The 72,089-nt window shown below is 39.0% G+C and overlaps 5 protein-coding genes and 1 pseudogene across 5 annotated transcripts in view; 3 read left to right on the top strand and 3 right to left on the bottom strand.

Annotated features, from left to right (window-relative positions):
* Positions 1-14,621: 14,621 nt before the first annotated feature.
* Positions 14,622-16,911, top strand: LOC131224486 (PI-PLC X domain-containing protein At5g67130-like; annotated as a pseudogene).
* A 4,098-nt stretch (positions 16,912-21,009) lies between these two features.
* Positions 21,010-23,111, top strand: LOC131224470 (UDP-N-acetylglucosamine transporter ROCK1-like). The gene is made up of 4 exons (XM_058219885.1): positions 21,010-21,169; positions 21,260-21,315; positions 21,397-21,540; positions 23,085-23,111. Exons 1-4 carry the CDS (start codon positions 21,010-21,012, stop codon positions 23,109-23,111), a joined length of 387 nt encoding a protein of 128 aa, XP_058075868.1.
* Positions 23,112-34,074: 10,963 nt separating this feature from the next.
* Positions 34,075-47,069, top strand: LOC131236725 (uncharacterized). The gene is made up of 3 exons (XM_058234111.1): positions 34,075-34,486; positions 45,672-45,811; positions 46,241-47,069. Exons 1-3 carry the CDS (start codon positions 34,246-34,248, stop codon positions 46,913-46,915), a joined length of 1,056 nt encoding a protein of 351 aa, XP_058090094.1. The 5' UTR covers positions 34,075-34,245; the 3' UTR covers positions 46,916-47,069.
* Positions 47,070-48,651: 1,582 nt separating this feature from the next.
* On the bottom strand, positions 48,652-55,733 carry LOC131236724 (probable serine/threonine-protein kinase At1g09600). Its single transcript, XM_058234109.1, has 8 exons — positions 54,305-55,733; positions 53,201-53,485; positions 52,749-53,066; positions 52,346-52,573; positions 52,006-52,106; positions 51,484-51,586; positions 50,281-50,649; positions 48,652-49,411 (listed from the first exon to the last, which is right to left on the bottom strand). The coding sequence occupies exons 1-8, from the start codon at positions 54,752-54,754 to the stop codon at positions 49,253-49,255; spliced, it is 2,013 nt and encodes a 670-aa protein (XP_058090092.1). The 5' UTR covers positions 54,755-55,733; the 3' UTR covers positions 48,652-49,252.
* Positions 55,734-60,408: 4,675 nt separating this feature from the next.
* On the bottom strand, positions 60,409-61,030 carry LOC131227754 (ethylene-responsive transcription factor ERF020-like). The gene has a single exon (XM_058223561.1). It carries the CDS (start codon positions 60,936-60,938, stop codon positions 60,447-60,449), a length of 492 nt encoding a protein of 163 aa, XP_058079544.1. The 5' UTR covers positions 60,939-61,030; the 3' UTR covers positions 60,409-60,446.
* Positions 61,031-71,695: 10,665 nt separating this feature from the next.
* The window catches only part of LOC131236723 (L-galactono-1,4-lactone dehydrogenase, mitochondrial), an 18,589-nt gene continuing 18,195 nt past the window's right edge, over positions 71,696-72,089 (bottom strand). Inside the window, exon 6 of the mRNA XM_058234108.1 lies at positions 71,696-72,089. This exon is cut by the window's right edge and continues 84 nt beyond it. Coding sequence (XP_058090091.1) covers positions 72,015-72,089 — 75 coding nt within the window. The 3' untranslated portion in view covers positions 71,696-72,014.

Below are 72,089 nucleotides of genomic sequence, written 5' to 3'. Positions count from 1 at the left end.
GACTGTCCTTCCACAGTGCAACACCTTGCATTGCTTTTGACATATATTAATAAGATACCCGTGGAAGATTTTTTTTTTTTTTTTTTTGAGAGAACAAAAAATTTCATTAAGAAGGCGCTGAGATAGCGCCCAAAGAGAGATACCAAGGCAAAAAACAGAGGACTGAAGGCAGAAAAATTACAACTTGACCACTTAGCCCTTTCCCATACCCCCACCCCGCAATGAGAAGCATAACATTGCGAGCGATCCACTCGGTGCATCTACTTTCATTGCGGAAGCATCTGTTCCTACTCCCAACATGCAAAAATGATTTAGTAGCTGAGGGTACATGACAATGTATACCATAGTTCTACAACTCGGTGACTTGATTCGAAACTCAGCCAAGTCAAACTATGAAACTTGGTTGAGAGCATGACTGGGCCTGGGATAGGCATGACTCGTTGAGTCAACTCAATGACTCATTCGACTCAATTGAATCAACACGACTCAAAGTGAATCACTTTCTTGGTAAGCAATGTTCATATAAAGTAAACAGTGTATCTTGCACATGAAACCTCTATCAGGGTCTGTAACATCTCTAACCAGGAACCCAAGCACCATATGCTTGCATTTTCAACCATTACTTATATACTTAACTATATAGCACTATTTTAATTCAATATAAATATGATTTGAATCAAGAAAACACTTGGATGATGATTGCTGATGATGATTGATTCAAGTGAGGACTGAGGACTCATCAGTCTTCCAGTCAACCCCACCCAGCTAGACATTGAGTTGTTTTTTCAAGTTTCTCAACTATGTTATATATAGATCTTGAGATAGTGCAAAGAACACATTAGAAGATGAAACTGTATATAGAGATCCTCCCCATTCATGGGCCATGCATTCTTTCATTTAAGCTCCATATTTTCCATAATTCATGGCATCTTCTCTCAGTAATGAACTCACTGTGGTTCTAATATTTGACCCATATCCCTCACGAAAGGCAACATCATGTCTGAATTCTAGTTGCATGAGCTTCGGACTCTTCCGAACCGTAACTGTCTCAAGATGATTCAGTAGCTCGGAGCTTCATGTTGCCACTCTTGTTCTCCTTTCTGCATTCTAACCCACCTATAATAAAATGTCGTCTATGGATGGAGACAATAATTGGGGAAAATAAAGGATAATTGAAAGTGCACTCTATGGATGTGTGAAAATATATCAAAACAATAATTGTAGATGGGTATTGATCTTATATCATGACAATAATTCCAAGAATGGGCATCTACAATTATTGACTTAACTCAAATCTTGTGTGAAAATTATTAAGTACACATCCATTATTTAAATAAGGTCACAGTATTCACGCTGAAAATATAATTTAACTGAGGCAGACCCACATGTCTCCATTATATTAGTTATTGAATGCTGAGCATGTGTGTGTGTTGAATGATATGTTGGAACATGGAATGTTTGAGTATTCTCGGTCATTATGTGTGTGTTATGTCAAAATATATTATAATATGTGATATCCCTTGTCATCGGAGAGTGTCTACAATTATATTATAATATGCACACTATCCCCAACTGATATCAGTAATATTATTTATTTTATTATTAACCATCTATACGTATTACTAATAATCCACATATAGATGACTTCTCATTTAAGGGATATGTCAATCTATTATAATATATTATAAGATTTTTATTATAAGTAAATAGGTACTTATAATATTAGAAATTGAAAGGCCAATAGGGATGACATGTGATATTATTTTTCCCCAACTGATATCAGTAATAAAATGAAAGGCCAATATCAGAAAATTAGCTTGCTCAAATGTGTTCTATGTAGTTTGATCTCATTGCAGATTCGGATAAACTGATTTCAGCAATTGGTACTTCCTGACATGCAAAAAGATGGTCCAACTTTTTAAGATTTTTTATGGTCTATTTTCAGTTTCACGGGCACAGTCTTGTTCAACTGTTAGAAAATACATTATCTTCCTAACTTGTGGTAACAATCCTCTATCTGCCGCAAAACTGTTCTCAGCTTTGGAACCCTATTGTCTACTCAGAAAATCGTTTTATTTCTAGGAGAAATTCTTCTTAGTGGGATTGTTGCTTGGGGATCACCCATGCAATCTCCATTTTCTGCTCCCATACTTAAATTTAAGGTGGACAATGTTCAGTTGGATTTCCTTCAAAATGAGGTGTGATAGGTTAATTCATTTAGTGGTGGCAAACGTTAAGTTTGATCATGAATCAAAAGAACAAGGTGGTGTTACCTGTCTTTATGGCAATGATACCCTAACGCCTAAACCCGAAGAGAATCCTAGGGCAGGATTCTGACGTGTAAAATTTGGAGAAGTAACCAGGGCTGATCCTTTCTTTGGAGGTGTCCTTGTTGATGAGTTGCTCATGCTATCTGTTCCTACCTTCAGATGTGTGTAATCTGTTGCTTGCTTGGGAGGCAGTTACAGAAGCAGTGTAAAGCTTGCCACATCTGTTTTTATATCTATACGTATGTAATCTATTAGTTGCTTGGGAGGCATCTTAGTTGGTTGGGGATAGTGTAGATAGAGGAGACATGTGTGTACATTTAAATTAAAGCGGTTAAATTATATTAAAATTTCTACAATTATTGTAATAATTCAACATATTAGGATCACAGTTAATAAAATGTCACAATATATTATGTCATAACACCATGAACAATTATTGATATGTCAAGGGATAGTGTCAAATCATAATATTATAATATCCCTTATAGTCCCTTATTTTACCATGTCTTCTTATTTGCATATTATAATAGATGGTTGGGACACATAATATACCAAGTCATCGGCCATCTACAATTATTGATCTTATAATAAAATGTCGTCTATGGATGGAGATCAATAACAATTATTGTCAATGATATCTTCGCATGGGATATGCTTGATTTGCAGCTTCTTTCTTTCTTTCTTTTTGGACTTTTGACTATAAAAACATGTATGCTTTGGGAGGAGTCACTATTTGCCTAGTTGGTTTCATTTGTTGTTGAATTGCACACTGAAACCGAGTTTTTAAGAACCTTGCTTCTAGCTGAGGGGAAACAGTATAAGAACCATAGACTTGGTCTGTCTTGATACATGTAAGAGTATTCTAGAAGTTTCAATGTTTTTTGTTGACTCCTGACTCACTTTATACTACCAGATGTATTGTAGATTGTTTTTTCTCTCTCCATTTTACTCTTTGAATGCAGTGGTTAATAATCACTGGTTATTTTACTAGGCCTATTCCAGATAGTAAATCACTGTCTTATGTCTAACTTTTCAATCATTTCCTATTGGTTCCAAAGGCAGGAGAAAGCTTTTCTTATATTTTCTGAGTTGAGTATTTCTGCTGGCTAGGCTGATGCTAGGCCTTTTTATTGGCTACGCACTTGCAAGTAATTTCAGAAAATTACCAAGTTCTCTAACAATCACTTTACTATATTTTTTTTTGGTGCAATCTGCAGGCAGAAGCACTCAGTTAAACAAATGAGGGCCCCATTCTTACTAATAATTGCTGCCATACTTCTAAGCTTTGGAGAAGGTTCTGGCAGGGATTCTAGTGGCACTAACCCAGATCAAGTTCTCTTTCATGGAATCATTCCTGTTTTAGTTGCTTCTATGCTCTCTGGTCTGGCTTCTTCTCTCTGTCAGTGGGCTTCTCAGGTTAGACTCCTTTACATTCCTCCATTTTCTCCATTTTCTTCTATCCTTTTTATATTGTTTCCTTTTGGTGCAGGTGAAGAAACACAGCTCATGCTTAATGACTGTGGAAATGTCTATAGATGGAAGCCTGTTAGTGGGCTTCTTCTCTCTGTCAGTGGGCTTCTCAGGTTAGACTCCTTTACATTCCTCCATTTTCTCCATTTTCTCCATTTTCTTCTATCCTTTCTATATTGTTTCCTTTTGGTGCAGGTGAAGAAACACAGCTCATGCTTCATGACTGTGGAAATGTCTATAGTTGGAATCTGTGCTTTGGCAAGTATGTCTAAGTCTCCAGATGGAGAAGCCATCAGACAACATGGGTTTTTTCATGGTTGGACCGCATTGACTGTGGTAATTGTCTCCTTTATCTGATTTTCTCCTTGAAATACTATTTGATCCTTGGCCTAGGGATACTTACTATATAAGCCTTGAATTTGTACAAGTGGGGCCTTGAAATACTATTTGATCCTTGGCCTAGGGATACTTACTATATAAGCCTTGAATTTGTACAAGTGGGGCCTGTGGTTCAGTCTTTGAGACCATTGCTATGATGGGACCCACAGTGGATGGACCATGGCCCAAATATAGCAAGATTGGGAAGACCCACCAACCCAAATTTTGCATTTTCTGTTGAATTTAGATTGCCACTCTAGTTCTTTCTTAGCCATCTATCTGAGGACACTACATGCTTAGACCAAGGATCATATCAATTACTAACATCTAATTTGATTGTTAAATGGCCACTCCTAGGGTGCAATGTTGGTTAGATGTCTATGTTGATGGGCAATGATGGTTAAATGTCCACATTGTGAGCTCGGTTTCCGAGTTTGGGGCGCAACAGTTTTTGTACTTGCTTTTGTTTTCAGGAGTAACATGGCGAGGAAGTATCTACTAACGCTATTTAATAGAAATTGTAATACTAACATTTAGTTTGTTTGTTAAATGGCCACTCCAAGGGAGCAATGTTGGTTACATGTCCACATTGATGGGTAATAATAGTTAAATGTCCACATTGTGAGCCCAGTTTCCGAGTTTGGGGCGTGACAGTTTTTATAGTTGTTTTTGTTTTCAGGAGTTACATGACGCGGAAGAGTCTACTAACGCTATTTAATAGAAATTCTAAAACTAACATGTAGTTTGGTTGTTAAATGGCCACTCATAGGGAGCAATGTTGCTTAGATGTCTACATTGATGGGCAATGATGGTTAAATGTCCACATTGTGCGGTCGGTTTCCGAGTTTGGGGCCTGACAGTTTTCATACATGTTTTTGTTTACAGGAGTAACGTGTCGCGGAAGAATCTACTATCGCTATTTAATAGAAATTGTAATGCTAACATCTAGTTTGGTTGTTAAATGGCAACTACTAGGGAGCAATGTTTCTTAGATGTCCACATTGATAGGCAATGACGGTTAAATGTCCACATTGTGAGCCTGGTTTCCGAGTATGGGGCGGGTCAGTTTTTATACTTGCTTTTATTTTCAGGAGTAACATGGCGTGGAAGTATCTACTAACGCAATTTAAATATAAATTTTAATAGTAGCATTTAGTTTGGTTGTTAAATGGCAACTCCTAGGGAGCAATGTTGGTTAGATGTCCACATTGATGGGCAATGATGGTTAAATGTCCACATTGTGAGCCCGGTTTCCGAGTTCGAGGTGTGACTGTTTTTATACTTACTTTTGTTTTTAGGAGAACATGTCGCGGAAGTATCTATTTAATAGAAATTATATTACTAATATCTAGTTTGGTTGTTAAATGGCAACTCCTAGGGAGCAATGTTGGTTAGATGTCCACATTGATGGGCAATGATGGTTAAATGTCCACATTGTGAGCCCGGTTTCCAAGTTTGGGGCGTGACAGTTTTTATACTTGCTTTTGTTTTCAGGAGTAACATGTCGAGGAAGAATCTGCTAACGCTATTTAATAGAAATTCCAATACTAACCATCTAGCTTGGTTGTTAATTGGCCACTCCTAGGGAGAAATGTTGGTTAGATGTCCACATTGATGGGCAATGATTGTTAAATGTTCACATCGTGAGCCCGGTTTCCGAGTTTTGGGCATGACAGTTTTTATACTTGCTTTTGTTGTCAGGAGTAACATGTCGCAGAAGAATCTACTAACGCTATTTAATAGAAATTCTAATACTAACATCTAGTTTGGTTGTTAAATGTCCACTCTTAGGGTGCAATGTTGGTTAGATGTCTACATTGATAGGCAATGATGGTTAAATGTCCACATTGTGAGGTCGGTTTCTGAGTTTGGGGTGTGACTGTTTTCATACTTGGTTTTGTTTTCAGGAGTTACATGTCGCGAAAGAATATACTAACGTTATCTAATAGAAATTCTAATACTAACATCTAGTTTGGTTGTTAAATGGCAACTACTAGGGAGCAATGTTGGTTAGATGTCCACATTGATAGGCAATGATGGTTAAATGTCCACATTGTGAGCGTGGTTTCCGAGTTTGGGTCGTGACAATTTTTATACTTGCTTTTGTTTTCAGGAGTAACATGGCGAGGAAGTATCTACTAATGTTATTTAATTGAAATTGTAATACTAACATTTAGTTTGGCTGTTAAATGGCCACTTCTAGGGAGCAATGTTGCTTAGATGTCTACATTGATGGGCAATGATGGTTCGCCCAGCGCCTGAGGCATGACCGCTTTCATAATTGTTTTTGTTTCGTGAGTAACATATCGCGCAGAAGAATTCACTGACGCTTATTTAATAAAAATTCTAATACTAACATTCAGTTTGGTCAGAAATGGCTATTCCCAAGAAAAATGTTGGTTAGATGTCCATAGCGTGAAAGAATCTACTAACTATATTTAATGAGAATTCTAATGCTAACATCTAATTATGGTGTTTTCAACACGTGCAGTTTTTAATTTGACCACAGCTTATTTGTGTGTTTTGTGGGGATTGAGAGACATGAGCCATCCAAATTCTACTATTAATATCTAATTAACTTAGTTTTTGTGAGGCCATGGGCTCACTATATGTTTGACTCTATTTGGGCCACTCCTAGGGAGCAATGTTGGTTAGATGTCCACATTGATTGGCAATGATGGTTAAATGTCAACATCGTGAGCCCGGCTTCGGAGTTTGGGGCGTGAAAATTTTTATACTTGCTTTTGTTTTCAGGAGTAACATGTTGTGGAAGAATCTACTAACGTTATTTAATAGAAATTCTAATACTAACATCTAATTTGGTTGTTATTAGCACATGTAGTTTTTAATCCAACCACTGATTTTTAGTTTGTTTTGTGGGGATTGAGAGACATGAGTCATCTAAATTCTACTACTAATATCTAATTAGCTTAGTTTTTATACATGCTTTTGTTTTCAGGAGTAACATGGCGCCGAAGAATCTACTAACGTTATTTAATGGAAATTCTATTGATAACTTCAAATTGTTTTGTTTTTGACACGTGCAATTTTTAATTTGGCGACAACTTGTTTGTGTGTTTTGTAGGGTATGAGAGACATGAGCTATCTAAATTCTACTAGTAATATCTAATTAGCTTAGTTTTTATACTTGCTTTTTTTTTTTTTTTCCAGTAGTAACATGGCGTGGAAGAATATAATAATGCTATTTAATAGAAATTCGAATACTAACATCTAATTTGGTTTTCATTGACACGTGCAGTTTTTTATCTGACCACAAATTGTTAGTTTATTTTGTGGGGAATGAGAGACGGGATATCTAAATTGTACTACTTCCTTACTTTTTATACATGCTTTTGTTTTCAGGAGTACCATGGCGCAGAAGAATTTACTAACGCTATTTAATGGAAATTCTAATACTAACATCTAATAGGGTTACTGTTGACACATACAGTTTTTAATCCGACCACAGCTTGTTTGCGTGTTTTGTGGGGATTGAGAGACACGAGCCATCTAAATTCTACTATTAATATCTAATTAGCTTAGTTTTTATACTTGCTTTTGTTTTCAGGAGTAACATGACGTAGAAGAAACTACTAACTATATTTAATGTAAATTCTATTGCTAATTTATAATTGTGTTGTTTTTAACACGTGCAGTTTTTAACGACCACAACTTGTTTGTGTGTTTTGTGGGGGATTGAGATACATGAGCCATCGAAATTCTACTACTAATATCTAATTAGCTTAGTTTTTATGAGGCCATGGGCTCAATATATGTTTGGCCTAGGGAGCAATGTTAGTTAGATGTCCACATTGATGGGCAATGATGGTTAAATGTACACATCGTAAGCCTAGTTTCCGAGTTTGGGGCATGATAGTTTTTATACTTGCTTTTGTTTTCAAGAGTAATATGGCACGGAAGAATCTACTAATGTTATTTAATAGAAATTCTAATACTAACATCTAATTTGGTTATTAAATGGCCACTCTTACGGAGCAATGTTGGTTAGATGTCCACATTGATGGGCAATGATGTTTAAATGTTCACATTGTGAGCCCGGTTTCCGAGTTTGGGCCATGACGGTTTTTATATTTGCTTTTGTTTTCAGGAGTAACATGTCTCGGAAGATTCTAGTCACGCTTTTTAATAGAAATTCTAATTCTAATATCTAAATTCTATTACTAATATCTAATTAACTTAGTTTTTATATTTGCTTTTGTTTTCAGGAGTAACATGATGTGGAAGAATCTACTAACTATATTTAATGGAAAATTTAATACTAACATCTAATTAGGTTGTTGTTGACACCCACAGTCTTTAATCCGACCGTAACTTGTTTTTGTGTTTTGTGGGGATTGGAAGACACAAGCCATCTAAATTCTAATTAGCTTAGTTTTTATACATGCTTTTGTTTTCAAGAGTTACATGGCATGGAAGAATCTATTAACGCTATTTAATGGATATTCTAATACTAACATATTGTTGACACATGCAGTTTTTAATCTGACCACAGCTTGTTTGTGTGTTTTGTGGGGATTGAGAGACACGAGCCATCCAACTTCTACTACTAATATCTAATTAGCTTAGTTTTTATACTTTCTTTTGTTTTTAGGAGTAACGTGGTGTGGAAGAATCTACTAACGCTATTTAATGAAAATTCTAATACTAACATCTAATTAGGTTGTTGTTGACACATGCAGTTTTTAATCCGACCGCAACTTGTTTTTGTGTTTTATGGGGATTGAAAGATATGAGCTATCTAAATTCTACTACTAATATCTAAGTAGCTAAGTTTTTAAACATGCTTTTTTTTTTTTCACGTGTAATATGGCGTGAAGGAATCTACTAAAGCTATTTAATGGAAATTCAATTACTAACATCCAATTGGATTGTTGTTAACACATGCAGTTTTTAATACGACCATCGCTTGTTTGTGTGTTTTGTGGAGATTAAGAGACACCAGCCATCAAAATTCTACTACTAAGATCTAATAAGCTTAGTTTTTATACATGCTTTTATTTTCAGGATTAAAATGACACGGAAGAATCTACTAACACTATTTAATGGAAAATTTTAATACTAACATCTAATTGAGCTGTTGTTGACATATGTAGTTTTTAATCTGATCATGAGACATCTAAATTTTAATACTAATATCTAATTAGCTTAGTTTTTATACATGCTTTTGTTTTCAGGAGTAACATGGCGCGGAAGAATCTACTAACGCTATTTAATGGAAATTCTAATACTAACATGTAATTGGGTTGTTGTTGACACATGCAGTTTTTAATCCAACCACAGCTTGTTAGTTTGTTTTGTGCGAATTGAGAGACACAAGTCATCTAAATTCTACTACTAATATCAAATCAGCTTAGTTTTTATACATGTTTTTGTTTGTAGGAGTAACATGGTGTGGAAGAATCTACTAATGCTATTTAATGGAAATTCTAATACTAACATCTAATTGGGTTGTTGTTGACACATGCAGTTTTTAATTCGACCACAGCTTGTTTGTATGTTTTGTAGGAATTGAGAGACACGAGCCATCTAAATTCTACTTGTAATATCTAATTAGCTTAATTTGTATACTTGTTTTTGTTTTCATGAGTACCAGGGCGCGGAAGAATCTACTAATGCTATTTAATTGAAAATTCTACTACTAACATCTAATTAGATTGTTCTTAACACATGCAGTTTTTAATCTGAACCCTAGCTTATTTGTGTGTTTTGTGGGGGTTGAGAGACACGAGCCATCTAAATTCTACTACTAATATCTAATTAGTTAGTTTTTATACATGCTTTTGTTTTCAGGAGTAACATGTCGTGGAAGAATCTACTAGCACTATTTAATGGAAAATTCTAATACCAACATGTAATTAGGTTGTTGTTGACACATGCTGTTTTTAATCCGAACCACAACTTGTTTGTGTAATTTTTGGAGATGGTGAGACACAAGCCATCTAAATTCTACTATTAATATCTAATTAACTTAATTTTTATACATGCTTTTGTTTTCAGGAGTACCATGGCGCAGAAGAATCTACTAACGCTATTTAATGGAAAATTCTAATACTAACATCTAATTAGGTTGTTGTTGACACACGCAGTTTTTAATCTGAACCCCAACTTGTGTGTTTTGTGAGGATTGAGAAACACAAGCCATCTAAATTCTATTACTAATATCTAATTAGCTTAGTTTTTAACAATGTTTTAAATAGCGGTAGCATGATGCATAGCTCTCAGCCCTCTATAGTGTGTAGCATTATTATAGCCTAAATGATGATTAATTTAAAAATAGGACAAATATAATAAATAGTGAAAAAAAGAAAAATAAATAAATAAATATGAAAAAAAAGAAAAAAACAAATATAAATATGCTTAAAAGATGATTAATTTTATAAATTATAAGCATCTTCAAACAAGTTATTAGTTATCATTTTTCAAAAGCCTATCCACATATATAAGCCAAATCAAATCATTAGCACAACAACAACTTTCTAATCAAACCACTTTAATTAATAATGTCTAATTGAAACCACAAGCCATAATTATGAAACGAAATAAAAATCTCATCGGTTAAGAGTATCAAGTACAATACAAGTGTCACATTCCTCAACATTAGATACAAAGAAAACGTGAAGAAAATAAAATAGTAAAAAAAATATGTTGGAGCTTACACTACGGACGCTACATGCTACATAGTTGGAGCATATATATTTATGCTATTTAGGATGCTACGTAGAGCTACAATCACACTACGGTATGTAGTGTATGCTACCACTACGCTAAGGGCGCTATTTGAGACACTGGTTTTTATACATGCTTTTGTTTTCAGGAATAACATGGCGTTGAAGAATCTACTAACGCTATTTAATGGAAATTCTAATACTAACATCTAATCAGGTTGTTGTTGACACATGCAGTTTTTAATCCAACCATCGCTTGTTTTTGTGTTTTGTGGGGATTGAGAGACACGAGCCATCTAAATTCTACTACTAATATCTAATTAGCTTAGTTTTAGCGTATGCTACAACCCCTACAGCGTACATTTATTCTATTTAGGATGATACGTAGTGCTACAATCACGCTACGGTACGTAGTGTACACTACCGCTACGCTACGGGCGCTATTTGAAATACTGGTTTTTATACATGCTTCTGTTTTCAAGAGTAACCTGGCGCTGAAGAATCTACTAACGCTATTTAATGGAAATTTTAATACTAACATCTAATTAGGTTGTTGTTAACACATGTAGTTTTTAATCCGACCACAGCTTGTTTTTGTGTTTTGTGGGGATTGAGAGACACGAGCCATCTAAATTTTACTATTAATATCTAATTAGCTTAGTTTTTATATAGACTTTTGTTTTCACGAGTAACATGGCGCGAAACAATCTGCTAACGCTATTTAATGGAAAATTCTAATGCTAACATCTAATTAGGTTGTTCTTGAGTTTTGCAAATGGACATAAGTGTTTTCATAGATCAAGTGAGGAGAAACTGAAGCTTGTATAAATCACACACACACACGAACGCACCTGGTTGGTTGGTAGGGCTGTCAATCCTCACCATTCAATTTTGAATAGGCCCCATCTTGCTTGGTCACGGATGAGCTTTGTAAATATAGCTTAATTTATTTTACAATATCTATTTTTCTTTTCCATAGGGGACCTTTGTGCATGTACAGCCATTCATCCTCCATGCCCACTTGGCAAGAGATGGTTAATTGCTTCCAAAGGTGACGGAGTTCCCTACTTAGTCACAATTATGTAGTTGTAATTAAGCAAATCCGACATGGAGGTCATGGAGCCAATATCCCAGTTTTTTGGCTATCCCCTATCCAGATGGACACTCATATCGGTTCTGATAAATCTGAAGCAAATTTGGGCAAATCTAACATTGAGCTATTTCTTTTCCTTTTCTTTTTGAAAGATGAAGATGGATTCTTAAAGATAAGCTACTTGTGTATTGCCATTGCATTGTATTTTTAACTGCTGATGTATATTTGTTATGGATTTCATTACAATACTCCTGCTAGGCTATTGTTGGGATTTCATTATAGTACTCTTGCTAGTGTGATCAGTAAGAGCAGAGGACTCAAACCCGACCCGTTTATCACATGGTTTGGGTTTGGGTTGGTCTTGAGTCAGGTCTTGGTTGAATATAGAAATTACAACTGAGTTTTCACATGAGTAATGTTCCAAATAATCTAATTGTTGTTGACTATCAACTAACAATTACTACCCATATATAGCTAAGTCAATCACATTTGGATCTTGCAATAACCAGGCCAGCCAAATGTCATTGGCCTACTGCAGGTTCGAATTTAAAGCTTCAAACGATTGCTACAAGACCTTAGATGTGCTCACCATGTTTGGTTCTCGAGGTTTAATTTGTTACTGTTTCTCATCTTTTATACATTAGTGGAAAGTTTCTATAACTCAAAGTTGTGGTTGTTGAAGTGGAAGATTGGTCCATTGGATGTGCCCCATATGGTTCGTGATCTGCACTTTGTTGCAACACTTGATTGAAGGCTTGGCGGGCCCCAAACGATGACACCCACATCGACTTTCCTCTAATGCTCAGCAATGGAGCTGAAAATCACTAAAAATAGAGCAAGAAAAATATTCAGTAGTTACCTTCCTCAGCATTCATATTGAGGAACCATGCTCCAAATTGCAATTGCATTACTTTCAAGTTGGATTTGAAAAGAATCTATCTATAATTTGAGGGCTACTTTCTCATCATGAATACTAGGAAATTGGGATTTCATTACAATTTTGTTTTTGTCAAAGGTATTCTGTTTTGCCATTTGTATCTATATGTGAATTCTTTTCTTGCTTTCTTTGTCATTTTGTCATTTTGTCATTTTTTCAATTCACATTTCAATTTCTAAAAAATCATCTTTTAGTTGATGGTTCGTAATTACCTTGACTTAGCACCATTTATCCTGTTGAGATTTGTTTTTCCTTTCGTCAAGCTCAATGTATTTAGACTCAAACTGTCCTTGTAAGGAACCTTTTGGAGAATTGAATTCCATCATGGGGGGCAAAAGCTAATCATTCCTGTAAGCTAAATCTCATCTTGTGCACCCTATACTAATTTATCTTTACCTTTCATGGTTGCTTAAATGCTTTAGAATTAAGTTTGATAATCGGGCTTCTACCCATGTTTGCACGTGTGGACACATTGGAAGTGATCACACAAATTATTTTAATCCTTGATGTGATGATCAGGTGTCATTTGATTAGGCATGGTACTATTTCTTTTGGATCCGGATCAAACTATTTGTCTTCTTGGTTTCTCTCAACAAATTGTGAAGAGAATAAAAGCTTGTTAGTTTTTTTTTTTAAAGGTTTTTATAATATGTTTTTTTGATACATAAGTTTTTATAATATTAATGCTAACATATTGGCATGTGTGCATGTCTTGCTTTTTAGACATTTGAATCCTATAATCGCGACTGGGGCATTAATCATTCCATCATCTCTTTATTTTCTCCTCAAGGTTTTGCTACTCTTTTCATCAACCTTTATCATTGTTTCCTTGATGAAGAAAACAAAATTTTTCATAAATGTTGGTTGAAAGAAAGGAGCTAAGTTTGTCACTCTTTTCATCAACCTTTATCATTGTTTCCTTGATGAAGAAAACAAAATTTTTCATAAATGTTGGTTGAAAGAAAGGAGCTAAGTTTGTCACTCTTTTCTTAACGTTGAAACAGAGTTTTCTCACTCGTTTCATAAAGGAGGAGGACATGTTTTAGGGTGAGAAAAACCAACACAATCATAAAAGAAAGGAATGATTTTTGATATGGGCTTTGTTTTTCATTGGATTAATGAACATTTTTCGACCTTTTCTTTGATGGCTTTTCTTTGTAGGAGCATACTGAAGATTCTCATTTGCAAAGAAGTAAGTAGATATGCCTTTCTTCTCTTGCTTCTTTCATCTATTCTCATTTTCTTATGCTGCTGAAAGACGTTCTTTAATGGCAGATTATAGGAGAAACAGAAGGAGAGGGTGAAACCAGTGGCCAGCATGCATCAAAGGAGGGCAGAGATGTCCCGCCATTCTGACGCTTTCATCGCATTACTAGGTTCTATTCTTCTTCTCTCAATAACCCATTTAATCAGATTCCTAAAGCCTTTAGGTTTTCTTATTTCCTTTCCTATTTCAAGTGGGTATGGAACCTTAGAAGAGCTCTTGGAAGTCATCACCTGGGCTCAGCTAGGAATCCATAATAAACCCGTAAGCAAACTCTACTAACAGAAAATCACATACACGCAACATAGAAATACTTGTATGTATGTGTAGGTGGGTCTTCTTAGATAGAAGATATGATTTAAATGCTCGCTACTGTATAATGTTCATGAACAAGATGGTCCATCTTAACAAATATATAATTATTTTTGGAAAAAGAAAAAAGTGAACGGAAAAAAGATATGGTTATTTTTTTTATTGCTACTATTTATACTCTGAATCATTGCAGAAGGATGTTGGAGGGGTGATGCCTGACATGTATGACTTCAACAATGACATTTGGTTGTGCCACTCCTTTGGAGGCCAATGCTACAACTTGATAGCATTCGTAAGTCGCAGCTGATTCCTTTTTATATAAATCTAATGAAATGATTGAATTCTGATTAACCTATCTGATTAACAACAACCTGCTATTAATGTGCTGAAAGAAATTCAAGTGTTCCTTGATGCCAACCCTTTAGAGATCGTTACAATCTTCATAGAAGATTATGTCACATCACCTCAAGGCCTAACTTAGGTATTCAATGCCGCCGGCCTTAGGAAATTTTGGTTTCTGGTATCAGGGATGCCTAAAAATGGGCAGGATTGGCCCATCTTCGATGATATGATTAGTAAGAACCAGCGTTTGTTGGTATTCACCTCAGAATCAGCCAAGGAGGCTTCTGAAGGCATTGCCTATGAGTAGAGATATGTTGTAGAAAACCAATGTAAGCCCTATTTTCTCTCCTTTCATAAATGTATATCCCATGCAGATCTTGCACTGGAACTATTATAGATAGACGGATGATTTTTATTTTTATTTTTTTGTAGAAATTTAGTACATGCCTTGCTAAGCCCACATGCATCCATCCCTGATATTAGAGCCGTGCATAACATGGGCCCTGCCGAGTAGATGATGTGGCATAAGAATCAGGCTTGTTGTACATTCATTGGGCAGGCCACGTGCTTTAGTTGAATGTGGACTTCTGGTAATTCTTTTAAAATGTTCATTGTTCTTTTTTAAATTTGTGTTCCACCTGACGAGTGAACTGGCGTGATTTTCAGGCCTGGCTATTTATTAGCATGGACCGCTTGATGCATGCTCTAATGCTTTCCACAGGTTAGCAAATGTGGCCTCATGAGGAGGTCTGCACTGTTAATGAAATTCAGTAAAAATATAAAATTTCTATGTTTTCTCCTTGAATCAATTTGCTTTTGGAGATAAAATGAAATTGATATAAAATACATCAAAATAGGAAGCATTGTCCAATTTGAATTTCTGATGCATAGGAGTATAAACATGTGAAGCTATCATTGATTCTCTTTTTATTGGTTTTGGTGATTGGGCTGAAACTGTAGATGGTGATAGTGGGATGAAGGCGAGTTCTTATCCTGATCGTGCGGAATCATCTCCCATGAACACAACAACAAGACCCCTTGTTTTAGAGAACTATTTCCCTGACAATCCTAATTTAGCGACAACTTGTAAGGACAACTTAGCTCCACTTACTAGCATGACTGGTACATGTCATGAAGCAGCAGGAAAACGATGGCCCAACTTCATTGCTGTCAATTTCTACAAGGTAATGCATGAGATCTCACTTTCATTAAAGATGGAAATGGAAACATGATTAAGAATTGTGTTTCTTTTGTATGCATCTGGGTCTTTGTTCATGGACTTTTTTTAAAAAAAAAAAAATTCTTTAATTCTTTAGTACATTTGCCTATTTGTATGTGGATCTTGTGTTGCAGAGAAGCGATAGAGGGGGAGCCCCACAAGCCCCACCGAATAATCCTAGCCATCAGTTCTTTCTTTCTTTCTTTCTTTCTTTTTGGACTTTTGACCATAAACATGTATGCTTTGATGAGTCACTATCTGCCCTGTTGGTTTAATTCGTTGTTGAATTGCACACTGAAACCGAGTTTTAAGAACCTTGCTTTGATGAGTCACTGTCTGCCTGGTTGGTTTAATTCGTTGTTGAATTGCACACTGAACCGAGTTTTGAGAACCTTGCTTCTGTTAGACAGACTCACATACCTTGTATAGCTAGTATACCTTGTATAGTTCGTTTCCATAGGTAGAAAATTCTGATTTTATTATTTTCCTTGTGTAGATGACTGTAATATCTATATATTCAACCCCTTTGGGTTGTCTCAAATACAGAAAAGCTTTTAGTTCCTCTCGCTTTACATGTTATCAGAGTTTCACTGATCTGAAACCGGCACCACCTGTCCGATCCGACCATCCCTGTGTCCGGCCACCGTCCCTGCTCGTCCAACCGCCCCTGCGTCGTCCGGCCACCCCTGTTGCATCGTCCGACCACCCATCTGCTCGTCCAGTGCCCCTGCGTCGTCCAGCCCAACTGCTCGTCCGGCCCTTCTGCTCATTCAGCACTCTTCTGCTCTCTGATCTCTGTTCCAGATCTGTTGCTATTCCAGATCTACTCGTCCGGCCTCTGTTCCAGATTTGCTCATCCGGCCTCTGTTCCAAATCTGTTACTGTTTCATATCTATTTTTTATTCCACCAGATCCAGAGCCTATACTGCCTAGAACATGATCTCATTAACCTTACTCAGGGTGACGCCAGTATTCAATCATTTTACTCCAAAATTGTCACAATTTGGAAAGAGATGGCTATGATGGATCCCACATTTCCTCATGACTTTAAGATATTCCAATCTATGCGCGAGAGTGCGCAAGTTCAACAATTTCTTATGAAGCTACATCTGGAATTTGAGCATTGTCGGGCTGCTCTCTTGAACCGTAGCCCTACTCCTTCCTTGAATTCAATTATTAATGATTTATTGGCTGAGGAACAACGATTGAAAGTTCTCTCTCTTCCTTCCTCAACTTCGGGATCATCTGATATGGTGCTTGCTGTGTCCACCACTACACCAACACGTGGTTCCACTCCTTTGACTTGTTGCAGTTGCAATAAGGTGGGTCATGTTGTCGCTCAGTGCAAAGAATGGTGCACTTATTGTTGACGGACCGGTCATGGTATTCAAGACTGCCGTACACGTGCCTATGCATTTTCTTTTGGCTATGGATGTGGTGGTCATGCTCTTTTTGCTACTGCTGCACTATTTCTTCCAAGCCATGTGTTAGTGATTCTGCATCTACTGTTTCTGCTCAACGTCTTTCATCACTTTTGACTCCTGCGATGCTTCAACAAATCGTTCAGGCCCTTTCTACGGCCAGTATGTCAGGTATATCCCCATCTTCTACATGGTTTTTCGATTCGGGTGCTTCCAATCATATGACTGGTGCTGTATCCCATCTTCGTGACATTCGTCCCTACACCGAAAATTAAGCTATTTCTATTATGGATGGCACTAGACTGCCTATTCAGTCCATTGGATCATTGACTTTCTCTCCTTCTGCTCATCACCAGTTCACCCTTCATGATGTGTTTCATGTCCCTAACCTCTCCTCCAATTTAATTTCAGTTGGTCAACTTACATCCAATAACTGCTTAGTCATATTTCTTCTCAACTGTTGTTTTGCGTAAGATCTGGCAACGGGGAAGGTACTTGGGATGGGTAGGCGGCATGGTCGTCTGTACGTGCTGGACTTTGATCCATCTGTCACTCCGACTCGTTGTTTCTTTTCTCCATCTTCATCAAATATTTGTTCAGCAAATAAATTGTAGAAACTATGGCACTTTCACTTAGGTCATCCACATTCCGATCGGTTAATTCAGTTATTTTCTTCTGGCATGTTAGGGAACGTTTCTCTTATAAAAAAGATTTGGATTATTCTTGTTCATCTTGTTGTCTTTTAAAAAGTAAGTGTATTCTTTTTCCTCTGAGTATTACAAAATCATCTTCTATGTTTGAATTAATGCATACAGATGTCTGGGGTCCTTGACCAATTATATCTCTCTTTGGGTTACGTTGTTATGTTATATTCATTGATGATTTCACACGTTACACCTGGATTTACTTTCTACACTTGAAGTTATAGGTTTTTGAACAATTCAAGATATTTCACTCTATGGTGGAGACTCAATTTCGGGTTCCACCTGGATTTACTTTTTGGTTGTGTTTGTTATGTTCATCTAGCTTCACGTGAGCGTAAGAAACTATCTCCAAAATCGGTTAAATGTATGTACTTGAGATTTGGAGAAACTCAGAATGGTTTTCGATGTTATGATCTGGTTTCTCGTCGTGTTCAAGTTTCACAACATGTTGTTTTTCTTGAACATATTGCTTTCATTCATCTCTTCCTCCTCTGCACGCCCCAAAATCTCCAGGTCTAACCACCTTTCCTGATATTCCTTTTGCCTCGAGTACTCTCCCTAGTCCGTTACAGGTTTACTCGCGTCGACCACGTACAGCTCCACCACCTATTACTCAACCCGAACCTACTGTACCTATTACAGATCCTGAACCTACCTCGATACGTCGTTCCGATCATGTACATCGAGCGCTTGATCGCTTGATATGCTCTATGTCTACCATGAATGTTACTCTGGATACTGTTTCTATTCCTACTTCATATTCTCAGGCAGCCACTCATGATTGTTAGAAGAAGGCTATGGCAGAAAAACTTGAGGCATTAGATGATAATCATACGTGGGACATTGTCACTCGACCCACTGACCAACAGCTAATTGGTAGCAAATGGATTTATTTTGTCAAGCTCAAGTCTGATGGATCATTGGATCGATACAAGGCTCGACTTGTCGCTCAGGGATACAAACAGGAATACGAAATTGATTATGATGAGACACTCGCTCCCGTGGCCAAGATGAAAACTGTTCGTACTCTTCTGGCAATATCTTCCGTTCGCTCTTGGCCACTTGCTCGGATGGATGTGAAAAATGCTTTTCTTCATGGAGACCTCCAAGAAACAGTATATTTGAAACCTCCTCCTAGCTCTTTAATCCCTGACAATGAGGTATGTCGCCTAAAGAAAGCCCTGTATGGCCTCAAACAGGCACCTCGGGCATGGTTCCAACGCTTTCGCGATGTTGTTATAGGTGCTGGCTTTATACTCAAAGTAGTCATGACCCATCCTTATTTTTACGCACTACTGCTCGCAGAATTGTCATTGTTCTCGTCTATGTTGATGACCTACTTCTGATTGGTAGGATGCTACTGGCATCTCGACTTTAAGGAAGTTCTGCAATCCTTCTTCAAGATGAAAGACATCGGCCATCTCACATACTTTCTTGGGCTCGAAATTTCACATTCTAAACGCGGGATCCTGGTCAGCCAGCGTAAATATACCAAGGATCTTCTCGCCTTGGCATCATTGACGGATCAGAAGACAGTTCAGACTCCTTTAAAACTTAATGTTCAATATGGCCGTAACGATGGTGATCTACTTGCACAGCCCGACTTATACCGCTGTTTAGTTGAGAGTCTGGTTTACTTAACTTTGACTCGCCCTAATATTGCCTACGCTGTCCAAGTCGTCAGTCAGTTTGTTTCTGCTCCTCGGACTCTTCATATGACTGCAGTGTTGCGCATCCTATGGTACCTACGTGGAACTCTAGATCGATCATTGTTCTTCTCCTCCATGGTGACTCTGGACCTTCGTGCTTATTCGGATGCTGATTGGACCAGTTGCGCTCTCACACGAAGATCTACCACTGGCTACTGTGTTTTTCTCGGCACTTCTCTCATCTCTTGGAAGTGTTAGAAGCAGGCCACTGTTTCCAAATTAAGCACAGAAGCCGAGTATTGGGCTATGTCCGCTGCATGTAGTAAGCTTGTCTGGTTACATGGACTTCTTTCCGACTTGGGCATTCCTCTGCCGAATCCTACTCCACTCCATGTTGATTATCTAAGTGCCACTCAGATTGCCTATAACCTGGTTTTTCATGAACGGACGAAGCATATTGAAGTTGACTGTCACTTTATCCGCGAGAAATTTTAGTCTGGGCTCATTTCTCTTCCACATGTTACATCTCATTATCAGATCGCCAATATTCTCACCAAGTCCCTCACTTCTGCACGTCACTCATTTCTAGTTGGCAAACTATTACTTGTCGATGACCAACATTAGTTTGAGGGGGGATGTTAGACAGGCTCACATACCTTGTATAGCTAGTATACCTTGTATAGTTCATTTCCATAGGTAGAAGATTCTGATTTTATTATTTTCCTTGTATAAATGATTGTGATATCTATATATTCAACCCCTTTGGGTTGTCTCAAATACAGAAAAGCTTTCAGCTCCTCTCGGTTTACAACTTCTAGCTGAGGGGAAACAGTATAAGAACCATAGACATGGTCCGTTGGTCTTCATACATGTAAGAGTATTTTAGATGTTTCAATGTTTTTTGTTGACTCCTGACTCACTTTATAGTTTATACTACCAGATGTATTGTAGATTGTTTTTTTCTCTCCACTTACTCTTTGAATGCAGTGGTTATTAATCATTGGTTATTTTCCTAGGCCTATTCCAGATAGTAAATCACTATCTTATGTCTAACTTTTCAATCATTTCCTATTGGTTCTAAAGGCAGGAGAAAGCTTTTCTTATATTTTCTGAGTTGAGCATTTCTGCTGGCTAGGCTGATGCTAGGCCATTTTAATGGCTATGCGTGTGCAGGTAATTTCAGAGAATTACCAGGTTCTCTAACAGTCACTTTACTATATTTTTTCTGGGTGCAATCTGTAGGTAGAAGCAATCAGTTAAACAAATGGGGGCCCTATTCTTACTAATAATTGCAGCCATACTTCTAAGCTTTGGAGAAGGTTTTGGCAGGGATTCTAGTGGCACTAACCCAGATCAAGTTCTCTTTCATGGAATCATTCCTATTTTAGTTGCTTCTGTGCTCTCTAGTCTGGCTTCTTCTCTCTGTCAGTGGGCTTCTTATGTTAGACTCCTTTACCTTCCTCCATTTTCTCCATTTTCTTCTATCCTTTCTATATTGTATCCTTTTGGTGCAGGTAAAGAAACACAGCTCATGCTTAATGACTGTGGAAATGTCTATAGTTGGAAGCCTGTCAATGGGCTTCTCAAGTTAGACTCCTTTTCATTCCTCCATTTTCTTCTATCCTTTCTATATTGTTTCCTTTTGGTGCAGGTGAAGAAACACAGCTCATGCTTCATGAATGTGGAAATGTCTATAGTTGGAAGCCCGTGCTTATTGGCAAGTATGTCTAAGTCTCCAGATGGAGAAGCCATCAGACAACATGGGTTTTTTCATGGTTGGACCGCATTGATTGTGGTAATTATCTCCTCTATCTAATTTTCTCCTTGAATTTGATCCTTGGCCTAGGGATACTTACTGTATAAGCCTTGAATTTGAACAAGTGGGGCCTGTGGTTTAGTCTTTGAGACCGTTGCTATGATGGGACGCACAGTGGATGGACCATGCCCCAAATATAGAAAGATTGGGAAGACCCACCAATCCAAATTTGGCATTTTTTGTTGAATTTAGATTGCCACTCAAGTTCTTTCTTAGCCATCTATCTGAGGACACTACATGCTTAGACCAAGGATCATATGATTTTTCAATTTTCTGGTGCATTTAGGGGTCATTTGGATGCCTGGAAGTTTTATTAGTTGTCAAGGGTTTACAAGCAACCCCACTTAAAGGTGGTGTTTGGACAGAAAATTTCACCTGTAAGTGAGTTACAAGCTGTAAGTCACTCACAACTTTTTTAGTGCATTTGAAATCTTGAGCAAAAGAAGTGACTTCACTTGTATGCAACTTACACCTGAAACTCACTCTCAAGCATAATGTCTTTCTGGTCTGTGTTCTCTTCATTTTCAGCCACATGATAGATTATGCTTGCCTCTCATAGGTTAATTTAAACTTTTAAAATCAATCTGTCACTCCAATCACCCAGTTACTTTTAGCTGTATGTGGGCTATGTTTTCATCATGTGCTCTTACATTTTCTTGCATGAAGATGTGTCTCCGCTCCTCAAGCTTCATTCTGAATTCCTTCACATCACTAGAATTTGCCTGATTAAAAAAAGTCAGTCATTATAATGCACACAGCATTACAGCCAGATTTTCTAGATTTTACTGAATAATAATAAGATTCTTTGGAAGATATTGAGAAGAGAGTCAAGAGCACAGAAAATAAAAATAAAAATAATCATATAATATATGAGAATCGTCCCACAATCATATCTTTCAGTAAAGGCAGTGAGAAAACTCATTAGAAATGGAAGCGAAGAGAATAAAACAAACAGAACAGAAGAGATGGAAAGATTTCCAATTCAGACAAATTTAAAGCACTTTCAAGAAGAAAATTAGCAGTTGCTTGAAAATAGAGAAAGAGTGTGCACAATGCAACATGAGTACATGGCACATGATATGTACCATTAGATTATCATTCCAAGTTCCAACTAAAAATTATAAAAACATATGCTCATTGTGAATATTTACAGAAAGGTTCTGTTCTGTTATCATTTCTTACTCAAAATTTTTAGATTTCATAGTAATAGGTTGCATACTGTCCTGACCTGCTAGTTTGATTGAAATTCTGAATTTTCTGCTTCTTTGTATTTAATGATTCATTGTGAATTTTGTTTGAAATTTTATTTCCCTAGTCTACTATATGATTTTTCAATTTTTCTCACTACATCAGATCTTCACTTATACGAGAAGAAATCAATTTTCCGATACATGGATTTTAAAGGATTTTAGATGTGGAATGGTGCTGCAGCTTGAGTTCTTTGCATTGCTCAAATGTTGTTAGCTTACCTTAGCTTTTTTTGAATACTTGCTCAAATGCTTTAATTTTCATGTTGCATACAGGTTCTAGTGGAATGCTCAGATGTATGATTCGGCCACTTAACCTGCTTTTTTCCCACACCCTCCGTGAAGGTAACTCTGTCGCGGATGCTCTAGCAAAGTTAGGTAGCGATAAACAGGCTGACTCCCTTTATCGCTCCAAAGCTGATCTCCCGAGACACATTAGAGGCTCCCTTGTGCTAGATTGCACCGGTATGGGCTTTATCAGGAGCTCCAGCGCAAGGCAGGGAGTGGGTTGAGAGATTCGATCTCAGGGAGTGGGTTGGGAGCTTGGAGTGCTTCACAGCTAGGTTCAACCTCTCATCGTACATGATTCCCTCTCTCCCTCTTCTCATCCTCAAGAAGCGCCCATTTTGTCTATCCAATTTTCTCTTCTCTCTTTTTTTTTTTTTTTGTTTGTCCTTTCTTCCTTTTCCTGCTGCCCATCTTGGCTATACGATAGGTGAGGCCCGATGTAATTGTGGAGCCCTCCTGAATGTCCAGTCTTTGTATATCTCTTTTTGCTAATTAACAAAGATACAGGGGAAAGCCCTTTTTTCCAAAAAAAGAAAGAAAGAAAGAAAGTGGAATGCTCAGATCTTGATACTTTGTCTGAGATAGATGGACCCCACATTCAATGCTTAAGAAAGGTATTGGTCTGTTCATTTCAAAACGTTTACATGAGATACAATATACAGAAGTGATTTGTATATGTGGGTTCTAGTTGCATGCAGTGGGCAGTTGTATGAATACAGGTTGGTTATTCCTATTCATCAGATTAATGGCCTTAAAACGGGCAATTAAATAAAATGGCATTGGATCACATTCAGTTAAATAAAAGTTAAGTGTATGATCGTGGAATGGGTTTCCCATATGGATGGATTGATGTCGATCTAGCCTTCCTTGAGGCTTAGCTTTTGTTTTCTGCTTTTTCTGCTATCTCAGCAGTGCCCCTTGTTTTGTCTGTTCTCTCTTTTTTCTTTCTTAATATAAGTTATATTTCAAAAAAAAAAAAAAAATCACATTCAGTGGGAAAATGTTAGGCAGCTAGGATTGTCCTATCAGTTTGATTTTTTTTCAAACATCAGTTGCCATTTTGTCCCATGAGAGGGACAGTTTGCCCGCCGTTGGAACCTTCCCAAGGTCTAACATGAACTTTATTTTGATCATATTATGCAGATAGTTGTATCTTTACGATTATGATGATGCAGTTCTTTCTGCTTTTGGGATGATTCTTCTTCTTCTCTCTCTCTCTCTCTCTCTCTCTCTCTCTCTCTCTCTCTCTCTCTCTTCAGAAAAATCTTTTACTTGAACTGAAAACAAGGTCTAAAAACATGGGGTCATGAACAGATAAAGAAGCCCCTCATTTTTTCTTTTTTCTTTTTTTCTTTTCCTTTTCTTTTAGCTTTGCTTTTTTCTAAAGATAAAGGTAGGAGCCATTTTGAAAATGGGGGAAAAAATGAAGAGCCGGCACTTACAGAAAATGTCCTACAATAAAATCATCATGTGGCATTCCATGGTGAAGCAAGATAATAGAAATGATGGACTATAACAGTATCTTGTGCGCTCGACAATATAACTATAACCGTAAGAATATTCAATTCTAGGCACATCTACTGATAGAATAGGATTTCACATGCACATGGTTGGCTGTTGTAGCACACACCAACATAGTTATTTGGTGGTGCTGGAAAAGCTTTATTGTGTAAGAGTTTTATTCACTCTTTCCATCCATTTTTCTAGATCATTTTAGTGCATGATCCCAAAAATGAAGTAGATCCAACTCTCAGTTTGGATGTGGTATGACACTCCATGACCATTCATTTGTAGCAAAAGGGACGGTAGTGCAAAATGGTCTTATCATCCATTTCAAAGGCTCTTAATCAGATGGCTGTGATTATCTACTCAGGGTAATTATGAGGTCATGTATGCAGCATAGGTGTCTAACAGAAAGTTGAAACACACGCTGGTGGTCCAAGCCCTTTGTCACACTGGCCTCATGATGAATGCATCTTCACCTATGAATAGGACCATCCATTCACATGAGATGCAGACCAAGTAGATGTCACACAGAACATGATAGGCTGGTTTTGTACCCATTGCAAACGACAGGTGCTATAGATAGCTATCTGGAAATAAAATCACTGAAGTTTCTTATACAAGCTCTTTTGCTTAATGGACCATGCATTCCCAAAAGTTACCGGAAAACAGAATCGATGTTCCCAACTCAGCCGAAATTTGTAAGTAAATGCAGTCTTTAATACCCATGATTTTCCGAGGGTTTTTTTTTTTTTTTTTTTTGTTTTGTTATGGTGTGTTTCAGGGCTGTGCTTGCTAGGACATTGTATTATACAGGACGACTAGAACAAACTTCGTCGACATTTGTATATGTCATGTCCAACTTATTTCCATCAATGACCTTCTTGTTGGTTATCATTTTCAGGTATAACCCACTCATCTCAGCATTTTAAGTTAGGATTTGTTTTGATTCATATAACGTATTGAATTTTTGCACTTTCCGAAAGATCATGTAGACTTTGTAATAAGTAGAGAAGCATTGGTTTCTGTTTTTGGGACATGGGTTTTCAAGTTTGGTGGATGGATGGTCTTCATCCAAGCATTTATGCCCATTTCATGTTATGCAGGAAAAGGCGGAAAATGAAATACAGTGGTCACCATTGTGCACCATTGAAATATTCCTATAGCCATAGCATGGCATATATTGCCATCTAATCTATTAGTATTGTCATGTATGCCTATGTAAAGTGAAAACATGAATATCTAGTTGATACATATTGTCATGGATCCACCATTTTGTGAGAATCCACACCATCCATCTGATTGGTTATTCCATTTTAGACATTGGTCCTAATAATCTGCCTGACCCAGATTCTCGGTGGGCTACACTATAGGAAATGGTTGGAGACAAAAACGTCCACCATTGAACACCACCCAGTACCATTGCATTCATTGCACTTGACTTTTCATAAGGTGATACAGGCCTGAACTAGTAACATTCCAAACAATAGGTGGTACACTCGTGGAACCCACCCTGTTGTATGTGTACGATTCAAACCGTCCATCCATTTTTCTATACCCTTTTATGCCTTTGGCGGAGCAAAGCCGATGCTGGAGGAGATCCTTTGCCAGCGCGAACTAATACCGGGCGCATGTCCACGGCTTAAATTTTAGAAATGAACAATCGTATTTTTTGTCTAGGTGAGTGGATTGGTTGTCTGGATTTTGGTTTTTTGAATCTATGGCCTAGTGTCTCCACAAGATTGATGACAAGTGAAATATCGTTATTCCTTGATTCATACCATTTAAAGTATTCATATAATTTTAAATTATAAACCTATTAAGGGGTCGTGGATGGGGGTGTTGAATGGATTCTGGGGGTATTGAATGGATTCAGAATCCAGGGATCATTTGGCGGTGTGGATTAGGAATTATTTGGAATCTATGTGGATTTTAAATTCTCAGTTTGCTGAGTTTTGAAATCTCTTATTTTTGTTGAAATTGTCATTCCTCTATTTTACTCATTATTAAAGGTAGGAGAGTCACATGTGTATAACATAATGATCGTTAGTCTAATCATCCATTGCACACATGGCCCACTAATGATATCCTTACAAAAATCATATTATCAGTTGCATTACTAAAATTACATTAATAGAATGATACGAGCAGTCCAAGTTAGCCACATAAATCAATGGTTAAAAAATGTTGGTTGGTTCATCAGTTGTGATCCTATGCTTGTGGCCCATTCGAGGCTTTGAATTTCATTGTTTTTTGCCAAAGTACATATTTTAGTGGGCTTGTTACAATCATTGTGTCAAACATTACATAAGTACATTAATTAGGGATATTAAAGATGATTTGCTAATCAAATTCAATATCCCATTAATATACTGCATAATTTCAATGCATTGTCATTTTTGGATTCCAGTGCAATTTGAATACAAGTTGCAAACATAAGTGAAGGATTCTGAATCACCTTGATTCAAAATCTAAGCATTAGAAATACAAGCTCCCAAATGGCCCTAAAGATGTAATTAGTATCCAAGGCTTCTAACTTGATATGTTTTAGTGATTAGATTTATAAGATTGTTAATTCAATGGACCCCAACTTGGAAGGGCTATGTCTAGCAACATTCAAAGAAAACTTCTCAAAGGCAAAAGGAGAAGAAAAAAGACCATCCCTCTTCTTTCTCTATGTAAGGACTAGAATCCACAAGAAAAGAAAACTTCTCAAAGTGAAATAAAATTGATTAAAATGAGTTGCCCTTCTTACAAACAAATTGATGATGCTTATACTGGCCTTAAATTCCTAACTCAACTCCATTTCAAATGCTAGTAAAGTCACTAAAAGTAGCAAAATCACCAAAATTGACTTGGAATACTTCTAGATAATTAGACTTGGGGTTAGTTTGACACCATGGATTTGGGAGGATTTCAAATTCCCTAGGTTTGGCATCATAAAGTAATTGTGGGTTTTAAATACAAGGAATTTCAAATCCTGTTAAAGAGGGGGTTTTAAATCCAAAGTAGAAGCTTGGATTACATCTAAAATCCTTTCAAGAGTTGCATGTGTAACACGTGTGTCACTAGGCTATTAATATATTGGGCACATGACCCATTGATGATATCAAAACAATCATATTATCTACATCACTGTAATTACTTTATTAGGATAACCTATGCCATCCAAACATTATCCATGTAAATCAATGGTTAAAATCATTCTTAAAAAAAAAAAAAAAAAAAAAAAAAAAAAAAATTTCTAACCAGTTCAGATGTTTTTTAGATTGTGGCCCACCTGCTGGGTGGACTAGATCTATTTTTTGTGCAAGAACACTTACATATTTTGACCAGCCTTCTGGATGGATTCTCTATTGCACATATGTGACATTTTGTCACTTGTGCTTAGCAAAGCTCTTATTATTATTATTTTTATTAATTGTTTTTTTTCCCCCCTTCGGTTGGAGCAATGTCAATGCAGCTGGATGTTAGCAACAACACAACCCCACAGCTTTCAATAGATAGATATATGGTCAAAAAAATTAAATTAATTTTTTTTAAAAAAAAAAAGGAGGGGAGAGTCTCTCTCTTTGCTGCCATTGCCCAACATCCCAAAAATAGGGCAGGATGGCAAAAAAAAACCCATCCAAATCCCTCCAAGTTCCAGTACTAGACAACCCCTTCAAACTGCTTTACAACCCCTATAATTCAAATTCTCTCTCTCTCTCTCTCTCTCTCTCTCTCTCTCTCTCTGTATATACTATTCAAGACCCATGTTCTCTCTCTCAATATATCTATCTATATATCTCTCTCTCTCTCTATGTATGTACTGTTCATGACCCATGTTTTTTCGGGGCGAGGTTTTTTACCATCCATTTGAATTTTGCTCACATGGGTTTTCTTTGAAACATCAAAATAAGAAGAAAAAAATGTTTGTTTTTGAAATTTTTAATTGGTTTGAACTTTGAAATGGTAGTTTGATGGTATTTTTATACCCAAACTGTCGGTGTGGGGTCATTGTCCGTTTGTCAGCATTGTCGGTATTCAAAACGATGGTATAGAGAAGCGGACTCGATTTAATTAATCCAAATACAGTACAGATTCTCCTGGCCTAAGGTGAGTGTTGGTTGTATTGGGATCCGAGAGTAGTTGGAGGGTCCTATTTTTTTGAAAGCCGGCAAGTTGGGATTGTTTTCGATTGGGAGATCATGAATCGGATTCGTTTAGGAGCAGGTGGAACGGTTCTCTAGATGCCATGGGGTGGCATCTGGGTATTCATCGATTTCTTTTCTGTTGATGTGGGAGGTTTTGTTGGGGTCCAATGAGGAAGAATGCATGTGAATTTTGATTAGGACGACACGTGCACGAATGGGAATTTTGATTGAATTGATATGAAGTGAAGCTTGCTCAAATCAAGCTGTGCTCTTCAAACACTCAAGAAGCATTTGGTGGATCGGTTCACTGTCTTTACAGGAACTTTCCAGATTGGTTTCGAGGGGGAATTGGGTGGAACTGTCTTTAGGTATCTCATTTTTTTCAATTGGTTGTCGGTTTGCTAGGATCTGCCAAGGAGGATTCTTGATGTGAATGTGGGTGATTTTTTGTATCGGCAATGTGGGTGTGTGGAGAATGTGATTGAATCAATCGATGATTGGCGAATGAAGCGAAGTGTTGTTGAGATTGTGCTGCGATCTTTTTGTGGGAAAAGGTTGCGGGTATTGAACTACTCTTGGCAGAAATTGAAATATGTCGACATAATTCAAGATTTCTCTTCTTTTCTTTTATTTCCTCATTCATAGTAGAGTATGATCATTGATGGATAACAGGATTTTGGATTTGGAGTAAGAAACATGGAATTGGTTGCAATATGTTATATTTTAAAATTCTATAACAATAAGAAAGAGCGGAAATTGACTCTATATCGATCCTTCTTAGGACTATCAATATGGAGATGCAATTGGAATCATGTAATTGAAACAGGTTCGACAAGGCGATGCTGATTCCAGATGCCCCATCTTCAACCAACACAAAAGCTTGTGTGCAGGATCCGGGATGTTGGTTGGTGCCTGTGGTGAATGTTCATTAGCCAAAAAGTCCGGTTGGTCTGTTCATCAGGTGGGACACGTGTATCAAGAAATAGATTATTAGAAAAATGACATCAACGATCATGTTCAACATGCATGTGTGATGAAAGTCTCGGATGCCACAGGCATCTGCAATGATTGCACATCTGGCACAGGAGTTTGACACTTGAAGATGGGCTTTCTCTCCTGTGTTCGATAATTCTGTATACATGTTTCTATGGATCTTGGTTTCTTGAATTAGGACATGTCATTGGCATCTTCTAAGAGCCTGTTTGGTAGACACCTAAAAATGAGTTTTCCTCATTTTAGATAACTGTAGTTATGTATTCGAGATCATGATTGTTGGTTGTCAAAAAAAATATGATTCCTAATGCATAATCACAGTTAACTAAAATGAGATGAACCAATCTTTAGGTGTCTGCCAAACAGGCCATAATTCTTTTTTAGGTCTTCAGTTGGTGATTCTGTTGACATCAAGTGATGTCCTTTATATTTCAGCTTCGATGTTTAGGAATATATATTTCCAGGCTCCTGTTCTGCATCATTGAAGTGTGGCACGTACCGAATGACTACATCTCTTGCAGTGATATTTGGAGGCACTGCAGGAGCTGTTGGATTGGTGGCACTACTTGTATTCCCATGGTTCTGCCTACTACAAGAGTGTTTCAAGAACTTCTGAGACAGGTTCTTCAGATCCATCTCTTCAAGGTACATAGCCTTACTTTTGGGATGTGTTTGGGTGCACTACTGAATTCGATTGGGATAGCAGTTCAATTAACTGGAAATGGCCAAATTGGATTTACCTTCCATAGTATTCATTTTGCAGTTAAATCCCTTCCAATTCCAACTTGAAAGTAACTTCTGCAATTTGAATACTATTACTACAAAGGTGCTTATAATTTGGTAATTTCCGCTAGATTGAACTAATTATTGCAATTCAAATATTTAATGTATCCAAACGCCAACTTAAGAGTATGTGAGAGTCATGTGGATTTCAGTCTGAAGAAAGTAATCATGTGGTTTTCTTGATAATTTGCAGCAGGACAAGCCATTGAATTGTCTCTTCTGAGATGTGGCCCTCACCCATCCGACTCGCGAGAGGCAAGGCATTTTATGTTGGACGAGTTAAACCTGGCTACAAAGAATTTCAGCAATATCAATCTGATCAGGCAAGGAAAATTTGGAGAAGTGTATAAGGGTTTGCTTAATGATGGGATGATTGTGGCCATCAAAAAGCGGCCTGGTGCACCCAATCAGGAACTTATCGAAGAGCTAATCGCATCTTTATCCACATGAGATTATGAAATAGAGCTCGTGTTACTTAGTTATGGATGCACTGAATTGAGTCGGTAGAGCCTGTGTTTTAACACCCAGATCAGACCAGTTTGGACTGGAACCAACCACCCAAATGGGCCTGATCTTTTGCACTGATGATTGGATGTCAAATATCAGGCTGTATATGCTATCTGCACCGTTTTGTTTCATGTACCCCACTTGAATTTTTCATGGGCCTGATCTTTTGCATCAAGTGTAGAATGAGCTGGTGCAAGTGATGGATGGAGTGGATTTCCGATACAAGTCATGGTGGGCCCACAATAATTTATGCCTAAGGGGTTGCATACTACCTGCCTGTACAATAATCCATCCTCACAGGAACTCAGTGAGGTCCAACGTGATATATGGGTTTTATCCACGCAATCCATCCATTTTTTCAGAACATTTTGAGGTATGAGCCTAAAAATGTTGCAGATCCAACACTCAAGTAGACCACACCATAGGAATCAGCAGTGATAATAGGAAATCGATGTCATGGGTTCAAATACCCATTGTGCTGTGTGCATATGGGTGTGAGAGTGTGTGTAAAGTCTAAAAAAATAAAAAATAAAAATAGGTCTATACCATCTACAATCTTCGATCTTCTTCTTTTTTTCTCAAGAAATCGTGATGTATTTTTATGGGATTGCTGGTGATCTATTCATTAGCTTCTATTTGTGGTGCACAATTTTATGGAATATAAGCAGGAAAGTCTCTATTAAGAACAAGTAGGAAACTCAAGCGACACATAACACTTATTTGGAGAAGTGAGGTTGTATGTTCAAATCTTACTAGCATCATTTTGCCTTTAGGCCTAACTCACCTTGTGACTAACTCACTTTGAGTCATGTCAAGTATTTTGAATCAGCTATAAGTTTTGGAGTGTTGCCAATTCAGCCCGGTATAGCCTCAGCCTGTGAAAAGTGAATCATAAAAGTGAATGTGAGAGTTTCTCTCAGGGTCTCGGGGTTATTTTGTCCGTCTCCGCCCCTCCATTTGTACATGATCTTCATTATCAATGAAATTTCATTTTGAAAAAAAATAAATATAATAATAATAAAATTAAAAAAAAAAAAAAGTGAATCATAAAATCTGGAGTCTAGTTGGTGTAAGAGTTCTATATAGTGGGCCTAACTGATCATCAATTTAGATCTATTTTAAGGTTAGGATATTGTGATTAGGCATACCCATGTGCCCCACTAAAGTTGTGATCCTTAAAATGAACTAACAAAATGAACGGACGATATGGATTTCTGACAAACATTACGGTGGGCCCCACCCTGTCGTCCCAGCGCAGGAATTTCAAATCCGTGTCCGTCCCAGCGAGGGGAGTACCCAATCCGCGTCCGAAAGTAACCCAGCTTAGGGGTGTTACCCTTGCCGTAGGGCCTACTTGGATGATATATTGTATATCCACTCCATTCATTGGTTTTTCTAGCTTATTTTAGGATGTGGTCCCAAAAATTAAGCACATTCAAATCTCAGGTGGACCCCAACATAAGAAACAGTGATGATTGAACATTCACTATTAAAAAATTCATAAGGCCTACATTAAGAAGATCCGTACTGTTTATTTTTCATCCAACCAGTTGATAACTGGATGAATGGATAATACAAGGATTAGCTTAATACAAAGCTTTTGGGGCTTATAAAAAGCTTTTAATGGTCATTCATCACGTTTTCAAGTGGTGTGGTCCACTCGAGATTTGGATCTGCTTATTTTTTAAGATAAAGTTATTAAATGAGCTATAAAAACGGATGGACTGCGTGGATATGATACAAATTCATCATGATGGCCCCACACGGTAAGCGCAACACCCGATGAGCTGTCGCCGGGTAACAGCCAATCCGCTCCCCGCTGTAACTCGTAAGAGTATCGCCGCGGGCGTCAGTAAATTCTGTAGGTCTGATAATGAGGTATGTGTTATATCCAAACCGTTCATCCATTTTACAAGATCATCTTAAGGCTTGAGAAGAAAAATAAGACAGATCTAAGTATCAAGTGGACCACACTGCAAAAAGTAGTGGAGGATTGAACATCTACCATTGAAACGCTTTTTAGAAGTTTTGGATCAATATGAAATTTATTTTTCCTCTTAATTCAGGTCTTTATGACCTTATGAACAGATTGGATGGAAAATAAACGTTATAGTTGGCCCTACAAATTTTTTAACTGTGAACATCATTATCTCCTCTGCTATTTGTGATGTGGTCCAGATAATCTTTGGATATGATTCGTTTTTTGGATAGTATTCTAATATGATCTCTAAAAATAGACGAACGGTATAGATATAATAAATACATCACTATGGGGTCATGTAACTTTGATCTCTTTGAACCGTTCGTAACCCGGAGCTCGAGGAGCGTCAGTGCTCGTCTTCGAACGACACGTACCTACAGTCGCTATATATCTGATGTGTGGTACACCAGCGAATCCGCTTCCCACCAGGACCTATCTAGAGATGGACGGTACTGTCAGGTCCTTTGTGAGGACACTATGATGTATTTTTTTTTTAATCCATTCCGTTCATATATTTTAAAAAATAATTATCTATGATGATATCAAAAATAAAGTATATATAATTTTCAAGTGGACCACACTACAAGAAACAATGCGGATTGAAATTCTACCGCTGAAAACCTCTCGGAGGCCACAGAAGTTTTTGATGAAGCTGATATTTATGATTTCTCTTCTTACAGATCCATGTGACCTTATGAAAAGGTTAGATGAAAAAAAAAAAAACATCTTGGAGGGCTCATGACAGTTTCAACGGTGGAATCAATTCACCACTGCTTTCTGTTGTGTTGTGCAATTGGACCTTTGATCTGACCTTTTTTTTGGGGTTCATGCCCAAAAAATGATCTTTCAAAATGGATGGACGGTTTGGATAAAACACATAATTCACGGTGAACCTTGCAGAGCGCCTTACAGGACCGTCCATCTCTAGCTAGGTTCTGGCGGAGGTAGTGCTCAGTCTGCGCCCATGTTAGCCAAACCTGTCTGAAAAATCTAAATTGCACGGCGAATGCGTAGCTTTAGATCGTACACATATACACCCAAGAAATCGGTTAAAGGAGCTTAGCATATTCCCTCTCTCCCTCTCTCTCTCTCTCTCTGCCACTTTTCTCTCCCTCTCATTATTTTATATCCATTCCTCTCTCACTCTTCTGGATTTTCTTCTCATCGTTTCTGACGCCCCAAAGAAGAATCACGAAAATCCGACCGTTGAATAGAGAAATCCTTCAATACCCATTTCGAAAGGGCCATGGATCTATGGTCTCTCAATCTCAACAACGCCAACCGAGGCCTCTTCCCTGCAAAGATCGCACCTCCACTGCAGAGGCATACATGGCCTGAGAGGCGCCTTTCTTGCAATTTTATGAAGATAGGTGGTTTCTACGGAGGGGAAGATGAGATCAAGACGTCGAGATCGTGGCGCCCTGCATATCGATCCCTGTCTGTCAGAGCGATGGGAAAGAAGAACCATGAGAATTCGTCGAATTCGGGTATGGTTCTCCTAGTTTCTTTCTATGGAAATTGCTTCTTAATGAAATTTTCATCTTCTTTGTTCAATTTCGACTTCCGCCTTCATAATTGTTCTTGGATTGTTATGAATTTTTTCGTTTGATTTTATAAATTCTCTCTCTCTCTCTCCCTCTCTCTCTCTCTCTCTCTCTCTCTCTCTCTCTCTCTCTCATGGTACTTGCACCCTACGTGGATGTTAATCGGGACTGTCCAAATTGTGGCCCCCATTGAGGATGGAGTGTGGCCTGAACAGTTATTCTGATCAGGTGATCTTCACTGTCTAATTGTGCTAGTTGAATTTGGATTGCTGATCATTGTCCTTTCTAACTGGCTATTTGATAGCAATTGATTGGATGTTCAAGATGATCCAATCAGTGTGACTTTCTGCCCATGTTCAATCCATAGTCAGATTGCGATTGGGACAGTCCGAATTGAGGCTTGCATGCATATCACTTGTATGGCAGAAGAGTTGGCAAAACCACGACGTGGTCAGCTGCTTGAAATTGTTATGAGGAAATATACAATGTTCAGTTCAGCAATATGGTGTCTTTTGCTCGGGCAGCAACTGTATGGTGGAGCTCAGTTCATTTGGGTGGCTCCATCATGTAATGGTCACCTCTCAAAAGCTTGCGCCTTTGGATAAGCTTATCCGTGTGAGCAGTATGTTGATGCATATTGAAAATGGATCATTTGGTAAGCCGTCCATTTTTGAGGAAAAAGATCAGTCAGTTAAGATCACCCCTGATGATGGAGATTTTTGGTGCATGGCCATCCATTGTAGTCAATCTCGGAACCCATCTGTAAGTTTATTGACCGAGCATTGTATAATAGTTCAATTGTTTTGACCTTTGTGTGGTGCCCAAAAACTGGACATTTCTCATGGAATTTTGGTGATCCTGACTGTTGATCATGTTTGTCTTTTCATGGATTCTCCTAAAGTAGCATGGAGTGGCCAATCCTACCTGTCTCATTGGGGGACTTCTCCCCTTCAATGTCTACCCATTTCCAATGTTTTCTACTGTCCATTTGTAGGTCCCCGATTGGATGGTCAACTCTTACACCAATGGAACCTTTCTACCAGCCCATTTCATAGGAGGGCCCATGAAGTGAATGTTGTATTCTTTAAGTTGTTTTAAAAATAAATTAGTGTTTCAAAATTTCTGTTGGGTTGGGCCTTGATTGTGGCCATGGATGTGTGCAAGCCCGCGGATGTGTCTTTTCACACAAGTCCGAAAAGTAACACCCTTTCATATTTTTGTTCTTCTCAGACCCAAGGGTTGCACCAATTGGGTTTAAACCCAATAGTCCCAACCCTTTTTAAAAGGGTGTCTCTACACCCTTAAGGGTGTCTTCACAAAGTCTATAAATAGACTTCTCTTTGTCTGATTTTTAAGTGTGAAAAAGAATATAAGAAAAGTCTGGTTATGCTTTCAAAGTATGATTAAGTGTTTTACAACCATACTCCTCTTTCTATCGTGTAAAAGTCTTTCTACAAGTCAATACATGATTTTATATATATATATTACAAACATCTCTATTGCACTCTCCACTATACATTTGGCAAGTGGGTGTTTTGATTGGGATCGTCCATCTAGTGAACCCTATCATGGAGGCATCTCTACCATGGCATCATGCCCTAAATCCATGATATTCTCCAGGAATAGATGCTCCCAACCATTTTAATTGTGGAATTTGTTGACGGCTAAGAGAAAAATAGCATGGTCCACATTCATGGGGGAAAAAATGTCAAATCTAGAAGGACTTGAATGTCCCAATAATGGAGAGATTTCTTGGGCCATCTCATTAAAAATAATAATAATAAAATAAAAATTAAAAAATTAAAAGAAAAAAACAATGGACAACCATTTGATAACTTTTGTCCTAACCGTTTGATCACAATTCTGTGAATGTCCATCTTTTTCATTTGCACTTGGATCAATGATCTAGATTATATCATCTCAAAGAGACTCGCTGGCAGAGATTACACATGCTACTCTAATAAAGGCGAAAAGAAAGGTGGAGATGGCTCAAGTCCAAAGACAACATGAGACGTGCTTGCCTTTGTAAAACCATCCTACAAGTAACGTTTTTATCTCCTTATGAGTTGTTTTGGGAAATAGGGTTAGTTTTTGGATGGCTAGTTTTTAATATATTTATGTGTGTGTGTGTGTGTGTGTGGTTTTTTGCTACTAGGTTTTTTTTTTTTTTTTTTGAAAGGGTGCATGATTTGGGTTAAAATGGTGGCGAAGAGTGACCATTAGATGGCGGTTGGTTCCCGGCCTTGAAAATCATTATAAAAAAAGGGGTAAAATTATAAGCGGCCAATCGCTGGCTTTGGGAGGGAACGATGTGTTCACATGTATGTATATGATTCCACCATTCTTTGGCAAGAGTGTGTATCTCTTATGTGGTGTCCACACGTTGTGCTTGCTTATATGAATTCAACTATCGAAATTATAGGTCTCACTGTCCACAGGGTGTAAATGAAAAGTAACAGTGAACGGATGATCTAACCACTTGTTTAGTGGGAATGAAATGGACAGTTAGAATCATCAATCCTAACTGTTCGTGGGTTTATTTTCTCGTGGGTTTGTTCTCATAGGCAACCATTTACTATTTTAGTAGAGCACCATGGTTCATACGCATGCACTCTATAATTCTATATGGTACATGTCTTTGGACAATCTAATTCGGGCCCAACTTTTGTTGATCAAGACTATTCAGCTAATATGCCAGACAATGTATGATGTGTGTCACCCAAATATTCCCCCATTGGACAATTTTACTTGTCCAACTTGTGGACTGCAAGTGGATGGTTTACCGTCCACTTTCCAGGGGGGGATTTTGGAAAGATATCTGATGGTCATTGATGGTGGGTGGCACAAGAGTGCATGGTCTAGATCGTGAAAAGATGGGGCCTACCATACTATTGGTGGTAGAACACAAAACATGTCATTTTGTTCAGGTGCATGTTGTGGAGTTGACTTTTGTGTGATTGATGTGCATGGAATGAATAACCATGTTGATGTTGATCTTTAGAAATGTAGTAGGATGCACAATTACACACTTAAGGTGTCACTTCACACATGTTTGTAGTATGAGTAGTTAATTAGTGGGTCCTTTGTATTTATAGTGACCTAAAAATCAAGGTATAAGGTGGACCGGTCATGGGTGTGGATGACCTTTATGATAATGAGTGCACATAAGGAATATAGGGGGTATACTATATTGAACTTGATCAGAACAATGGCCAACTCTATCCAACCACAGGCCCACTTATCACTGTTTCTCTATAAACAACTCACATTATTACTTTTGTATGTATAATTGTGGGCGCAATAACAAGAGCTCCCACCTAGTCTCCTAGACCAAGGGTGGAGGATATTGTTTCATGTGGTCGTGTGCTGGCCTTGGATATGTGTGTTAGATCCAATCAATTCTTATGATGGTTCCCACAATTGATTTTTCATAGCCTGAAAGTTTGGTTGATATAGGTTTATCATGTTTATCAAGGCAAAGATCTGAAATTGTGGGGGTGCACTTAGATAAACCACTTAACCCTTAGAGTCCAAGTTTAGTCAATATACATTTGATAAATGGGTTGACATAAAAATATGCATTTGATAAATGGGTTGACATAAAAAATCAGAGGTTTGTGCTAAGGAAACCATATGATGAATATTATGGATCAATATGCACAAATGCTACGATGATGCGTGGATCCTAGAGACAGGGTACCTCAAACTAGCAATGCTATGAGGTGGTGAGACTAATGTAATTGAAAATCAAACTGATTGCATGTTTAGTGGTCTAAACGTTGGCTATCAAATAAATGGTTAGAAAGAAAATAGTTAGTGGTCTGAATATGCACAAATGCTATGATGATGTGTGGATCCTGGAGACAGGGTACCTCAAAATAGCAATGTTATGAGGTGGTGAGACTAATGTAATTGAAAATCAAATTGATTGCATGTTTAGTGGTCTAATCGTTGGCCATCATATGAATGGTTAGAAAGAAAATAGTTACTGGTCTAAATGCAACAGATGATTGTTCGATCAATGGAATTTTCAGGCCATGCTCTATTTTCAATGGAGGCCAGTTTTGGATATTTGGGATCGGTGTTCATATGTGCGGTTATAATTTCACTTGATGAACTATGATGTCTTGCTCATTTTTCTAATTCTTAGACTTCCACACCTATGGGGCTCATTGTTCGATGAGCAAACCATTGGTCAAGATGCTTGATCATGAATTGAGAATGCCCCATAATCTTCCCAAATTAAGAGGTCCTACCCCTCCGGGATTTGGACATTTTCCTTCCATATTCAACTTCTCGAATTCCATTGACCGTATATTTGTATCATCCTATTAAGACAACCCTTAGCATATATATAAATCAACGTTTCATGTGTTAGGAAACATGTAGCAATGAGATGACGTTAATCTAACTTCTTTATACTGTAGATATAGTATGCCCGGCTGGCTTTATTGCCAATTGGGTAAATGGTAAGAATGTATTCAGGTCTGACAAAGTTGGTTGAATGATAAGATTGTATTCATGGCTAGTGATACAACAACTACCAAAATAAATGTGATGGACGGTAACAACAATGAAATATTTGTTGCATGGAGTCATAGTTGTTGACTCTATGAGGTTTAAAAAAAGTTTGGTATGTGCTGAGGTTGCAACTAACTGTCAAAGACTTTGTAACTTCTTAATGTTACGAGTAGGAGGCATATTGATGATGACCTTGATCGTCGGCTGGATCTATCGGCTGCTAATACCCCGTAGGCTGAGAAGCAAAATGAGGAATCCGCCTGAGCATATGCTCGTTTCTGAGTAGCTAGATGGTGAGGCAATAACTTACCAAGGCGATTGATCCGTAGCTGGTCTAAAAGGATTATCAGTCACTCCGAGACTGAGAAATGGCCCAAACTCCTGTTGGAGGTAGCAGTGGGAAATTTTCCGCAATGGGCGAAAGCCTAATAGAGCAATGCCATGCGGAGGTAGACGGTCCACGTGTAGTGAACTTCTTTTTTCCAGAGAAGAAGCATTAACGATATCTAGAAGTGCTGATATCTTTCCTTGGGTGGGCAGTTGACCCTTTTCAAAACAACTTTCTCTAACATGCTGCTTGACTTTATATCTTTATTCAAATGTCTGCAATCTGTTCGGGAGAAGCTGGATAAGTTGAGAAGGGATTTCCTTTGGGGGGTGTGGAAGAACGTCACAAGTTTCATCTCTTCAAATGGGAAGATATTTGTAAGCCTGTGCATCCTTAAGGCGGTGGGGGGTTGAGGAACCTATCCATTGTGAACTTGGCCCTCCTTGGAAAATGGTTGTGGCAATTCGGGACAGAGGAAGGTCACTTGTGGCTCAAGGTTATTTCTAGCAAATATAGCCTCAAAGAGAGAAATGGTAGATTAGGGAGTCCTCTTTATATCGGGCTTCTCACATTTGGAGGTCAATCTCAGCCATGAGAGGGAAGGTAAAGGAAAGCATTTCTTTTTCCTTAGGAGCTGTTACTAGAATTAGATTTTGGAAGGACTCTTGGTGTGGTGATCATCGCTAGTTCATTGATTTCCCCATTTTGGCCAGCCTTGCGAGTGCCGAAGATGTGAAAGTGGCGGACTGTTTCTCTTGTAGCGGATCCTCTATGTGTTGGATGCCTCCATGCAGAAGGAATCTTACAGATGATGAGATGGGCGACCTCCTTTCTTTGGCAGACGGGCTTCGGTCTGCATCTCCAACTGATGAGGCTGACTTTATGGTGTGGACCAGCCACAGTTTGGGCCGATTTACAGATAGTTCCTTTTACAATAAGCTTTGCTTAAAGATATCAAGCCCCTAAGAGAATTTTGCACCCAGTGGGAAGGAAGAAGGTGTTGTCTATAAATAACTTGCATAAGTGGGGAATGATCATCCCTAGTATGTTTTGTCTATGCAAGAAAGATGCCGAGTCTATTGATCATTTATTTATGTTCTGCCCCTTCACGACCAAACATTTGGTCACACGTTCTATCCTTTTTCGGTATGAGTTGGTCAATGTCGGGTTCTGTCTCTGATCTCTTGTGGGTGTAGCATGGGGGAGATGTGCCAAATAAGAGAACGAGGGTTTTTTGTCGGCTATATGGTGGGGTGTGTGGGGCGAGCCAAATAGACGTTGCTTTCGAAATTCCTCAAATTCAAGTGAGGCCGTGCTGCTCTCCATCAGAGTTTCTATATCCGAGTGAGCTGCTCTCTTGAACGTGGAGAATGATTGTATCAAGGCAATGTTAGGGCTGTAATTATTGGGTCCCCCGTCTTTGTTTTCTTTTGTTAGTGGTTTGTTAATAAAAAATTTTTACCCTTCAAAAAATATATATATTCTCAACTTCCAATAGTTAAATGAGAATTAGCTATTTCTAGTTCTTTTGTTCCTTTTCGGAGTAGCTTCAATGATGTTGATGATCATCATCTTATGTTTTACCCCTTCATGACCAACATTTGGTCGCACGTTCTATCTTTTTTCGATATGAGTTAGCCAATGCCGGGCTCCGTCTCTGATCTCTCATGGGCGTGGCATGGGGGAGATGTGCTAAAGAGAATGAAGGTAATCTGGCAGCTTTATTTTCCAGCTGTGTGGTGGGGTGTGTAGGGTGAACGAAATAGACGTTGCTTTCGAAATTCCTCAAATTCAAGTGAGGCAGTGCTGCTCTCCATCGAAGTGTCTATATCTGAGTGGATTGCTCTCTTGAATGAGGAGACTGATTGTATCAAGGCAATGTTAGGGCTGTAATTATTGGGTCCCCGTCTTTGTTTTCTTTTGTTAGTGGTTTGTTAATAAAATTTCTTTTACCCTTCAAAATTAATTTTTTTTATATATATATATATATATATATATATATATATATATATATATTCTCAACTTCCAATAGTTAAATGAGAGTTAGCTCGTTCCAGTTCTTATGTTCCCTTTTGGAGTACCTTCAATGATGATGATGATCATCATCTTAGCCCTGTTTTGTAGATGCCTAAAAATGAGTTCATCTTGTTTTAGTTGACACTAATTTTGTATTAGAGCTCTTGATCTCTAATATATAATGAGTTCATGTTAACAGTGATTATTCATTAGAGGTCAAGATCTCTTATAGATAATGACTATTAACAAAAATGAGATGTACTCATTTTTGGCATCTACCAAAAAGGGCCTTGGCCTTTTTCCCAGCAATTTGGGATGGGGTTTTAAATGGTAGGTGGCGAAAGTTTTGCTACTTGCTACCCGTGAAACATCAACCTATGTCGTTTATTGAAGCTCCTGGATGTTGGATAAAGCCTTGGTGCTCTCATTGACACCATTCGGGTGCCAAGACCGTCACACTCAATATTGATTACCAGCCCAACTTTACATGCACACTCCAAAGGGCAAGCAAGCAATGTCAGGTAATGGAGGAGCGGTCGTGAAGCAAACCACCGAGTGCACAGCAACTTCACATAGATGGTTTCTTTTGCACCGGGTGTTAAACACAGGCACCCGTGTTGGCACTGACATATACCAATGTACCACCTTTACAAGATGGTCTTAAAAGGAGCAGTACTCTGCACACCTGAATATGCTTAGATTTTATAAAAGAGGATCAAAGTTCTCATTAGAGAATACAATGATATCTCCTCTTACAACCTTTGCTTGGATGCAGAAATATAGTTCTTTCTTAGAAATCTGGTCTTTTCTCCCAGTGTAGCAGACTTTGAAATCCCTCGATGTCCATTTCTTGAATTTGGGCTTTTCACTGTGACAACATGTTAAACATAATAGAAACCATAATAACTTTCATATGATATTGAGAATGGTATTAATTTGTGAGTGTCAGTTGGAGGTTAATTTTTTCTATTAGTCAAGAGCGAGCCTGTCTGACAATGAATGCTTAATTCTAAGGTCAGGTAGGACAGAGATTAAGGAAGCAAATTAGGGAAATGGCTGATCTGAGGCATGATGAAACAGATTCAGTTCAGCTGGAGATGAGTTTGAAATGTACATTTAAGAGGAAGTGAGCCAGACTGAGATGAATGCTGACTCTGGCTATAAGGTAGGAGTAGGACTAACATAATGGAACAAAATAACAGAAATGGCCAATTTTTTTAGCATGGTAATGCAGGGGCATTTTCACACCGGGCTCGAGTGGGGTAGCCTGTGGGATGCGGGGACACACTGGGGGTGGGCGGCCTGTGTGAGGCGGTACCCATGTGATTTGGTGTCCACAAGGGGGGGTTCGGCCGAGGTCCTAACCCATGAGATGTGGGGCCTAGGCTATGAGATAAAGGGATTAATTCGCCATGCTCTAACAGTTCGAACTTTTAGAGCAAGTGGTTAATTATCCTGCATCACATGGAGAGACATTCAGTTCAGTTTAAGGTTAAGAATTTGAAGCTTTTCATTTTCTTTGGTTACTGAGTTCTTACAGTTGTGATAAAATATTTCGGTCATTCGGTTCTTTATGCTTAGTTCATACTACTGTAAGTTCACAACTGTGATTTAAGATTCGATCTGTGTATTTTCACTCTGGAAACATGGATTTCTTTACCTAATCTTTGTTTCGTTGACTGCTGCTTTTAAAGATGGTCATAGTTGTTTCTGCAAGCAGTGGTATGTGAAGGTTCTGACAAAGCTCTCTTTGGTATTACAATTAGTTTCTGCTCTGACTCTGGAATCAACGAGTGGCTCAACGGGACAGAGATTCCCGAAGGAAAGAGATTTGATGTTTGAATTTGATTACAGAATCGGATGCAAGTATCTCAAGAGGAAAACTAGGCATTATTTTGTTTCCTATTTTTGGTGGATAAGGAGTGACTTAACCTGTGACCTCATTGTTGCCATGTTGCTAGGTTATATACCCTAACTGTTAGGGTACTGCTTCCAGCCCAGGAGGCATTATTGTTCATTATGGGTCACTTTATTTCTTTTTGAAAAATATTGCATAGCACAAAAGAGTTCCAAGGGACCTGTTCATCAAATAGTAAGCGAAACGACATACAGGAAAAAAAATAAGTATGGGAAAATTTTGCTTTTAATTCTGTTTCAATTGTTAAAAGACGGTCAAATTTTTGATCATAGTAACGCAAATGCGAAAAAATCGGTGAACGAAAAGTCCGGGTTTAATATGGTTTCAACTAAAAAGAGTGAAAAGAGTGAAAGAAGGGCTATGTATGCACATATATTTATGGATATCTCAATTAAAATACAAAACTTCAGGGTTCAAGCCCATAGCTCAATGGTAGATAAGGTGTGTTTCAACATTTGAGTTCTCGGGTACGAGTCCAGAATACCTATCAAAATAAAAGAAATTTTAAAAATCAAATAAAATGAATAATTTTTATTTGTTTTTGAAAGATGAGAAGCTTTACTGAAACTGAAAAATATAGAGAACAGGACAAAAGGAAGAAAGTAAAAAAACAAAACCTAACCCATGCAGCAGACTTGAAAAAAAAAAAAAAAAAACAGAAAAAGTCACCTATAAACAGACTCAGAAGATAAATAGAGAGAGAGAGAGAGAGAGAGAGAGAGAGAGAGAGAGAACCAAGTCTGGAGCTGCCCCCAACCCAAAATCCTTAGAAATGGTGCAGTAATATCATTCTTTGCCTCTCTCAAGATCCTTCAGTTTCAAGTAATCCTTATATAAGTGACTTGTCTCCACTAAAAGATTTTTTTTTTTTTTTAATCTTCTATTCAAATTTATAGGTGGATGGCGACCACAAGTCTTTGTTTTTCAAATCGCTTTCAAAAGTTTTTTGCTTTTAATATAACATGTTCTAACAAAAAACGTTTTTAATTCAATTTACCGAAAAAGAAAAAAAAATAAGGGTTTTTTTTTTTTCCTATTTTTTGAAACATACGGAATTTTAAACATTTAACCAATTATACGAGTTTTTTTTTTTTCCATTCTTTCTTTCTATATTTCAGAGTTTAAAACGGAGTATTGCTAACTATGGTTCATAGCAGTGTGACAAATATCGCTGAGATTATGAAAATATCTCAATAACAAGGTATTCAGAAACAGTTACGTAACGGCCGTTACTGTTACATAATGATGGTAACAGTTACGTGTTATGGGGCCATAATGGCCATTATGAAGAAAAAAAATGGCCCATAATGCCCCATAACAGTCTGTTACTGGCCAGTACACATTTTAAAATATAAACTAATGTAATAATTTACAGTAGTTTAAATTATTACATGTTATCGCGATATTTTCAAAAATCTCATAAGATATTAAAATATCACATTTTATTGCGATATTAACTCAAAAGATAGTAAAAATATTAGTGAATTTCCTATATAGATATATTTAAATTTTAAACTAATGTAATAATTTACAAATAAATATTTTTATTTTCAGAGAGACTTTCCTGATAATATCTCGAGAAAAACGTCAAATTTTGATAATCTCCCAAGAAATTTCCAAGCCGAGCAATAGCCGAAAATGAGATTTGTCACCATGGTTGGTTCATAGTAGAGGTTTGCTAGCCCACCTGCACCTTTACACACAGCACACATGCCAACCTAGCAAGTCTCTTCCGCTGTCAAGACAACCATATGAAAAGATCGGGTTGGTCCACTGATTAGGCAGGTGCACGTGTATCTTGAAAGTGGACTTTTGGCAAAAAAATAATAAAATTAAACCGTCCAAGCTCTTTGTACAATGGTGGCCTACAGATTGAGTAGTCTAGCCTGATTGTTTCCCATAGCCATCTTCCACCTAGAACTTCACGCACTTGCCAGGTTGGCAAATGTGCCGTGTAAAAGTGTGTTTGGGGCTAGCAAACATCACTGTAGTAACTATACTGGTAATTCATATTTAAACATATTACCATAGAAGGTTAAGATAATTGAGATGGCAACTTTCTCTTTATCTTAGAACTCATCTGTTTACCTATCTCTGGAAAATCAAACAAGAACAACTATTTTCTTGGGGTTTTGATTCATCATTTCATTGTGTGTGCATATGACTGATGCTAATATGGATTTCATTAGTGACTATACAATCAAACAATATACAAGATGATGTAGGATATTTGAATCATGGATTCGCAGCACTATTATTGAGTGTCTATGTAAGACGTCCCGAGACTGCTTAAAACCAAGGTACTTGTTTACTCAATCTACTCTTGGACTTGATTTTTATTACAGGAAGCAGTGATCAATCAATTCCTGAGGGAAACAACCCGTCCTCTGACAACACGAAATCTGAAGATGCCGCGGCCCACAAGTCACATCATACAATTTCTGATTGGCGAACTTTTAGAGCAACTCTCGTGGCACGGGAGCAGGTGAGCTGACACACTAAAAAATGTCCAATTTCAGTGGTATGGATTTTGTGCTAGTTTGTTAACATTTTCCAAGGGGAATGATAGCATATGCTCTCCAGCCCACTCTATCATAGTGATCTTGATCATCCCTATGGTATATGTCGCCTATGTGGAAGCTGGTTGGTACTGTCCAAATTGTGGGCTCACCTTTGAGTGAGCCATCACCAGAAAAACATCCCCCCTAATCAGAAAACAAAAACTAGCACTTGAAGGTTTTTGTTTTTTTTAAAAAAAAAAAAATTTAATTTAAAGTCTTCAATCTTTCTTTACTGTAGCTTATCAAGGTACCCAAACACACATGGCTTCAGTCCACCTTATGTAGCTTATCCACCCAAAAAAAAAAAAAAAAGTAGTACTAAATATAACACTTGAATTCTTATCCTGGTGCAGCTATCGGATGATGATGCTCCCGTCCAAGATGCAGTCTCCCATGAGTCCTCCAAATCACTTGGTGCAAAGTGGGCACATCCAATCCCTGTACCTGAGACTGGCTGCATCCTAGTCGCTACTGAGAAGCTTGATGGTGTTCGTACCTTTGAAAGAACTGTTGTTCTGCTCCTCAGATCAGGAACCAAAGACCCAAGAGAGGGCCCTTTCGGTGTCATCCTCAACCGTCCACTTAACAAGAAAATCAAACACATGAAGCCATCAAATCTAGACCTTGCAACCACCTTCGCAGAGTGTTCTCTGCATTTCGGCGGACCCCTCGATGCTAGCATGTTCTTGCTAAAGACTGGAGAGGACTCACCAACTACGGGCTTTGAGCAGGTAATACCAGGCCTCAGTTTTGGTGCCAGAAACAGCTTAGATGATGCTGCGGAGCTGGTGAAGAAGGGGATGCTCAGGCCTCAAGATTTCAGATTCTTTGTTGGGTACGCAGGGTGGCAGCTGGACCAGTTGAGAGATGAGATCGAGTCAGATTACTGGTTTGTCGCCGCATGTAGCGTGAATCTGATAAGTGGGTTGTCCACAGAATCATCATCAGGCTTGTGGGAGGAGATTTTGCAGCTGATGGGCGGTCACTATTCGGAACTGAGCAGGAAGCCCAAGCAAGATAGCTCATGAAAAAGGTCTGTGGCTTTTTCTCAGAGGAGACCATGTGAAATCAAATGTACAGAAGGTTTTCTAGACTTAATTCATAGTGGTTGTTGACCTTTTGTTTTCAGTGTCTTCCTATTAGTTCTTGTATCTGCAATGTAAGTCAGGCAGTTTTTTTTTTTTTAGAAGAGTCTCTCATATACACTGAGAAGAAACAAAGTAATTGAAGCATTTGGTAAGAAAGAATGATTTCCTTGTTGAGAAAAGCATATTGCATTGATCATGCATCCTTATGGGGGTGTCTATAACAGCAACCTGATGACCTGACTATTGGATTAACTATATTATATTATGTGATTTGGATCTTGCATGCAGTGTTTCATTGTCTTCTTTTAGGTCCTTCAACTGCAGTATAGGTAGAAGGAGCTGGTGTGGAAAAACCTGCTGTATAAGGTTCGAAATGGTGAATTGATGTAGGGTAGACCGATGATCCTGTAGTCATTTGGCCGGTTATTGTGTAACCGGTCCCATCTTCCAAAAGCGAATCAACTCCCCTATCCCACTGTTCCTCACTTTACACAAGGGAACGACTGACCCTTGGAAAGAGAAACATACAAGAATGACCAGCACCGACCGAATGAGCCAAGAGAGAAGCAGGGGAAGAGGGATTCCACTGCCAGTTGTTGTACGGATCAGCAGGAACTCATATAACCCGCTACTTGTGTGGATCAGAAGCTATTGTCTTATCTCAGCTGAATCATGCCTCTTTTGTCATCAGACAAACTTCTATTTGCAAATAACCATATTGAAGAATTGCTGCGTGAGTATGAGACAGCTCATGCAAACAGACCCAAGCTGGTCAGCTAATCCTAAATGCTGGATTTGAACATTGAGTGTGGAAATTTTGCCAACTTTTTCAAACCATATATTTTCTTCTTCAAACCCGTGGTCAGTATTATTCAACCAGCCTGTTTTTTGAACCATGTCACATCCGGTGGGGCCGGTCTGATAAGCAGCATGGACCTTTTACGAGCTGTTGGGTTGGCATATGTGCCACTTAGATACGCACACAAGAGTAGCATTCCTCACATTTTGAAATTCACCACTTGTGATATTTTAGTTCCAACTGTTATTGAAACTGGTAGCTTCTTTTTCTACCTTTACATGGATAGATTATTCCACATCTTTGTGGGTCAATTTTTGGTTGAGGTTCTCTGTAAGCTCAGCCAATTTTCAGAGGAATCCATTTATAAGCTCAGCCAATTTTCAGAGGAATCCATATATATTAGCATAAGACTGAGAAAAAGCATAAAAGACCATAAAAGATCATAAAAGAAAGGTTTTCTCGATTACACCCAGACACATTGCAAGACTAGCCTTTTAATTTGGGTGATCTTCCAATGATCCAGATGATTTATATGACGAGTCTCACTTTGTATGGTGGAAAATCAACAAATAAAATCTTTCATTTGGATTATTTTAACCCATTGATAATCTGGCTCTTTTGTTATGAGTAGGAGTGGTCACCATAATCTTTGTATAATCAAAGGGTTGAAATATTCAACCCAGGAGTGTTTTCTAGCATCCCACATCCAAGGGGAACCCTATCAAATAAACCCTTTTGGCTCCCCATCAAATAAACTGTTTTGAGTCGGGGAAAAAAAAAAAAAAACCAAAACCAAGCAGTTAGTCTTGATGCATCGTTTTGCAATACATTTGGGTTGTATTCAAGCAAACCTCAAAAGATGCAGCCACTGCCGATGGAAGCATTGGAAAGCATATTACTTTGAACTAAATAAACGTGTTCCAGTTTGGAAGATGGTTTTGCCTTACAAAATGTGTGGTACACATGATCATTCCCTCTTCACTTTCCCCAAACAAATCGCTGCAACCTAAAGACACTACCCAACAAAAGCCAAACAGGGTCTCTCATGCCTTCTATCCCTTGCAAAAAAAAAAAATTTAAATCCAAAGAACCCAACTGGGAGCCACCCACCGGACAATCGTCACATACTGTTTTTAGTCATCAGCTAAAATGCAATAGAAGTATATAGATAAATAGACGATTTCCAAACCACACAAGCTTCTGGACTGTTAAAAGCTCCATACATATTCCAATACCAAATCCCACCATTGAAAGATATTTCACATCTCAAGGAAGCTCCATAGTACAAAAGTTCCTTCGCTTTGAAAGAACTCAAGCATGTAATATGCATCCCGTGGCATTTGCACTATTTTCCCCTTCCAAAGAGAGTATAAACCCACCACCGTCGGAGCACTTGAACACTGTGAAGTGCTACTTTCTTAAATATCTGAGCTGCCATTTCTTATGGATTGGACTTTAAACACTTCCAGATGTACTTTCTAGTCGAAATTCTTCTTGGTCTTGGCTTTCTCAAGACGCGCTTTTCGCACAGCCTGTTGGATTTGCCTCTCATGCTCTTTGAGCATATCCTCGATGCTACCCCCCGGAGGCAGCAACGGTCCAGAGTAGTGGATTCTGTTCTTCTTAGCTCCATAACCCTTGATTCCAAAGAACAAGCAAGCAGTTTTAGTACAAAGATCTAGTGAAAAGTCAGGAAGAGAAGTCAGTTCTAGGTATTAAAAAAAATAATAATCTAGTTTTGCAGAACCCAATATAGATAGGTATTTGGGATATATAGCTGGATGAGAAGATCATTGGTATTCGGTATCAAATTCATTTTGAAGTGTGATTTAGTATCTGCTTAGTGCCCACGTAGTTTCTTTCACAGGTAACTATCAGGCCCTGATGCATCAACACATGAATAATGAGCTGACAAACTACTCCATAAAAGTAGGGCATATGGTTCTGTGATCCATACCGCAGATCGGTGGATCCCACCACGAATTGGGGATTGCTTAAAGAATCTCCAGATTAGAAGATGCCAACCCTTTAATCAGTGGACTACATTTAAATTGTTAGCAAAATACAAATGAAGAATGGCCGGCCCCGGACAAAAGAATAGACCAAATTTCGGATGGCTAGGATTGATCAATCAGGAATTATTTATTTATTTTTTGTTATCCCCGCTCTACCGTGGTGCTCATCATGAGAACAGTCTGGCTTACAGCCACAGAACCATGGATCTCACTTGCATGGACTGCAAGCATCAGGAACCATTAATACCTCTCTTTTTATGTCCTCATGTTGGAAACCATATGAGTGCCCACATTCCTATCCTTTTTTCTTTTTTTTTTTGCAAAATATTCAATCCTGGTCACATTTCTCTGTACCGCCACTGGCCCACCATGATCTTCTTTTCTTTAACAATTTAGGATTTTTAAACTCCCTCTTTTCACATATTTGACCTATATGTTCTTTAACTTCATAGTTCAAATTGATGATAGGAACTATTTCTACAATCACGTACCATTGCAGAATCTTGCCCGACCATCCTTTCTCCCTTCCTATGTGATGAGGATGGCCTGTCCAGAAAATGGTGACTCCCTTCGGAGGGCTCAGCAACATCCAGCTGATTGTACCTGTTACTTGTTCTGTGATCCTGCCATTGCGGCTGCATACCCCTCTGACTGTAATCATTGCTTCTTGCCGACAAGTCAGCGCCTGCCTGAGGCATGTGAGATATCTGTGTATTCAATTTCGGGCCATTCATACCCCTTGAAGAACCGAATGCCTGAGCAGTTCCTCTGTGAGAACTGCTGTGGAACCCGGATCTGCTATCCTCTTCAGGATTGTATTTTTCGCTGGTGATTTTTGGAATGGCTTGCTTCTGCATCATCTGTGGAAAGGGAATTGAGTATTAAATGACAAGGAAATCAGCCCATCAGATTAGATCAGTGTTTAAAAACTCGGTAGACAGACTTTTTTTTTCAAAAACATGCACACACACCCCCATACACTCACACCGTAGTGGGATTTCACCACCTATGGGTACTCGAACCCTTGACCTGGTGTTGAAACTCCTGAGAGTCTACCACCGGAGCAAGAGTAAGGACCCAGTAGACAGACTTGCTACTCAGCCGATTTAGTAGGTTTAGCTCGACCATGGACCAAAATTTCAACGGTATTTGAAATAATCAGCCAAGTCAAACTAGAAGTCAATGTTTCAACTCTCACTCTCTTCTTCTTCTTTTTTTCCTTTCTTTTGAGATTTTAGTAATTTCAACAGTCCTCCATAATACCAAAAGACATGAATCCATTCTTCCCTTCTTAATTCTCCAAAACCTGACCCCAAATCACTAAAAAAAAACTGACCCAACCCACATTCGATATATTCAAGAAATACGGATTCCTAGCATTCAATCTATGATTCTTTCTATTTTTAGTTGGTTTTCAACAAATTCTCATCAATCTGCAGAATCAAACTAGAAAAATTAGTAGATGTTTTTTTTTTGTTTTTTGTTTTTTGTTTTTTGTTTTTTTTTTTTTTCATGTTGCAATTTATATATTAAAAAAATAATAATAATAAATAAAATCTCTTGTTGGGCTAATCATAGCATACTCAGAAAAATTTGTAGCCTTGGGTTTCATTACTTTAGATGCTTTCTGGATTAAATCATGTACTTTGAAGACATGGAATAACCATCTGATAGCATTGTTAGAGATGGAATACCTGTAGATCGTCATTGGCATCTGGTGCTGGCATTCCTTTGGATTCCCTCGACCCTCTTCTTATGGATTCAGCTCCATGCCCCTTTACGGATGCTTTCTTTTGCCTGAGACCAAATACAAAAGCAGAAGATATAACTCATCACAAAAAAATAAAGAAGAAGAAAGTGTGGTTTTCCATAATCGCTTTGAAATGAATTCCAAGGGGGTCCATGGTTCAACATTCACCGATCACAAATAAGATTCAAATACCAAAGGAAAAGCCACAATGATTTATATATATATATATATATATATATATATCATTTTCGAATAAAACAGAACTTCTATCATTCAACGGAAAACAGCGTATTTGCCAATCCATTACCAACCCGGTCTACTGTGCAAGATGGCCATGCTAGAAAGGTCTGGAATTCTATGAAGTTGTTCATGAACCCTACTGCTCCTTTTACCTTCCTCAAACAAGGAAATCATTTCACAAAGCGACAAGAATGAATGTGAAGTGAAAAGATGTATGATAGTGTACCTTCTAGCTTCCTCATCCCGAAGTTTAGCATCATACTCCTTGCTTGGCGGGTATTTAGGCAGACTTGAAGGATCACATGGAAGGGGATTTGTTGTGAAGAACTGAAAGCAAAACTCAAGAATTAAGCTAGGAAAACAATCCACAATCACCAAAAGAAGAAGAGGGAAAAAAGAAAGAAAAAAGAAAAGAACCAAGACCACTGTCTCCACCTCGATAGGTGAGTTGGTTATGACATCTACACCGTTCTTTGTCCAAATTCTTAAGGTCATAGCACAAGAAATATGTTATTAGAAGTTCCCCAAAATTACATGGGGAGAAGTGCTTGAGCCACATAAACTACCTTGCTCTTAAGGGCAGAAGACGCTGATCCCCGATCCTCAGGTTCTATTGCAAGAAGAACATCCAAAAGGTCTAAAGCTGAGGACGGGAAGTCCTTGAACGTCTCGGAAACACAGCGCTTGTATGGGTGTTGAGGTTTGAAGATGGTTGCATGTGCCAATTTTGATTTCCTCCAGTAGTCTTCAGATGGTGAACCACAAAGTTTGAAGATCTTGTGCATTTGCTCCACCTACAGATCAGATAAGGAGACCAATGCAAATAACATCAATTATCAGAATCCAGAACCAAGTCCATGCCATGTAAATGACTAGGAAAGGTTAGGAAAGGCACGAAGATCCCAGACAGTCAACGACGATAGAAACCAACATGCATATGATGCATATCTGATAGGCAGGACGAGATACCTCTGTCCGTCCTGGCATTATAGGCTTCCCAGTGAGCAATTCGGCGAGGATGCAACCCGTACTCCACAGATCGACTGCAACCCCATACTCAGTTGCCCCCAACAGAAGCTCAGGAGGCCGATACCATAGCGTCACGACACGGCTTGTCAGTGGCTGTTCCTGATTGGGTTTGAAAAATGTGGCGAGGCCAAAATCCGTAATCTGGAGATTGCCATTGTTGTCAATCAGAAGATTGGATCCTTTGATATCTCGATGAAGAACCCCGCGACTATGGCAGTGCTCAAGTCCACGAAGTAACTGCTGCATATAGCACTTGATCTGAAATGCCGAAATGGGTAGATTCTAAATGAGAACAAATCAAATGCAGCAGAATCAAACTAAAATGGATTGCATTCTCATGGAAGAGAAGTAAAATGTGCCCTTTTCAGAAGTATTCATCACAGCAGACAAACCTGCGGTTCGGTAAACTTGACATCGGGCGCTGCCGCAAGTCCAGCAAGATCATGCTCCATATACTCAAGAGCAAGGTACAAGGTAGATGACATCCGCGATGTAACCAAACCCTCAAGCTTCATAACATTTGGGTGATCCAGTCTGCGCAGGATATGAATCTCCCTTGCCATGAATCGGACGCTTTCTGGATCTGTATTAACAAACCGCACTTTCTTCAGTGCGACGATCTTGCCAGTTTCAAGATCACGGGCCTTGAATACATTGCTGTAGGTTCCTTGTCCAATCTGCACAAACAGCACATTGTCTAAATATAAATACAAAACTGGAGAAGGAACCCAAAAGAATGTGCATGGACTGAATAGACCCGAAATGAATAGTATTAACCGTCACCAAGAGAAATAGCTGGCCAAGCCAATGATTTCTGTCCAGTCACAAAGAAGTAGATGCACATCAATATCGAACATTGACCACTGGCAAACATATGTTATGATTAGGATTGTTGATCTGGTGGGCCACCATTTGGATTGGACAACTCTGAGCATCCAGTTTTGAGTTTTGCTGGTTGAAAGTGGACCAGCGCTCTAACTGGTCCTTTCGAAGATTACTGACTGCATTGCAACCATGGTTCAATCCCCTTGCCTTTGGGTTATGGCCCATGCATGTGGTGGCCCACCAAATCATTCCTAATCATAATAAATGTCTGCTACATGTAGCATGAAAAGGGAGCTGTGGAATTTCCATGATATGAGCTGCATAATAGCATTTCTCATGCTTATTTAAAAAAAAAAAAATACAAATGCATTTCTCATGAACTAATGCCCTTTGTGAAAGAAAAGGGTGTACTGAATAAGACTTACTAGATAAAAAGTTTATGAGGCTAGAATGTCAAGTAACAAAAACAACTGATTTCCAACAATTTCATTTGAGAAAAGAAGAAAATCATAAGCATTTAGTTTACTTTTAGCAGGCAATCATGGAATGAAGCATGAAATCGTCAACAGACAGAAAACCCACAATGCAGACTAGATAGATATTTTGAAACACAACGCTAATGAGGATTACCAAAAGAAAGAAAGAAAAAGAAGAAGAAGATTGAAACTGACTTTGTCTAATTTCTCGAATGACTCCGCCTTGCGTGGCAGCCACCCATCTATCGCTTCTCCCGCCACAGAAGCAAGCCAAGAAGGCCACCCTGCAGCGACCTGTTCCCCTTCGATACCATTAGGTACATTTGAAATATGCAAATGAGGTTCTCTGTTTGTCCCTATATCCACAGATGCACCTCTTTGATGGGAGATCTTCTTCGGGAGCTCAACGACTGCTTTATTCGCTTCCTTGTCGAGTGATTGCTGGGTAGGAACCACAATCTCTTTCGGCTTCGTGATCACCGTCTCCACCACGTCATTCCCATTACCACCATAATTGGCCTCTACTGCTACTTCCTCTCTCCTTGACGGTGTGAGAAACCGCTTCGACAACCTACTTAGTGATACTTTCTCTCTCTGATTATCAACATTATCTTCTGTAGCACTTTTCGAACAAATGCAGCCCATAATCCCTCACAGTCCAAATTTGAGAGGCGACTGAATTGTCAAGATTCGCTGAACCTATGGACAGCGGCCTTTGATGCATGAAGCCCGCCGTTGGCCGGCATTCCTACCAAAAACCTGGAATTCGAAACAACCCAGATCACAAAATCCTGAGGTTGCAAAAACCCACACCTCAAATCACAAGAATTCGATAGGAAACCACCCAATCGAAGGCAAAATCAAGAACCCAAATTGGAAATCTGAATCTACCAAAGGAAACACCACACCACCTAATGAGATGGAGAGCGATGCCCCCAAAACCCCTTGAAACCCAGACCAGAAATCCAGCGTTAATCGCAGGAACAGAATCAAATAAGAGTTCTGGCCGAGGATTTCAATGGGTTTTTGGACCTTTGATATTTTATTTTTATTTTTCTTTTTTTCTTGTATACTCAATCGGTTAAAGACATCAAATGCCACTTCTGCTATTTTGTTGAAAATCAAAGGATGCGAAAAAAAGGAAAAAAGAGTGAAAGAGAAAAATAGAAAAGAAAATGCCCAAATGGATAGGCGACAAAACGGTAAAAGCTCTGTCATTTCCGTTGAATGAGAAAGAAGGAGAGAGAGAGATTTTCGGATCTTGTGAAGGCTAGAAATGCGAAGGGCCGAGAGATTATAGGATTGGACAGGTTTAGATGGCTGACCCAGCTCAGCTCCTCTTAGAAGGTAGAAGAGAGAGAGAGAGAGAGAGAGAGTAACAACGGTAGATTCGCCAACGGTACGCGGCGGACGTTTGTCCACACGTATGCGGATCTTCGTTTTGTCTCTTTCCGCTGTATACATGGTTTTCAATTCTGAAAATCGAGGCCCATGTTTCTTTAATCCATACCATCTGTCTGTCAATTCCCACCGTGGATGGAGAATGCCCCAAAAATCTCCCAGATTGGAAGATCCCAGCCACCAATATTAGCACCTGTTTTTTTCAGTTGAATGTGGACCATTCTAGTATTTTTCTTCTTAAGCGTCTCTTTTGTAGGACGTAGATCAAAATATCAAGATTTTCCCATCAATGAAAACTTTTGAGGGTTGGGATCATGTCGAAAACTGAAAAGCTGTGTAGACTATTTGAAGATGCAGCCACGTGTCACGGGAGAAAAACTTAGATGCTGAAAAGTGGGCCCATGATTCTTTAATCCAGATCATTGTTCTGTTAATTCCCACCGTGGATGGAGAATCCCCCCCCAAAAAAAAATCCTCTCAGATTGGAAGATCCTAGCCACCAGTATTAGCACTTTTATTTTTAGTTAAATTTGGACCGTTCATCTATTTCTCTTTTTAACCATCCATTTGTGGGTCGGAAATCGAAAGGCGAAGATAGCCCAGATGAAATTTTATTGGTCTTGGTTCATCAACGGGGGTGATTTACGGAAGCATGGGCCCACTTATCATAGATGAAAACCCGCATATACCGTGCAAGGCCTCGGCGCGGTGTATGGAAACTTTCCTATGCACCTAGTTGCATTTTGGACTCAGTTGGTTCGCCTATCTGGAAATCTGGACTGTCCATTAGGTTCAAGAGACTCTTATTTCACTAATTGTCGAAAATTAAAGCAATCGGATGGTGTTAAACATTCTTGACGGGACCTGTCTTTTACTAACAATCTTGTCCATCTATTTTTTCATACCATCGAATTAACGGTCTTGATTATCCCATAGGTATACTTTATTTCCTTTTCAACAAAGCATATGAAGAGTGGATTAGATCTAACGGAGGGGTCGCCATATTGATGTGGATGAACGGATCAAAATACAACTAGGCGCGTGGAAATATTTCCATACACCGAGACTACTGGAACATTTCTCCTCGAATGGATGATCCAACGCTACCAGCAAGGAGCTGTAAGGAATGATCGGGCATTGAGTTTTTTCAAGTGGGGCCCATATTCCAATGATCCAAGCCGTTGGTATGATTGGCCTCACAATGGATGGACCATGCACAAAAAAATCACAAGATTTGAAGATCTGTAAAGAAAATACGTGGCCCTTTCTGTTGTTGAAAGACAACCATTGCTTATTTTCTTCACCGTTTCTTCGTTTGCCACCCGCTCTGCTACGAACGCCGTGGTTCCTGTTGAGCTACAACCACCTATGATACAATTTACATTCCGGTGCCTTCTTCAAAAAGGTTTTCACTTTTCAATAAATCACCCCAGTAATTATCATTACAGTAGTTGTTAGATTTCTTAACCGTGACTTGGGTTGTCGGCTCAGGTGGGCCGTGCCTTAATGTTTATGTGAAATCCAACCCATCCATCAAGCCTATCCCCCTGATAGGCTCAGGCCCAAAACTCAGCTCTATCTCAAATACCAATGGACCATGCAATGGGAAATAGTGTAAAGGGCAACACTCACCTTTCAAATTATTTCCCTTAGAATCACGAATGGGACTTATTTTGTAACCCCATTTATAAATTTCGGTATAGCTTCCAATGGTTAGATTGGATCTTATATAATTATCACCTTTCATTCTCTAAAAATCAAGATTGGATTTCTCCCTCCCAACCATTTTCATTGGTGTAGTCTGTATGAATCATAGGTTAGCCTGATTTACTTATATGGGATTACACATCTAATGAATATAGTATATTTGACATATACATCATGGTGGGCCTCAAAAATAAAAATAAAAAATCAAGACAAGGTACCATAGCCAACCATGTGCCCAAAAACAAGTATTTTGGTTGACACATTAAAAAATGAAATTTCACCACTCTTGATTTTTTATAGGGTCCACTTAGATATACACATGAGATTCAAAATCCTATATTAGTCCCAAATCTAAAACTTAAGATTGACATGTGATTCATGGGATTGAGTATGCCACACAAGAGAGGAACGAAACAGTTGGGAGAGGATCCACACCTGATTAGTACAGGGTATACCATGATAATTATATGAAATCTATTCCAACCACTAGATGTCATACTAAAATTTAAGCCACGGTCCAAAAATCAAGCCCCTATGTTATTCAATTGGGCATTTATAAGGGAAATAATTTGACGGTGAGCATTGTATTGTAAACTATTCCCAAATGTGTGATCCACCTTAATAAGGATAAGGTGAGTTTTGGATGCTGGCCTCAATATGTTGTGACACATTCGGTTGTCATGGTTAGATTTTGTATAAGCATCAAGGTAGGGCCCACAGTAGCAGCCAAACTTGTCCGCAAGGCCCACCCGAGCTATGTAATTATATTTACTAGGATTAATGAGGGGGCTTATGTGGAATTTATTTATTTTTTTAAAGTATCAGAATATAAATTCTCTGTAAAGTAGGCCGTTTTTTTGCTATTTTTTTTTTTTAATTTCTATCTTCCTCAAAAGCCCTAGTTAGCAGGACTGAAAGTCGGTTGGGTTGGGTTGGGTCGGGTCGGGTCGGGTCTAGTTGGTGCTCAACCCTAGCCCAACACAATGTTCCAACATCTCAACCCTAATCCAACCTAACCCAAACTCGGGTTTGGAATTCTCAACCCAAGCCTAACCCAAGCAGGCTCGGTCCGGTTGGTCGGTGGATGCAAGCTAATATTTTCATTATTACATTAGTTTATTAGATTCAAAATATGTCTTATTTGTTATACCTATGATTTTATTAATTATATATATAGTTATTTATAGTAAAGAATTTCATTTTTTTCTCAACAAAGAAGCTAAAATATAAGACAAGTCAGTGTTGTGTATGACGCAATCCATTTGGAAGAGAAATCCGGCGTATCTTGTTAGCTTGAGTCTCAGAAATGATGTGGACCAATGAGATCCAACAGCACTAGAATTTCCAGTGCCTTCGGCACAGCACTCAATTATAATTTATAAGTAACATCTATAAAGATTGGATTCGGGTTGAGTCGGGCAACCCAAAACCTCAACTCAAGCCTGACCCAAGTTTTATTGGGTGGGTGTTTGTATGACCCAAGCTCAAGACTGAACCCGATACATCCTGCCTGAGCCCAACCCAATGTCGGTCCGTCGAGTTGAACCCGCCCAACTTTCAGCCCAAGTAGTTAGTGAGGGGTGTTTTTCCCGTGTATGAGACACACCCAGATTCTATGTACGCCTAAAATTTTCACCTGATGGACGGAGTGGATATTACACATAGAACACGGTGGGCCCCCACAAGCTTGGGTGTTGGAGGTGCTGCCTGAAACATGTGTTGTACAGCAGTCGGTCCTGCGTCTTCACACGTGCCATGTGTTTAAAAGTACCAACCATTCATCAAACTCACCGTCACCGAAAATTGACGCAGGGAAAGATGTGAGGTCGAGCACCATCTTCGGATAATTGTTCCGAATCCACGGAACTTCGCCAGACTCTTCACACAAAGACATTTTGATTCCACGATAAAAAATGTAAGCAAAATAGAAAATAAATTCTATAAAATTTGAAATTAATTGATAATTGAAATAAACAAGTTCACGACCCTTTAAACAGGGGTTCTCCTAGTCAAAAGCAAACTACAACTAAAACTCCTAGTAATCACAACTTACTTTTAAACTTATTATTTATAGATAGTTATGATATCTACTGGTGCGCAACGGCCAAAAATAGTAAGTGTTTACTAGTGCGCAGGGTTTTTGGCCAAAAATAGTAAGTGTCCTATTTGGCCAAAAACAGTCCTGTTTGGCTTCACCAAGCTGGTCTCCTAATTATTTTAAGCTCTTTTCACATTGAGCGCAACTCCTAGAGCATAACGGATGAAAAGTTATAATCAAACTAAAACTTCCTATTTATTGTAAAAATAGAATTAAAATAGGGAAATGACCATCGGATGGTATTTCACAAATCCAGCTTTAGCAATGGCATAGTGGGGTTGGGTGGCTAAAGTAACTCATTCTACCCCAAAATCATATATTTTACACCCGATGACTCATTCCGGATTGCGAGATATGCCCGATCTAAGATTTGACGGTCTAGATCACCTCTATCATTGACCGGGCCTTTTTTGATTCATCTTGACTCTGAGACTGTCCGCGACCTGCTCTACATCAAAAATTTACGACTGAAGCTTCAAGCCCATTCCACCCATGAGTGGTTCACAATCCTAACTAAAATCCAGCCGTTGGTATGCTTGCGTTCAAACTCATTCTAAGTAGCACCCAATTCTACTGAAGTTCCAACAGCCCATTAAAGTCTTCCAAGTAACAGCCCTTTGGACTGTAAGAGCTCACACCGTCTGCAGTACCATCAATGACCTGGTCCACCCCAAGCAAAAATCAAATCTTCAATAGGAATGGGCCGACGGGCCCAAACAGAACATTTTATAATCTGGGCCAACCCCAATTCCAGGCCTGCCACATTGACGGCCCTAAAATAAGGTGGCCCATATATGGGTTATATCTCTCTGAAACATGGTTGAATGACTCAGAAACTCAGATTGACTCGTTCAGTCTCAAATCGAGTCGTAGGTGAATAGACCCAACTCATGCCTGACTCACCTGAGTCAGGGATGAGTTGGGTTATCAAAGTCCGAGTCAACTCAGATGAATCACACAAGACTCGTAAAACCAAACTCTGGAACATGCTCATCAATCCACTTCCAATCACATGCTCTAAGGAATTCAATTCAGCCATCTTACCCTGGCCCACTCCCTATTTGCTGAGTGAGTATTGCAATTCAAACAATCCATCCAAACGCTACTTTTACATAATTCAATTTCAAACTACTACAAACATATTTCCATATCATCAATGGAGATATTCAAGTCTTCTCCTTCTCTGAATTCACTCCCTACATGAATCACTGCATCATCATCTTCATCATCCCATATCAAATTCTCTAGTCCTCGAAACACGCTATTCATCGACAGCTCTGCATCGTCGATAGGCGATGGAGCAGCCAGCTTGGCATCAATAGCCATGCCAGCATCTGAGGCTGCTCTTTGTATTAACTGCGGCGACATGTTAGCTTGGAGGAATCTTGGGACGCACATAGGGAAATTGAACTTCCTGGTGGATGATGGGCCACGAAGGTAGAACATGGCGGTGTCGTGGGCCACCGCCGCAGCCTCTGGTGTTGAGTAAGATCCTAGCCATAGGCGTGTTTGAGAGCCTGGGAGCCGGATTTCTGACACCCATCGACCCCATTTCCGACGACGTACTCCCACGTACTTCGTCGCGCCTCCACCGTTGGATCTCCCTTCTTCAGTGGGCCTCATCTCATCAGAATCCGGCAAGTGGGTCAGATCTTCTTGGTTAAGTGTTTGAGAATTGGAAATGTGTTGAAGGAGGGGAGCTTATCTGTGTTTATATAGTTTGAATTATGGGAAAGTCAGCCCCTTGTATGTTGAATTTTATATGATCCTCAAACCAAGGACATGGGTAGCATTTAAAATTTTTAGTTTCTGATAGTGGGGCCCATGGTTCAGTAATCCAAACGGTCCATCTGCTGCCCCCCAATGAAGATCGACCATGCCCCCAAAATTTCCCAGACTGGATGATCCTAGCCATCCAATCTTTACAGTCCCATCCAGAAAACCTACGGTCCGGATGAACATAAAGTCAGCCCCAACTCGTACAAACAATGGACCCGAGGATGACGTACATATGCTCGGGGCGATTATCACACAGTTTCAATAATATTAAAAGGGTTGACTGGGGTTTTTGGGTTTTGGTCAAATATTCATTGGTCAAAAGTGGATTTGCATTAGAAGTGGGTGAATGGTAGGAGGCCACACATATATGTATATTTTAAAATATTAAAAAATTAAAAAGTCATGATTTTGAATTTTAATTTCTGAGTATGTGGACATGAAATTGTTATGATGTCAACCATTTTCATTTTATGATGATCAGGTTCTCTTTGGGCACCATAAGTCAACTTATAGTAATCTTAGTTACATTGGGGAACTTGGACAGTCCAATCGATTGATCTGGACAGTTCAATTAAGTGCATGGCCCATTTCATGGTTACCAACAAAAGATTGCATCAATTGGATTATCCGATCCATCTGTATGTTAGCCTTTGATTTATATCCATCCGATTTTCAAGCCATGGAAGGAGTGGTTAGGATGGTCTGATATAAATGATACTGTGAAAGCATAAGCGATCCATAATGAATCCCAACGGAAAGATGGTTTAAGTTATTGATTGGACCTACTTTTTTTTATATAAATGATCACAGCCGTCCATTTATAGGTCATTAATCGGATGCTTAGAATTGTCTAATCCGTGTGCTTATTACTTGATAGCCCATGGAATGTGTGCTTGCACCGAATGCACATTTCGGATCGATCGTCCAAGTGTCCCGATTCAACGGAAAGATGGTTCAAGTTATTGTGGGTGAGGCCACGATCGTAGGGCCCACCTTGATGTATATGTTGTATATCCATGCCGTCCATACGTTTTGTAAACTCATTTTAGGGCATGGACGATGCAAACCTCAGTTGGACCCTACCATAGGAAACAGTGGTGATTGAATGCCCACCATTCAATCTAATATTTGATGAGCGACGAAAGTTTTGGATCAAGATGATATTTGTGTTTTCCTTCATCCAGGTCTGTGTGACCTCATGAACAGGTTGGATGTAAAATAAACATTACGGTGGGCCATAGGAAGTTTTTAATGGTGGGCATTCAATCAAAACTGTTTATTGTGGTGTGGTCCAGATGATATTTGGATCTAATTCATTTTTTGGACCGATAATCTAAAATGAGCTTTCAAAACAGATGAACGGCATGGATATACCAAAAATACATCGAGGTAGGCCCCACTATCACATCCTCCCCAAGTAGGAATTTTCTCTCGACCAGGGCGTAGTTTCTCCTTCTGTTCCTGGCTTTTTGTAATTTTTGGCCCATTGGCCGTTTTGAATTAGTAAAATTTTAATTTATCTTCCAAAAACAAAGTAGGTGTTTTCTCAGCCCCACCAAATGCACGTTCTACTTTACAACAGCATTGCAAGGAATTAAGAAATTGTACATGCGCTATAGAAACTAACTCAAATTAAACCGTTGATATTATGGGCCCATTCAGATAGATTAAAACAGACTAAGAATTATACTGATTTGGTAATATATTAAGCTGATTGATGGACATTTAGTATACGGTTGAAATTAAAATATGTAACCCGTCTGAATTCAGGAAATTCCACGAATCCAATATTACAATAGTAAAAAACAAATGTAATTTTCCAACGATGTCCTATTTAGAGTGGGTCCCACAATTTAGATGGTTTCGTGTCGATTGACGTGTTCCACACGTACAATTTCTAAGTGCATGCGTATCAGTCATCACACACTGCCAGAGTATCAAATAGCTCCACGACGTGCTCTTTATTTTACTCTCTGATCACTTTTTATCTGTAATCGGCCAAAGCGCGCACGAAAAACACGGAGGATTGGAGAGAACAACCACTATACACGAGCGTGAGGATTTGACAAGCCTGCGCGCGTGGAGCCTGCCATTGGAAACCACGCACACGTGCCAGCATGGCACGCGTGTTCAAGATCTGAGCTTTCGGTCAGGCGGGCCACACTATTTGGATCTTCTCCTTGAAATAAAACCATTTCCAGCCTACCACAGTACGGAAGAAATGGATGGCTAGAAATAACTTGTTTTAGTCGCGTGTTTTTGTACGGTCTGGCTGTTGAGGTATGAAATGGCCTGATTTTTAGGCCAGAGAAGATATAAATAGTGTGACCCCAGAATGGACAGTTCCCTCACGTGCGCATATGATAATGGAAAATGCAACCCACGTCAGCTAGAGAGAGAAATTCCATGACATGTGGTGTACTGTAGTATTCAAATCTATACAAGTGGGACCCAGGGTTCAATGATCTGGAACGTGGATTAAACGGACCGGAATGGGGATTGTGGGATTGTAGCCATCCAATCCAACCTTCAGTCTTTTATTTGGGTAGAATGTGTGCCACTGTTTTTCCTCTTAACTTGATATTGTCACCGATTGAAGGGTAAGGATCCTCTTTCTGGGTACCAACATGCCCACTTAGATCCATCAGATCACCAAAAAACCCCCCTCTTTGGATTAGAACAGCCTATCATTTCTAATTGAAGTTTTATCTCTTACCCTGCTAAATATTCAACCACAAATGAAGGGTTAGGATTTTTATTTTTCTTTTTCTTTTTCTTTTGGGGTGCGTGGACCGCTAACGATGGAGCCCAACGTATCAACGTTTTTGACATTGAACCATAAATCCCACTTGTACAAACAAAGGACAAGTGGGACAAGATGACAATGAAAGGGGCTTAAAATCCACCAAAGCACTATAATAAAAATAAATGTTTTTTGCATCCACTACTTGCGACACTACGGGACGGAAAGTGAGATGACGATTCTTTATATATATATATATATATATATATATATATAGGGAAAAGGTACTATGCGACTCCAGCCGATGGGACCGTCCCATGAGGTCGAGCTGTGTGGGCCCCACCGTGATGCGTTTCGAACATCTACCCTATCAATCAGATGCACCATTCCATCATGGGGGGAGGTCTCAAAAATCAAGTCAATCTGTGACTTGTGTGGGCCACACCACATATAGAAGTGGGGAGGGGCCGTGCACCATTAAAACATTCATAATCATTTTTTGGGCCCACCGAGATGTGGTTTGCAAATCCAGACCATCCATTATGTGTGTCCCACTTGGATGAGGGTTCAGACCAAGTTTCAGCAGCATTCAAGACTCAGGTGAGCCCCACCAAGTGCTTTTATATGTTTTAGGCATATCTTTATATGATTTTAAATGATATGGCTCACCTGAGTTCCATATACAGCTGATTTTTGGGATATCCCATAATTTAGAGGGGACCCATCAAATGCACGGTGTTGATGGTCAACACGCATCACGGTGGGGCCCACACAGCTCGACCTCACGGGAGCTTATTGTGAGGTCAAGCGCATAGTACCTTTTCCACACACACATTTATATAAGCTTGCCATGAGGTTGAGCTATGTGGGCTCCATCGTGATGCGTGTCGAACATTAACACCATGCATTTAATGGGTCCCCTTTAAATTATGGGATATCCTAAAAATCAGCCTTATACGGAACTCAGGTGGGCCATACCATGTAAAATCACGTGAAGACATACCTAAAACATATAAAAGCACTTAGTGGAGCCCACCTGTAATTTGGATGCATCTAAAACTTGGTCTGAACCCTCATCCAAGTGGGACACATAATGGATGGACTGGATTTTTGAACCACATCTCAATGCGCCCAACAAATAACTATGAATGTTTTAATGGAGGGTAGCCCCTCTCAACTTCTGTATGTGGTGTGGCCCACACAAGTCACAGATTGACTTGATTTTTAATACCTATGTCCACCATGGAATGTTGCATCTGGCTGATGGTGTTGATTTTCGACACACATCACAGTGGGGCCCACATAGCTCAACCTCATGGGAAGTTCTCGTAAGCTGGCCACATAGAACCTTTCCCATATATATATATATATATATATATATATATATATATATATATATATATATATATAGTAATGGTCTCCTTTGAATCTTCCTTTGAACCATATTGCAAGAAGTTTATGTGAGAACCTTCGTATAAGCCATAAGATGAGGAGAAGGGCTGGGATTCGATTGCATTGAGAGAGGAAGAGTCTTTAAAAAATAAAATAAAATAAAAAAGACTCTCTCCTCCACTAACGTTGAGACCCTTGGATTGCAAGTGGATTTCATGTGAAAGCCTTTCATTAGAAAATCCTGCATAACGATTCTGTATGGGACCAACTATGATGTTTGTGATAAATCCAACCCGTCCATCCATTTTTCGCAATCATTTTAGGACTTGCGACAAAAAATGAGGAGGATCCAAAACTTAATGGTCGACATGAGAGGAAATAGTGGGGATTTAGTGACCACTTTTGAAACATTCATATGTCTACAAAAGTTTTGTGTCGGTTTAAGTTCCTGGTAAACGGTTTGGATGGAATATAAACATCAAGGTGGAGCCTAAGAAGGTTTCAACAGTAAGCATTCCTTTCGCCAATGATTCATCTCGCATGACCCACTTGAGTTTTGGATCCTTCTTATTTTTGGTATAATGTCCTAAAATGATATATAAGAACAAATGGATTGGTTTGATTTCATGCAAGCGTCGCATTAGGCCCACACAAAATCCTTGCCCGGGATCTTCATAGTAAAGGATTTAGCAGGAAATCTGCGTCTCTAGAATTGAGAAACGGATTGGCTACTCCCCGCCACCAACGGGCGGGTGATCGATGCTATGCGGGCCCCACCATGATGTATGTGTTTCATCTGTGCCATAGATAATTTTATGGTATGAGACTAAAATTGGGGTATATCCCAATCTCAAGTGGACCACATTACAGGAAACAGTGCTAAATGGACGTCAACTATTAAAAAATTTTGAGGGGCCATAAAAGTTTTGGATCATGCTGATCTTTGTTTTTCCCTTCATATGGGTCTGTATGACCTAATCAACCGATTGGATGTCAAATAAACAGTACCGTGGGGCCTAGGATGATTTTAATAGTGGATATCCAATCAGTATTTGTTTCCTGTGGTGTGGTTGATCTGAGATTTATATTCCTCTCATTTTTTATATTAAGCCTAAAATGATCTTTAAAAATGGATGAATGGAATGGATGAAACACATACTTTATGATGGGGCCCACCGTGATTTCTATATTTGAAAAGGGTAGCGGATTGTGTAGTAACTCAGTACCCTAAGCAGAGTAAACTCTGTGGGGTCCACCGTGATTTATATATTTTATCCACTCCCTTCATTGATAATTTTATGACTTAAGCCCAAAAATGAAGCATATCAAAATATCAAATGAACCACACCACGGAAACAATGTGAATTGAACATCTACCGTTGAAAATTTCTTTAGGGCCATTCAAGTTTTGGATTAAGATTATATTTGTTTTTACCCTTCATCTTTGTTTTTTTAATCTCATGAATAGGTGGGATGATAAATAAAAATCATTATTCCTATTGTTTCCTGTGCTATGGTGCACTTGATCTTTGTATGTGCTTTTTTTTTTTCACACGCACACACGGAGTCTACCAACGGAGCAAGAGTAAGGATCCCTTTGTATGTGCTTCAATTTTGGTTTCAACAGCCCAACAGAGTTTACTCAGTCCGATAAGAGCGTGCTGAGTAACCCAACAGGCAAACCGAATTCTTCTGAGTAACTCAATAGGCAAACCGATTTCTTCTGTGCTCACCGTGGGAGGCAGATTTCCTGCAAAAGCCTTCGGTAGAAGTTCCTGTGCAAGGATTTTGGGTGGGGCCACTATGATGTTTGTAATAAATCCGACATGTCCATCCTTTTTTTGAGCTCATTTTAAAACATGCAACCAAAAATGAGGATCCAAAACTTAAATAAGCCATATGAGATGAAACAGCGGGGAAAGGAATGCCGACATTTGGAACTTTCCTAGGCTCCATCTTGTTGTTGATATTCCATCCAAACTGTTTATAGGGGCCATAGAAGTTTCCGATCAAGCTTATATTTGTGTTTTCACTTCCTCTATCTCTATGTTAACTTATGAACAATTTGGATCTCAAAAATACATCATGGCAGGCACTAGAAATGTGTGAGTGTCACTACCCCACTGTTTTCTGTGGTGGGGTCCATCGTCCACTTGAGCTTTAGATCTACCTCATTCTTTATTTCATGCCATATAATGATCTCTCCAAATGGAAGGACGGTATGCATACAACATATACATCATGGTAGGGCCCACAGAGCTTAGTGATGTCAGTCATTCCCGATATCTAATCCGCGTCCAGTGTTACTCTTATTATGGAAAATAGATTGGCTACTCCCCTGCCACTGGCACAATGGCTGGCCGATGGTGCCATAGGCCCCAACATGATGTATGTGTATCATCCATTCTGTTCATCCATTTTTAAAGATCATTTTAGGGCTTGATTTAAAAAACGAGAGGAATGTAAATCTCAAATGAACCACACCATAGGAAACCAATATTGATCGGATATCCACCATTAAAATCATCCTAGGCCCCACTGTACTGTTTATTTGACATCTAATCTGTTGATTAGGTCATACAGACCTATATGATGGTAAAAAACAAAGATCAGCTTGATCGAAAACTTTTATGGCCCCCAAAAAAAATTTAATGGTCGACATCCATTCAACACTGTTTCATGTAATGTGGTCCACTTGAGATTGGGATATACCCCATTTTTGGTCTCATACAATAAAATGATCTAGAAAAACATATGGTCGGCATAGATGAAACACATACATCATGGTGGGGCCCACATAGCACCAACCACACGTCATTGGCAGGTGGCAGGGGAGTAGCGTATCCGTTTTCCAATTCCAGGGCACTTGGATTTCCTGCTAAAGCCTTTCCCACGAAGATCCTGCGAAAGAATTTTGTATGGGGCCCACTGCAATATTTGTGTGAAATCTAACCAGTCCATTCATTTTTAGATATCATTTTAGGACATTATACCAAAATTGAGGAGGATCCAAAACTCAAGTGGACCATACAAGATGAAACATTAGGGAAAGGAATGCTTACCGTTGAAACCTTCCTAGCTCCAACTTTATGTTTATATTCCACCGAAACCATTTTTATGGTCATTTTCACTGAGATGAAATGGAAACACCGGAAACTTAAACTGATACAAAACTTTTGTAGCCATGTGAATGTTTCATTGGTGGTCACTAAATCCCCACTGTGGCCCATTTAAGTTTTGGATCCTCTTCATTTTTGGTCACATGTCCTAAAATGATTTCGAAAAACGGATAGACGGGTTAGATTTATCACGAACATCATAGTGGGCTCCATATAGAATCCTTATGCAGGATCTTCCAATGAAAGGCTTTCGCATGAGCTCTCCTCATCTTACAACTTACATGTAGGCTCTCACATAAATTCCTTGCGGTGCTGCTCGCAGGAGACCAACTCTCTCTCTCTCTCTCTCTCTCTCTCTCTCTCTCTCTCTCTCATATATATATATATATATATATATGAGAGAGAGAGAGATGCTCAGTTACACTGGTTCGCACGTCATTACGTGCGAACCTTGCTATCAGCCGTCGGATAAGGCAGACGGTCTAAATGAAGGCGCTCTTAGCGCAAGTTTGAATGAGCGAGTTTCTTTCTCTGACACGCCTCTTCACCTTATTCTCTAATTCTCGGAATGATGTGGCGGAAGCCTTTCACATAAAGTTCTTCCGCTGGAAACCTAAGTGGGACCCATCCTATGTTTTTAAGAAATCTAATTCATCCATCCGTTTTGTAAGATCATTTTAGGACATCTGGCCAAAAATGAGCAGGATACAATACTCAAGTGGGCTAAACTAAAGGAAAAGGTGGGTACGGAATTTTCAACCGTTGAAACCTCCTTGGGGTCGACAGTGATATTTACATGCCATTCATACCGTTCGTAATGTCATTACCATTAAGATGAACTAAAAACACAAATATTAGCCTGATTTAAAGCTTCTAGGCCCCAAGAATATTTTAATTGTGTGTGTTCATTCCTTATGTCTTCGGCCCACTTGAGTATTATATCCTGCTCATTTTTGGCCTCATGTCCTAAAATGATCTCGCAAAACGGATGGACAGATTGGATTTCTCAAGGTCCCACTTAGGTTTCCAGCAGCTTTTGCAGAAAATCCGTGGAAATCCGCCACGGATTTCTTGCAAAAGCCTTTAACGCACTAGAAAACCTAGATAGGGCCCACCATGATGTTTTTGAGAAATCTACCTAGTCCATCCATTTTTTGAGCTCATTTTAATTAAGACTCGAGACCAAAAATTAGCAGGATGCAAGACTCAAGTGGGCTGAACTATAGGAAAAGGTGGGTAGGGAACTTTCTACTGTTGAAACCTCTCTAGGGTCGACAGTGATGTTTACATGTCTTCCATACAGTTCATAATATCATTACCACTGAGATGAACTGAAAACCCAAATATTAGCCCGATTCAAAACTTCTGAGCCCCAGGAATATTTCAACTGTGTGCATTCCTTACGTTTTCAACCCATACTACTCATTTTTGGCATCATGTCCTAAAATGATCTCACAAAATGGATTGACTGGGTCCCACTTAGGTTTCCAGCAGAAGAACTTAACTCTTTCAAACTTGCGCTAAGAGCACTTTTATCCGGACCGTCTACCTTATCCAACGGTTAATAGCAAAGTTCGCATGTAATGACATGCGAACTGGTGCGTAGCCGATCCTCTCTCTCTCTCTCTCTCTCTCTCTCTCTCTCTCCATATATATATATATATATATATATATATACACACACACACACACACACACACACACACACACACGGAAACGCTCACCTGCGAACCAGTTCGTACGTACTACGTACGAACTTTTTTGAGAACCCATTATACGTGATGTGGATCCAAAATCTGAACCGTTCATGTGAAGCAGCACCTCGTGAAACCCTCCGGGCCCAGGTTTTACTTTGATCTAAAACTTTGATGGGCCATGGAAAATGAAAACAATTTCCTCCCTTGATTTGCATTTCTCTTTGCTACGGCCCACCATAATTTTAGATAGGGGTGAAAATTTGCCACATGGGGTTTCATGGGATTCCGCATCACATGGACCGTTCAGATTAGACACCCATGGCACATGTGCAAAGGTGCGCACGTGCGCAGGGGAGCATGACTCGATATATATATATATATATATATATATATGCTTTCAACCTCACGTGGGAACTTCCCATGAGGTCGAGTTGTGTGGCCCCACTCGAACATCATCTACCCCATTAGTCAGATGCACCATTCCATGGTGGGCGTCAGGCTTAAAAATCAAGTCAATCCATGACTTGTGGGCCACACCACGTACAAAAGTAAAGTTGAGAGGGGTTACCCTCCCATTAAAACATTCATAATCATTTGTTGGGCCCGCCAGATGTGGTTTACAAATCCAGCCCATCCATTATGTGTCCCACTTAGATAAGGATTCAGACCAAGTTTCAAACGCATCCAAATCTTAGGTGGGCCCCACCAAGTGCTTTTATATGTTTTAGGCATGTCTTCACATGATTTTAGATGGTATGGACTACCTGAGCTCCGTATACAGTTGATTTTTGGAATATCCCATAATTTAAAGGGGACCAATCAAATGCACGGTGTTGATGTTTGACACGCATCACCACAGTGGGGCCCACAGAGCTCGACCGCATGGGATGTTCCCATGAGGTCAACCGCATAGAACCATTTCCCTCTCTCTCTCTTTATATATATATATATATAAGATATGTGATTAGTAAAGAAGCATTACAATGATAATGGCTTTTATATTCTCAATGCTCTCTTTCCCCCTTCTCTCTCTGTTTTGTTTATAATTTTGATGGGTTATTATAAACCCATTCCAAAGTAAATTGTTAGTGCACAACAATAGAAAGCAGATATAAGGTAGACAATTGAAACATAGACATCTGGACCATTAACATACAAGCCTCTAAAACTCAATCCAAACCATTTCAAACATGGCAGAGCCCAGACCAACCCAAACCAGGTGCACCCTTAGAAAGGATGCACTATTACAAGGCCAGGTTCTCTGCAGCTATGGATTCGGGCAAAAGAGAGCAAGCCTGATGTACAAAAGAATGATGATTAATTTCTCATAATCCAAACTACTAGGTTTTTCTTAGTCAGCTGTGGAACTCTCTTTTTGACAGTCAGAATTTGAGTAATCAATTGCATTCTTATGCATGCTCTGAGCATTAGTGTTCCGCAGTAACTCTTGCAAATTGTTCCTGCGACCCTTTTGCAATAGCAGCGGACCTATTGTAGGTCTTTGCTGTGGGTTCCTCGCAATCCAATGGTCAGATTTGCAGTAAAGCACTGTGGATCTCTTAATCCCAGCTGATGGTCCAGATCCAGCAATTGGATTCGCATCCCATCTACATTGCTGATGACCCATTTGGTGTGAGAAGAAAAAATCAGTGAGCCACAGAAAGACAAGCATCTTCTCAAACTAAAATACCCTAGTGAGACGTATCTGATGTTTATTTCAGTAAAACAATAGGCTGCAGTCAAAGTGACAACCTTAAGAATGAGGTGTTGAGCACCATCACCCCACAAGGAGAGACTTTCTTATCTCGAATGCTTTCAATAATGGACCCCTGTTCTATTAACTCTACACATTTCCCGTGGTTGCATCGATGCTCAATGTTGCTAGGACGAGAAACCAACTAGTATAAATCAAGGTAGCTGACTCAAAACTGACAAAAAATAAAGAAAAAAGATCATGTTTCCCAATACCTCAACTGGTTTCTGGTACTGGGAACAGCTTCTCTAACATGCCATTCGAAAGGATTCTGTTGGGATCCAATTCCCT

Source organism: Magnolia sinica, chromosome 2 (assembly GCF_029962835.1).
Source record: "Magnolia sinica isolate HGM2019 chromosome 2, MsV1, whole genome shotgun sequence".
Taxonomy (NCBI): domain Eukaryota; kingdom Viridiplantae; phylum Streptophyta; class Magnoliopsida; order Magnoliales; family Magnoliaceae; genus Magnolia; species Magnolia sinica.
Note: the sequence above shows the minus strand (reverse complement) of the source record. Positions and strands in the feature narration are given on the sequence as shown.

Bases quoted from the DNA above. Each gene is read 5' to 3' on its own strand.
- LOC131224470 (XM_058219885.1), top strand. From the start codon at position 21,010: ATGGGGGCCCTATTCTTACTAATAATTGCAGCCATACTTCTAAGCTTT. The intron at 21,316-21,396 runs GTCAATGGGCTT...CTTTTGGTGCAG, and splicing joins ATGTCTATAGTTGGAAGCCT to GTGAAGAAACACAGCTCATG. The intron at 21,541-23,084 runs GTAATTATCTCC...TGTTGCATACAG, and splicing joins GTTGGACCGCATTGATTGTG to GTTCTAGTGGAATGCTCAGA.
- LOC131236725 (XM_058234111.1), top strand. From the start codon at position 34,246: ATGGATCTATGGTCTCTCAATCTCAACAACGCCAACCGAGGCCTCTTC. The intron at 34,487-45,671 runs GTATGGTTCTCC...TTTTTATTACAG, and splicing joins TGAGAATTCGTCGAATTCGG to GAAGCAGTGATCAATCAATT. The intron at 45,812-46,240 runs GTGAGCTGACAC...ATCCTGGTGCAG, and splicing joins CTCTCGTGGCACGGGAGCAG to CTATCGGATGATGATGCTCC.
- LOC131236724 (XM_058234109.1), bottom strand. From the start codon at position 54,754: ATGGGCTGCATTTGTTCGAAAAGTGCTACAGAAGATAATGTTGATAAT. The intron at 53,486-54,304 runs GTCAGTTTCAAT...CTGTTTGTGCAG, and splicing joins CATTCGAGAAATTAGACAAA to ATTGGACAAGGAACCTACAG. The intron at 49,412-50,280 runs GTACGTGATTGT...TTTGGAATCAAG, and splicing joins TCGGGCAAGATTCTGCAATG to GGTTATGGAGCTAAGAAGAA.
- LOC131227754 (XM_058223561.1), bottom strand. From the start codon at position 60,938: ATGAGGCCCACTGAAGAAGGGAGATCCAACGGTGGAGGCGCGACGAAG.